The sequence below is a fragment of the Thamnophis elegans genome, chromosome Z (genome assembly GCF_009769535.1).
Source record: "Thamnophis elegans isolate rThaEle1 chromosome Z, rThaEle1.pri, whole genome shotgun sequence".
In the NCBI taxonomy this organism is placed as follows: Eukaryota; Metazoa; Chordata; class Lepidosauria; order Squamata; family Colubridae; genus Thamnophis; species Thamnophis elegans.
In genome coordinates this window covers 130,405,304-130,457,027 of record NC_045558.1, presented here as the reverse complement: position 1 = coordinate 130,457,027, position 51,724 = coordinate 130,405,304, and the positions used below count along the sequence as shown (strand labels likewise).

General features: G+C 39.8%; 2 protein-coding genes and 1 pseudogene across 2 annotated transcripts; all 3 read right to left on the bottom strand.

Annotated features, from left to right (window-relative positions):
• Positions 1-15,845: 15,845 nt before the first annotated feature.
• LOC116521793 (vomeronasal type-2 receptor 26-like) lies at positions 15,846-22,438 on the bottom strand. Its single transcript, XM_032236447.1, has 6 exons — positions 22,284-22,438; positions 21,631-21,922; positions 20,209-21,069; positions 18,543-18,770; positions 16,940-17,066; positions 15,846-16,747 (listed from the first exon to the last, which is right to left on the bottom strand). Exons 1-6 carry the CDS (start codon positions 22,436-22,438, stop codon positions 15,846-15,848), a joined length of 2,565 nt encoding a protein of 854 aa, XP_032092338.1.
• A 6,228-nt stretch (positions 22,439-28,666) lies between these two features.
• On the bottom strand, positions 28,667-36,482 carry LOC116521792 (annotated as a pseudogene).
• A 3,519-nt stretch (positions 36,483-40,001) lies between these two features.
• On the bottom strand, positions 40,002-51,441 carry LOC116522492 (vomeronasal type-2 receptor 26-like). The gene is made up of 4 exons (XM_032237410.1): positions 50,647-51,441; positions 48,992-49,219; positions 46,324-46,450; positions 40,002-40,897 (listed from the first exon to the last, which is right to left on the bottom strand). Exons 1-4 carry the CDS (start codon positions 51,439-51,441, stop codon positions 40,002-40,004), a joined length of 2,046 nt encoding a protein of 681 aa, XP_032093301.1.
• Between the last annotated feature and the right edge of the window lie 283 nt (positions 51,442-51,724).

The following is a 51,724-nucleotide window of genomic DNA, read 5'->3' as shown; positions in this document are numbered from 1 at the left end:
AAAATTCTCCAGTAGAGGGCATAGGAGACAAAGGCTGTGGTTCCAATATAAATTCTTTAGATTCTTTAGGCACATTTGTAGCAAGACGCTTCTTTGATCTGGGTGCCATAATAAATAAACAGATAAGCAGCGCTTTTGCTCCCCTCTGTTTCCAAAGAAAAAGAGTTTATTTTGTTAAGGAGCGGTCTGCAGGAAGGTAAAACCGGCTAAGTACATCCGCTATCAATCACCAACGGAGAGAAATCGCCATTTTGAAGTCCATTTAGACAAAGAAGTCTCTAAGACAAATGGTGCTGGTATTTAAGATAGTAATAAAAGCATAAATCTCACAGGAGTGGGACCCGCCCGTATTAAACCTAGCTTGAAAAAAACTTTGCTTTGTCCTAGGGGGGGGGCTAGCCTGTCTGGGGCTGCCAAAAAAGGCAGCTGAGAAGAACTGGCTGGAGATGAAAGCTCCGCTCCCGCTGGATCTAATCTCTGTCCACAGCCAAAAAAAAGAGAAAGGCTGTGGATTACGAATAGACCCTAACACACAGAGCTACTCCCTGCCCCTTTCTTAGCCAAAAAGGGGTGATATCTATGATCTTATTTAGATATACAGACCAGATCTCTGAGAGGAGCTCGGTTGAGCCCTCCTCGGCAACAGGCCACGCCCCCAGGAAGCCGACACAAAACAATGTTGACAAGCAGTCTATAGAAGGTTTTTTGATTCAAAGAATACACTAGAATTTCTCACTGAGCAACTTATGAAAAAATCATTTAACATTAGACTGCATTCTACCACATATTCCTTAAACCCTTGTTCCCATTTGACATCTGTCTACGCTATAAGGAAACATATCTAGTCATTACAACTAAATGACAGATTGTGTAGGATTATCCAAATAGGGAATAAAAAAAAGTGATTAAGGATGTTGCATTAACTATTTCTACTCACATCCTAAACTCATATTCTTAGTTGATAAGAATGAGATATTGTATTGCAAATCCAGGTAAGAAAATCATACACAAGCATGTGATTCTGCTGGTTTGGATTGTTTCGGGCAAACCTGTAGTTCCAGCTATCAGCTGGGGGCGAACTGATTCTCTCTGACTTTGAAGTCGGCCCCGCTGCCTCCTCTGCGCTATACTCACCTATATTTCCTTTCCTGAAATCCAGCTGATTGGCGCAGCAGAGTGGATTGCTGCACCTTAGCTGTTTTCCTCACCGGCAGTAATAGTGAAGGTGAGTTTTTGGTAAACTGTGCATGCATATGTTGCACACGCTTGTGCTGTGTGCATAAAATGCGCACTCAGCGAACTGGTTGTTAAACCAGTAGGATCCCACCCCGATCATACCTCGAAATTTTCTACATCTCAACCTGTCATTAACACAATATCACACTAGCTGATAATCAATAGATAGTTGGGAAGATTTTCTAAAGCTAATCATATGGCCTACATAGAGAATCAGAAACCATGTTGTTTCTGAATGTAAATATTAGTAAAATCAGTAATTCCTGTGTGGTTTTATTAGTGGAATAATTATCATATATAGTTGAATTTAACTTCGGTGGCATACCTGATTAAACCTCCTTGGCCACACAATCGATTTCTCAGAAGAAGATAATATTTCTCTTTTGGATATCATGGGATTTATCCCGCCAATTCTGACTCGCAGGAAAGACCGGTTTGGGAAAGTAATCCAATTTACAATGTCAAATCCAACCTCTAACTCACCATTCTGATTGAAGGAAATCATATCTCCTGCATCATTGTTAAACGAGATCCTTCTCACAAAGTGGTTGAGCTAAATTGAAAAACATTTTTTTAAAGAAAAACCAGATAAATATACCAAGAAGTACAAAAAATAATGTAATTTTTCCTTTGAGGAAGACAGATAGGAGGATATCAGTGTAACACTAGTTGACAAAGCATATTATAAATTAATTCATGTTAATTGAGTTATTATTTTTTAAATACAGTAAGACGTACAGTTGCAAACTAATAAAAAAACCTGGGACTACCTAAAAACAGATTTAAATTAAGACTTTAAAACATCCATGATTTGAATTGTGTTTGAGGAAGTATTAACATTGGCTAATATTTGGGGTGAGGATGGGGATTTTTTTTTAAACAAAATTATGCATGAACTAAACTGTAAAAAATTAGAATATGTCAAATTTATAGACCAGGACATATATATGGACTATATATACATACACACACACCAGGGATGTGCAATCAGGGGAGGGAGGGGAGGCAGAGCCTCACCACTGTAATCATGAAAAGAAAAAAATGTAAAGGGAAATGTGTGTAAACTCTTGAATTTTGTTGATTAAGGACAGTGGTATCAAACTCAAGTTTCGGGGACCAGATCCAGCTCACACTTAGATCTGGACCAGCCCACGTTCCCTATGCCAGTGAAAGTGGAGCTCAGGAGGGCTGCAGGTGGTCTTTGTGAGCTCCGTTTTCACTGACAGAGGGTTGCAAGAGGCCATCAGAGCCGAAAACGGAGGTCAGGAGCCCATTTTCTCTGGCTGAGCACCTGGGTCACCACATGTGTTGCGACATGAGTGACGTCAAACAGGCCACACCCACCCTGGCCATGCCCATCCCATCCCTTCCCCCCCAAGATCAAACATAACCCTGATGCAGCCCTCAATGAAGTTGAGTTTGACACCCCTGGTTTAGAACATTACCTTCCAGAATTGTTCTTTCATAAAGGAGAGTTTGGCTTTGTGGTTTTCTGTTCTGAATGTGACTGCTGATGACAACATGGCATGCAAAGCATGTGCCACCACATGGATGGCATTGTAGATGCTGTAACTGTGGCCAGTCATGTCCATTTCAAACACAGATGTCGGAAGAGTCTCCAGTTTCTCCTTTCCAGTGCACATGACTTCTTCTTCATCAACGTCACGTATCCTGGAGTTGGAAAATGAACATTCAAATGCATTTTTCCAGAAAAGCTTGACAAAGCTATCCTGTTTGTCAAAGTCAGGGTTTCTCATCTGAACAAATTCCCGGAATCCGAACACTTTGTTTGAACGAATTGCAAAAGAGAGGGCACCATGGATGAAGTCTATCTCCTCATTTCTTATGAAGGGAAGGGAAATGAAATCTATTTGTGCTGTCATAACCCAGACTTTAACTTTTGTCCATAGCTCTGTTCCCTGCAATCCGGAAATAATGGGGAATGTTCTGAAAAGAATCATGTCATCAATTTCCCCATGGACGATTACTACATTAGTGGTGCTTCTCATAATCACCCTGTAGGTTTTAATTCCATCTTCCATAAAGTCAAAAATGCTATTTGAATATGTTGTTGTTGGAATTCCTTCAATGAAATCAAAGCAAATACCCCTTTGGGTAAACATGGCAACTACATCATGTACAAAACTCTCACTATTCTCATTCTTTGGAGAAATTATACCAATCCATGTCCATTTAAAGTGCAGTAGCAATTAGAGAATTCCTTTGTACTGATAGTTGATATTGGGAACATCTGTTGGTATAAAGCAGCTTCCTTTCCCCCTCTTCTCTCTGCAGTATAGCTATATATGATCTAAGCACATAGAAATAATGGGTTGGGAGGATGCATACTCAGTTTCACATATTTTTGAAGTCACCTAAGAATATAGATGATGGAGTAGACTCCTGCGAGTCCCTTGGATAGCAAAGCGACCAAACTGACCAAACCTAGAGGAGATCAACCCTGATTGCTCTTTAGAAGGCCAGATCCTGAAAATGAAACTCAAATACTTTAGCCACCTGATGAGAAGGAAGGACTCCCTGGAGAAGAGCCTAATGCTGGGAAAGATTGAGGGCAAAACAAGAAGGGGACGACAGAGAATAAGGTGGCTGGATGGAGTCACCGAAGCAATAGGCATGAACTTGAATGGATTCCAGAGGATGGTAGAGAATGGGAAGGACTGAAGGAACATTGTCCATGGGGTCGCGATGGGTCAGACACAATTTCGCAACTAACAATGACAAGAATATAAATTAAACTCAAATTCCAATTTCAAAGTTTGAATCCAGCCATACTTTATGCAGGAAATTAAGGCATGTTAATGGACCAGAATGTTCCCATATTCTTTCTAAGCTTTGATGATTTGGAATTCACCTGGAAAACAAATGTTTTACTAGACCTCTTGATTTTTTTTTTTTGCATTGAAGAATCTACTGTACAGCAATGCATTGCTCCTTAGGCAAAACTGAATCAACAAATCTAATCTTCTAGATAGTTTGCCCCAGACAAACTATTAAATTGTCCAATATGCAATTAATGGAAGTGACTTTTTTTGCATCATATGAATAAGGCAGAACATATATTGTGAACAATGTGGAAAGTCAAGAAAACAAACAAATGGATCATCAAAAGAAATTGGGCACAAATGATCAGATTCAAATATCCTATTTTGGACACATTATATAAAGACTTAACTTTTGGAGAAGACTCTAATACTGGGTCACGTGGAAGACAAGAGAAAAAAAAGGAATCAGCAGCAAGTGGAGTTGACTCTGTCTCAGTAGCAATGAGTACACCCCTGGATGATTTGAAGTACTAGGTTAAGGAAACATTGCCATGAACAACATCTATCTATGTAGTCACTAAGAATCAACACTAAATTCATGGTAAATAATCAATCATAATTAATAGATTATTTAGTTATTAACAGATATGGATGTATCCATAGTCCTCTTTGGCATCTGAAGTTAGTACTGAACTGCTCCCCAAAATTATTTTAGGCCTAATGGCATAACCAGAACACTAAAAATATGAGAGTAGTGTGTGTGGCGGCATAAAAAAAATGCAATCCTGGGTTGCATTAACAGAGGGATAGAATCAAGATCATGTGAAGTATTAGTACCACCTTATCAAGCTTCAATAAGACCACACTTACTGAATACTGAATATTTAATTTTGGTTACTGTTCTGACCCTCCTCGTTCCACACCAAAGCACACTCCGAGCCAAAGATACTTTACGCAATTTATTAACAGACAGACAGGTCCTTGGCAGCAAACCGGCACAGACAAGCTTGGGCAGCAATCCAGCACAGATAAGCCCTGGCAGCAATCCAGCCTGCCAAGCTCACAAAAATGTTCTCCAACATTCATTCCTGCGTTGACTTCTGCAAGAGGGGCGTGTGCACAAGTAGTTCTTTTATAGTCTGGAGAGGAGCCTAATGACCAGCATCTGAGTGCAATTACCTCCTGTAACTGCGCAACTGTTCCTGATGCCTATTAGCTCTTCGGTGCCGGGCATCCAGGAACAACTGACTGCTGACCTCAGGCTCACACTCCCTTGTCTCCTCCCCACTGGTCAAAGGTTCAGGCGCTTCCTGGTGGCCAACCAGCCTCTCTGCGCCCTGCTCAGAATTGGAACCCTGTCCAGGGTCCTCCACATCCTCCAAAGCTGACTCAGAGGGCCCCTCGCTGTCGGAGTCTGGTGGCAGCTCCAACGGCTCCTGCTGGGTCACAACAGGTTACCATATTTTTAAAAAAGATGTAGAGGCTATGGAAAGAGTGCCAAAAAATGCAACAAAGGTGATTAGGGGTCTGGAAGCTAAAATATATGAAGAACAGTTGCAGGAATTGAGTTTGTCTAGTTTAGTGAAAAGTTGGACTGGGAGTAACACGATAGCAGCATTCCAAGATTTGAGGGGCAGCCACAAAGAAGAGGGGATCAACCTATTTTCCAAAGCATCAGAAGACAAGACAAGAAACAATGGGTGGAAACTAATCAAGGAGAGAAGCAACCTGGAACTAAGGAGAATTTCCCTTAGAAATTTGTGAGAACAATTAATCAGTGGAACAGCTTGCCTTCAGAAGTTGTGGGTGCTCCATCACTGAAGGTTTTTAAGAAGATACTGGATGGCCACTTTTGTGGTACGGTATAGGGTTTCCTGCTTGAACAGGGGGTTGGATTAGAAGACCTTCCTTCCAACTCTGTTATTCTGTTTAAGTTTCTTTTCAGTGCATAAGAGATATCACTTTTAAGAAGGTCATCCTTTTAGTTCATTCACAGCAGTATACAATAACTATTGCCATTTTTAGATGTGTTGATCAACAAACAGCAAGATGGAAGCCTAGAAAGCACAGTTTATTGCAAGGCCACCAACACCCCATACATTCTGAATTTCAACAGCAACCATCCACCATCACACAAAAAGAGTTGCACCCGAACACTATGCAGCAGGTCTTGTGCTTTGTTTCTTCCTTTCTCTCCCGAATGTGTTGTACAGACATCTTGTAACAAATGATTGTTGATGCCCATTCTGCCTTAATTGTTCATGAAGGTACCTGCTCTGTATCTGTTTGGCTTGTTGGGTGCTACAATGAGTTCTCACCCTGCCGTATAGTGTTCCATTATGCCATATCCTCCCATACATCAAAAGCAGTAGAATACAGCTTCCAATATCTGCAACTGGGCACCACACACCACCCAGAGGCTACCATACTAGGACAAATTATGCCCTGTAAAGATTGCCTGGAGGTGGGAGATACTTCCAATGTAATCTACCAGATCCCATGTGTGGATTGCCCTTGTGACTATGTAGGAGAGACAGGGAGGAAGCTAACCACCAGACTACAGGAACACAAGTGAGTGGTCAGACAAGGAGACCCAAACTCATTGAAAATCTCACAATGCAATAAATAAGGGCATCCATTCAATTTTGCAGCTACTAAGATTGTTGGAAGAGCAGGCACAAAAGCAGCCAGGGAAATGATTGAAGCCTGGGAAGCAGGCCCAATCAACAGGAGTGCTGATTTACCTGCAGCTTATCAAATACTTAGGAGGTGGGGGCTTTGCAGCACAAGGAAACAACAGTAAATGACTTAATAGGCAGCAACAACATGATCTACATCTAAAAAGCTACACACAACAGCCACCATATAAATACCACACCCAGAACAGCTCAAAGCAGCCAGAGAAATTCCCTGAAGATTGGGTCCTGTGTCCAAAAGCTCAGAAGACAAAATCTCTGGTCCTAGTGACCGACCCAGATTGGGTCCTGCATCATAAAATAACTACATCCATTTAAATACCAAATGAATAATTAAAAGTCCAATGGTCCAAGCAAGGAGTATACCTGTGGCATCTTGTAAAGGGATAGGATGGTTGACATATGAGCCCCAACTGCAGAGGTTGGTCCTCCAATGACGGCAATTGGCCTATTCTGCATGTCACAGCTGTAGTTAGGGATTAATCTGTCCTGAGTAGAGAACAGTTCCAATGAGGCACGATAGGTCCAACTTGGACTAAAATAGCCGTTGTAGATATGGAAGCCCAAGGTATGGTTAGGTAAGATCTCAGGATTTTCATTGATTTCCTTGACTGCAAATTGTAAAGCCAGTAATTGCTGATAGATTGATGTGATTACTCTAAAAAGAGTAGTACATATTATTTTACAGCATTTGCAGTTTAAAATGAAATACTTGGCATATTGATCTCAATTAGTGAGATTAATAAATCCCATGAATGGGATAGAATAGAATTCTTTATTTGCCATGTGTGATTGGGCACACAAGGAATTTGTCTCTGATGCATAAGCTCCCAGTTTACATAGAAGCAGCAAGTGATAAACCATGACCACAATCATCATAAAATACATTCATCATAAATCCTAGGATACAACACTTAGTCATAGGATACTAAATAAGCAAACAACATGAATCATACTAGGATACAAAATAAAAAAAAATAATATAAATCGTAAGATGCAAGCAACAAAGTTATAGTCATAAGAAGATAAGGAAATAGATAACAGGAAAGATGAGGAGGATAATAATACAGCCCTCCTAGGTAGATTTACACTGTTGTAGGAATTAGTTGTTTAGCAGTGTGATAGCATGGTGAGGGGGGGGGGAACTGTTCTTGTGTCTAGTTGGCTTGGCATGCAATGCCCTATAGTGTCATCTTGAAGGAAGAAGTTAAAACAGCTTATGTCCAGAATGTGAGGGGTTTGTAGATTTTTCACAGCCCTCTTTCTGGCTCGTGCAATATACAGGTCCTCAGTGGAAGACAGGCTGGTAACAACTGTTTTTTTTTCCCTGCAGTTCTAACTATCCATTGAAGTCTGTGGTCACTTTATTTACATTTGCACCATTTAAGTGATATTTCTATGGAAAACGGGGTAATTCATTCCAGTTTCATTGAAATTGGCAATGAAGAATTTTAAGCAGAATGTTTATATTTCATTAATGAACGATTGCAATATTAACAAAAATTTATTGCAGTCATAGAAAAATAAATACCTCTACTGAAATTGAAACTATTACAGTAAAACATTAAAAGACTTTTACAACCTAAATTTATTTTTAACAAAGTCACAGAGTAGTTATAGAAAGCAAAACAAAAACAAAACAAAACATTATTCCTATCTACCTTCTCAATATATAGAACTCATAAATATTTAAAAATAAATAAAGTGAACAAGGGGCAAGATGAAGGAAAATAAACTCTCTTTTTTTTTGAGCTTTCCACAAAATAAAACTTCCTCTTTTCCATTTTGCAAACACAACTGACATCAAAACTGCAGCTATGTCTATATAGCCTCATGCGAACTGAATTTTGACTTACATTATATACAATTTGATATCTGCATTAATATCAACAAGTGATTATACAATACAATAGAAGAGTTGGAAGGGACCTTGGAGGCCTTCTAGTCCAACCCTTTGCTTAGGCAGGAAACCCTATATAGATAGCTATCCAACATCTTCTTAAAGACTTCCAGTATTGGGGCTTTCACAACTTCTGGAGGCAAGCTGTTCCACTGATGAATTGTTCTAACTGTCAGGAAATTTCTCCTCAGTTCTAAGTTGCTTCTCTCCTTGATTAGCTTCCACCCATTGCTTCTTGTTCTACCCTCAGGTGCCTTGGAAAACAGTTTGACTCCCTCTTCTTTATGGAAACCCCTGAGAAATTGGAACACTGCTATCATGTCTCCCCTAGTCCTTCTTTCTATTAAACTAGACATACCCAGTTCCTGCAACTGTTCTTCATATGTTTTAGCCTCCAGTCCCCTAATCATCTTTATTGGTCTTCTCTGCACTATTCCTAGAGTCTCATCATCTTTTTTACATCGTGATGATCAAAACTGAATGCAGTATTCCAACTATGGCCTTACCAAGGCATTATAAAGTGGTATTAACACTTCACGTGAGCTTGATTCTATCCCTCTGTTTATGCAGCCTAGAACTGTGTTGGCTTTTTTGGCAGCTGCTGCACACGCCTGGCTCCTATTTAAATGGTTGTCCACTAGGACTCCAAGATCCCTTTCACAGTTACTACTGTTGAGGAAGGTACCACCTATGCTGTACCTGTGCATTTTGGTTTTCTTGCCTAAATGTAGAACGTTACTCTTTTCACCGTATCTTATTACTCCACACTTAAGAGAGTGTGTCACTCTCTTGTGTCACTTCTCCTATGGATGTATTGTTTTCTAAAGAAATGTTGGCTTTTATCATAATAAAATATTTAAAAGAAAATGAAATGTTTGTTCTCCACCCATAGATGTTTAAAATTTACTGTCTAATTAATTATTCTGAAGAAAGTGGTAGAAAATGCACATTCAGCAAAGAAATGCACATTCAGCAAAGAACACAAATGCACATTCAGCAAAGACTAGATAATACACAACAATGATTTAATTTTTTTAATGGAATAGGGTTAGCAGCAAACAAAGATAGGTCTGTCAATCCAAATTATTAGGTAATGCAAATGAATCGTACAGAATCTTAAATTCAGCTGAGGTTTTTGTGATTGCATTCATGCAGGGCTTTCCCCCCCAAACCTTACATGAATTACTTACCTTTGTCTTCTTCTATAATTTTGATTTATATTTTTCAATCTAGTCAATAGCCATAAAAATCTCAGGTTGCCCCAAGCCCAGCTAGAGCCTGTTTAGATTCCTGGATCAAACAAAGCTAGTTTGGTGCTGCCAGATATATTTGTTGGTATATATATATATATATATATATATATATATATATATATATATATATATATATATATATATATATATATATATATATAATATATATACATATACATGTATGTATGTATGTATGTATGTATGTATGTATGTATGTATGTATATATGTATATATGTATATATGTATATATGTATATATGTATATATGTATATATGTATATATGTATATATGTATATATATATTTGAAAGAAACTTACAGAATGTCATCAAAGAGATGACCAGAGGGTGCTTCACTGAAATCCATCATGGAAAAGAATATGTAGATCTTAGATAAAATACCTACAACGATCAGGTCTCCTGATTGGTATTGCTTATGAAGAAAAGGCAGAGGCTCACCAATCCTGCATTTAGGACTGGGAATTTTGCATACAATTTGTGGCAAAAACACTACAACCAATATCTCAAGCACCACCATCTGGATGAAACAGTTCATTTTTAAGCCATTTCTACTGTGCCAGCATCGACAATCAGTCAGTTTACATGAAAGCCCAGGTACTAACTGAGCAAACAACTCTTTGAATTAAAAAAATGCCAGGTGGTGAGACTCAAAATCTAGTTTATTCCCAACTTAGAATACTCCAGGGAATATTAATGGCACTGTATTTTTTATCAAATACTTTTGCTTTTTTCATGTTGTGTTTCCATTCTAGTGGCTCTAGAATTCATGTGGGATGTAACTCAGAATAACTCAGATGTTATTATGCTTAAATGAATAATTGCAATAAGTATAGTGGAGGGAGACCTCTAAATCATAAATAAGGAAACTTATTCAAGTTGTTGATCACAAAAGCCATTAGTCTTGTAGAAAGGTTTTACACATTTTACAAAAAAATAACAAGAATTATAATAGATTATTGATGCTGTCAGAATGAGTACAAGTGTTCCCTTTGGGTTATGAGATGCAGTTGAAATAAAACTAGACAAATTGCTGGGTACAATGGAGAAATCACAACTTGGAATCAAAAAACTGAGTGGAATAGTCTGTTTATACAAATACAAATACAATAGCAGAGTTGGAAGGGACCTTGGAGGCCTTCTAGTCTAACCCCCTGCCTAGGCAGGAAACCCTATACCATTTCAGACAAATGGCTATCCAACATCTTCTAAAAGGCTTCCAGTGTTGGGACATTCACAATTTCTGGAGGCAAGCTGTTCCACTGATTAATTTTCTAACTGTCAGGAAATGTCTTCTTAGTTCTAAGTTGCTTCCTTCCTCCTTGATTAGTTTCCATCCATTGCTTCTACACTCAGGTGCCTTGGAGAATAGTTTGACTCCCTCTTCTTTGTAGCAGGCCCTGAGATATTGAAACACTGCTATCATGTCTCCCCTAGGCCTTCTTTTCATTAAACTAGACATACCCAGTTCCTGCAACAATTCTTCATATGTTTTAGCCACCAGTCCCCTCATCATCTTTGTTGCTCTTCTCTGCACTCTTTCTAGAATCTCCACATCTTTTCTTCATTGTGGTGACCAAAACTGAATGCAGTATTCCAAGTGAGGCCTTACCAAAGCATTATAAAGTGGTATTAACACTTCATGTGATCTTGATTCTATCCCTCTGTTTATGCAGCCTAGAACTGTGTTGGCTTTTTTTGGCAGCTGCTGCACACTGCTAGCTCATATTTAAATGGTTGTCCACTAGGGCTCCAAGATCCCTCCCACAGTTGCTACTATTGAGCAAGGTACCACCTATACTGTACCTGTGCATTTCCTTTTTCTTGCCTAAACGTAGAAACTTACTCTTTTCACCATTGAATTTCATTTTATTAGATAGTGCACAATGTTCAAGTTTGTTAAGATCCTTCTGTATCTTAAGCCTATCTTCTGGAGTGTTGGCTATTCCTGCCAGCTTGATGTCATCTGCAAATTTGATGTGTTCCTCATTTATCTGCTCATCCAAATCATTGATGAAGATGTTGAAGAGTACTGGGCCTAAAAGAGAGCCTTGGGATACTCCACTGGACACTTCCCTCCATGTAGATGCAGTTCCATTGAGGACTACATGTTGAGTGCAGTTGGTCAGCCAGTTACGAATCCATCTGGTTATGCTGTCTAACCCACATTCTTCTACTTTAACTAATAGTAGGTTATGGTCTACCTTATCAAATGCCTTACTGAAGTCCAAGTAAATTATATCAAAGGCATTCCTCTGGTCCACTAATTTTGTCACTTTATCGAAGAATGAAATAAGATTAGTCTAGCATGATCTGTATTTGACAAACCCATGTTGGCTTTTGGGTACTACTTTGTTTACTTCTAGGTGTTCGCTAATTCGTTGCTTGATTATCTTTTCTTCCAGAATCTTTCCTGGTATTAAGGTCAGGCTGATAGGTCTGTGGTTTCCTGGATCTATTTTTTTTTCCTTTTTTAAAGATGGGAACCACATTAACTCTTTTCCAGTCCTCTGGCAGTTCTCCAGTGCTCCAGTATCTCTGTAAGATATAGTTCAGTGGTTCTGAGATCTCATCTGCCAGTTCCTTCAGAACCCTAGGATCTAATCTATCCAGTCCTAGTGATTTGAACTCGTCTAGTGTAGACAGGTGCTCACTTACCATTTTCTTCCCTATTTCTATTTGTGTTCCTAATCTGATTTTTGTGGTGCTGTTTTTGATAGGTTGGACTGTTTTATCCCTTTGTGTAAAGACAGATGCAAAAAAAATGAGTTAAATAGTTCTGCTTTCTCCCTGTTGCTTGTCACCTTTTTGCCACTTTCTCCCAGCAATGGATCAATTGTTTCCTTAACCCTTTTCTTGTTTTTAACATGTTGGAAGAAGCTTTTTTTGTTATTTTTTACTTTTGTGGCAAGCCTTTCTTCATTGTGAGCCTTAGCTTTACATTTATGCAAGCATTGTACAAAGAGTTTCAGGAATCTGTCATTTACTGATAGCATAATAATGATCTACAATCTATTTGTAACTGCAAAAAGGAAGGGAAAATGTCTTCAGATTTTGTTGCATGAGTATTGTTTTTGCTCATTCATTATGATTTGGAGATGCGATTCTTTTGAAAGTACATAAAACTGACATGAAGCAACAAAAGACAAATCAGCTTCCCCCAACCTTCATTGCCCAATTTCTGAATGGCACAAAAATATTTTAATATACTCATTTTGCAAAGCCATGTTCCCGGTAAGTAAACTTTCTTATCTTTTGCTTTATTCTCAGCAGCTTGTAACTATTTTTAAAAATCTGCATTAATTGTATTTTTGAGTGTCCTCAATTGTTAGATGTGATACTGCTCATGCCAAATTATTTGCAGGATTCTGTTAACAGGTTTCCATCACTGTGAAATTTCTCTCTGTAGAGATGATTAATAACATTCATTGCATTCACTGTTTTCCCAGCATTTATAACAACCTTTTTATTCCATTTTCACTTGGATGCTATCATTTGTCCAACAGGTTTCAATATCACTCTGAAATATTCTTATCCTTCTCATAAGTAAAGGTAAAGGTTCCCCTTGCACATATGTGCTAGTTGTTCCTGACTCAAGGGACGGTGCTCATCTCTGTTTCAAAGCTGAAGAGCCATGGCCTCATGTTCATGTGGCCGGCATGACTAAATGCCAAAGGTGCAAGGAATGCTGTTACCTTCACACCAAAGTGGTTCCTATTTTTCTACTTGCATTTTTATGTGCTTTCGAACTGCTAGGTTGGCAGTAACTGGGACAAGTAACAGGAGCTCACTCCATTATGCAATATTGATAGACTTTATTTTTACTAAGGAAAATAGGTGGGCATGGAATGTTGCAAATACACTAGATCTGTGATGGCAAACCTATGGCACGCATGGAACAAGTGGCACATGGTGCCATTTGTTAGGGCAAAGTGCTGCCCTGTCAGCTCTGACTTCAGCCTTCATTTTCAGCCATTTTTCGCCCTGCGGAGACTTTCCTGAAGCCTCCAAAGGGTGAAAAACAATGCAACATGCAAACCGGAAGTTCAGAAACAGACTTCCAGTTTGTGCGTTAGGCTGTTTTTCTTCTCCAGAGGCTATAGAGAAGCCTCCTGAAGCGTCCAGAGGATGAAAGCGTCCAGAATTCCATTCCCAAACTTCTCTGAAGTCTCCGGAGGACCTCTGTGGGAGTGGGGGAGCCATTTTCACTCTCCCCAGGGTGCCTCTGGAGCCGGGGGAGGGTGAGAAACAGGTCCATGTGTGGGAGGGTCATACACATATGTGTTGGGGGGGTTGCATGCACATGCACAGGGGGGTTGCGCGCACATAGACTTATGGGTGTGGGCATGCCCGTGCATGACTCCCTGTACTCCCTCTGCTTTTGGCACATGATGGCAAAAAGATTAGCCATTGCTGCACTAGATAGTTGAAGAAGAAGAAAGGGCATTGTAAGAATATCGGAATGACTGTGAATAAGATGCACTGAGACTAGTATATTGAGTACTGGAAAGACCTAACTGATGTACAAAAACGACCAAATGAAGAATACAAAAGCTTAATTTCTTCCCCAGTTCTATTTTTTTTAAAATTACTTTTGGGACATTGAAGTAAGGGTTAAATTCAAACATTTTGATGCTGGAGATAAAATTTAATTTGGAACATCAATTTGTACACATTTTATTTATCCTACTATAGCCATGTTTCAGGGTGAAATCAATAATATACTTAAATTGCCTTTAAAACAATCAAACTATTCAAGAGGTATATGCTTAAGATGAATATGTATAATCAAGGAAAGTGAAAATACCAAGTGTAGGAGTTGGCTGGAAAAAAATCACCTTCTAACATAACTTTATTTAAAGTAATCTGATATTGATAAGTAACAATTTATAAATATTTTCAATTGAATCTTCAGTCTACATTATAATTACATCATTGCTTTAAATTATATGGTCTACCTTTTCTAAAACCTTAGCACATCGAGCAATGAAAAGATTAAGAACATGAATATTTTAAACATAAAAATAACATCATTCATTCCTAAAAGATCCGGTTAATAGGAAAAAATTACAAATATATATAGAGGGACAGGTGGCTCAGGGGCTAAGACACAGAGCTTGTCAATCAAAATGTCAGTAGTTTGGCGGTTTGAATCCCTAGCGTCATGTAATGGAGTGAGCTCCCGTTACTTGTCCCAGCTTCTGCCAACCTAGCAGTTTGAAAGTACATAAAAATGCAAGTAGAAAAGTAGGAGACACCTTTGGTGGGAAGGTAACAGCGTTCTGTGTGCATTCAGCATTAAGTCATGTTGGCCACATGACCACGGAGATGTCTTTGGACAGCACTGGCTCTTCGGCTTTGAAGCAGAGCTGAGCGCTGCCTCCTATAGTCAGGAACTGCTAGCATATAAATATGAGGGGAAGCTTTACCTTTATAAATATTAAATTGGAACATTTTTTCTTACATCTTTGCTTTCCAATGTGCTTACTCACAAAATTTGACTAAGTTCAAGAATGTCAATGTTTTGGACAAATTTTGGACATATTGCAAGCACATTGTTTTGGCTCCCTTTTAAAACAAATTTTAGATTTCTTAACATTCCATAAAAAATAAAGAACTACACTTTTCAGTGATGCCTAAAGAGAAATGTTGCTTTCATTCATGTTTTATTCTTGAAATATGTTAAACAAGCAGAATTTTCCATAGTGCTGCTGAATGAATGAGTAAATGAGTAAATGAATAAATGAATGAATGAATGAGTGAGTGAATGAATGAATGAATAAAACTAAACATTTCAAAAGAAGACAAAAGAGATATTATCTTCTTATAGGTATTTGACTTTAGGTCAGCAGACATTTCGAGAATTGAACAAAAATACCCCAAGTACTTGTTTTCCTTTAATTAAGAAATTCTACTCCATTTAACTTCTAGAGGATGGAAATTATTCTTATGGCAATATGTTTAGTTTTTCCCCCTTTTTAGCTGTTCCTTGTTATTTAAATCTGGCCTCACCAGAATAATGTAACATTTTGGGCAGAAGATGAAAGCCAGTAACCCCCCACTGGAGCACAAAATGGAGAAGATCTCAACAGCCACCACATATTTCCCCTTTGTGCTCAAGTAGGTTGGAACAAAGGACAGCCAGACACTGCAAAAGACCAACATGCTGAAGGTGATGAATTTGGCTTCATTAAATGTGTCCGGTAACTTTCTGACCAGGAAAGCCACCAGGAAGCTGATAATTGCCAAGAGACCCATAAAACCAAGGACACAGTAGAACATGATGGTTGACCCTTCATTACATATCAATATAATTTCTTTTGACAAAGAATACATGTCAACATCCAGGAACGGGGGAGAGCTTGATAGCCATATGGTACAAATAATGGTTTGAGTAAAAGAACAAGAAAGGACAACAGAAAGACCCAGTCTTTTCCCCATCCATTTCCTAATTCTGGATCCTGGCTTGGTAGCCATGAAAGCAAGAATTACAATGATAGTCTTTGCCAAAATGCAAGAAACTGCCACGGAGAAGATGATGCCAAAAGTAACTTGCCGAAGAAGGCATGTCCATTGACGAGGTTGGCCAATGAATAGCAAAGTACAGAGAAAGGAGAGCAGGAGGGAGATGAGAAGAATGTAGGTGAGGGTCTCATTGTTGGCTTTCACAATAGGGGTGTCCTTGTTTTTAATGAAGAGCCAGAGTAGCAAAATAGTAATGATAGAAAAAGTAAGAATAAAACTGGTAAAAATATTCCCCAGCATTTCTTCATAAGATAAAAATGTTACATATTTTGGAAGGCAGAAATTTCGCTCTTTGTTTGGATAATGATCTAGTGAACACGGAAAGCAGTTGTCCATGTCTGTAGGGAAAGAGAAAACAGCTTTTATTCTATAGATAGCTTTCTTGAAAATGATACAGGAATAATCAGATCTCTTTTAACTGTTTCTCCATATAGACGACTGCACAATGAACACCTGGGTACCTCATCAGCTCATCAGTCATGATCCCAGACCACAATTGGGCAACCACTCCTCTATGTAGTGTCTCTTACCCTTCTGATTAGAAATCTTCTCTGTTGGACAAGGAAGGCAATCATAGCAACAAAATGGTTTCCCTTCTTTTTTGGCCTTCCTGTAACCTGGATGACAATGGTCATTGCAAAGAGAAATAGGCTTTGTCTACAGAGAAAAGAAAGAGAGGAAGGTTTTCCATCTTGCAAATATGCATATCTACAAATCCTGATAGCAACTTGTGCTTTCATAGATGAATAATTCAGAAGAAATTCATATATGATACCTTAATAATGAAGAATCTTTATAAGATTCTTATACAAGAGCCGAGGTGGCACAGTGGCTAGAGTGCAGTAGTGTAGGCTACTTCGGCTGACTGCTAGCTGCAGTTCAGCAGTTCGAATCTTACCAGTCTCAAGGTTGACTCAGCTTTTCATCCTTCTGAGGTTGGTAAAATGAGAACCCAGATTGTTGGGGCAATAGGTTGACTCTGTAAACTGCTTAGAGAGGGCTGTAAAATCACTATGAAGCAATATGTAAGTCTAAGTGTCATTGCTATTGCTAACTTTTAGGGGGGGAATTCTTCAATTTTGTTTATGTGTATCCAGAAATCCATATAGATACTGTTGGAAAAAATATCTATCTGGTTCAGTTCCAAGCGAGGAGAAAGACACCAGAAAATAGAGGCTGATTGGAAAGATGGTTTAATGATGAAGCAGAACCACCAAGAACATGAAATGGCTACATGGATTGGAGAGTGAGGGTTATTTAAACTCTCTCTGGGGCCTTGCCCTTGAGCTTTCTGTTCAGGTGCAAGAATATGTTTTCTATTGGTTGTTATAGGGGCTATAGCTAATTTTGTAGGTGCTGATGCAATGAAGGGGTTTGTTGGGCAATTCCTATTGTGGCTGAGGGCTAATCCTACCTTTGTTCAGAATATCCTGTTTTGAATGGATTACCAAATCTGCATTTCTAAAAGTTAGCCCCTAAGTTTCTACTTGGGACAAAGAGCTGAGGCTCAGAGTTTCTGTCTTTAGAAACATGTGTACCCTTAGGGAAATATAATATTCTGCCTTTTTAATATTTCTAAAAATATTACATTCTTCTGGGAGTGGGTGACTTCCCTTAATAGCTAGTCAGTGAGTCAGATTAAAAGAAAAGTTACCTGATGTATATCTGCACCAATGAAATACCATTTAAATGTCATATTCTGAATTTATTAGGATTTTACAGTGATATTTTGTTTATTATTTATTTTCCTCTTAGAAGTTTTTAATTAGAAATACCTTAATTGGATACGATTACTCAAATGAAGAAATATATCCCCAAAATATCTTTAAGTAATGATTTTAGATGGAAACCATTGTATAAATGAATGCAATTGAATAAATATGACATTAACGCATGAGCATATTAAGTAAGAAGAAATGACACAGTTGTCTTGAAATATAGGGTTCCTGCATATTGATACTCTGTGAAATATTTAAATATTTCATGTTTGGTTGGATTCTTTCTCCTATGTCCTGTGATCTACATTTCTTTCTACATTTTCTCTGTATTTTCTGAGGTAGTTGGAGAGGAGTTAATTTAAAAAATCTTTTTTTAAAAAGTTTGAATAGAACTCAATGATTTAACAGGTCCTACCTGATTAAACCACTCTGGCCAGATTATGGTTTCCTCTGAAATAGTAAATCTTTTTTCTGTAAGAGACAGGGCTTGTATATCTCCAACTTTGACTCTAAGGAAGGAAAGGTTTGGGAATATTACCCAATTGATAATATCAAATCCTGTTTCCACTTCTCCAATTTGATTGAAGAAAAATGTTTCCCCAACACTGTTGTTAAATGAGATTATTTTCACAAAATGGTTGAGCTGAAGAGAGGAGATGAGATTCCAATTCATAAGGATATATTTAAGTATACTGCTGTTTTCCATTTAAGTTTGTTTCATGTATAAAAAATAGACATAGACTGAAAAGAGGAATTAGAATAGTTTTCTAAAGAAAAATGAGAAATTAGGATGAATACATTCATTTTCTTAGAAGCCTCAAGTAATTGTTTGCTGGACATGTATTGCTACACAAGCTTATGCCTATTTGTAAATGTGTGTGATCTGTGCCGGTATGGTTAGGTCTCAATGCCGAGTAAACTCTTAGGCAAATAGCCTATCAGAACTCTCTGGAAAGATGCATCAGTGACTGTCGTTCTACCACAGATCCAACATATTTCTAATTGTAAAATTGAAGTTGTTTGGATTCCGGAAAAGCATTTTTTACCTGTGGTGAGACACCCAGAAAAATATGGCATACTTCACTTAATCTTCCAAGGAAAGATTGAAGGCAAATGAGGCTGAAGAAGAAAAACCATGGCATCAAAATCTAAGAGACTGGTTTGGATACAACTCAACAGCACTTTTTTGTGTGGCTGTTGATAAAAATTGGATTGTCAACATGATCGCCAACCTCCAATGATGGCTATGGCACAAGAAGAATAAGTTGTTTGGAACATAGAAAAAGCACTATTACACTTTCCACATAATAGCCATGGAAGAATTAAGTGGAGGCACATCGTATTTAGGAAGGTCACATCTTACCACTCTGTAAAAAGTGATCACTTGACAAAGGTGCTTTTTCAAGAAGCAGTTGGACTTTTTGATTTTCTTTGAATATTCTCTGCTTCTCACCCAAGACGTTTCTTCAGCACCTTTGGGACAATCACGACCTGGATGACCGAGACTCTCCATAGACATTGAACACCAGACAGTTTGCCAATAAAAACACATTTTTGGATGATATTCGGATTCAGTGATTAGTAACCATGATGAAGGCAGTAGAGTTCCTGATGCACCACCAACTGCAATGAATTAAACCAACTTGCCTCTGAAGAGGCCTCTGTCACATTTGTTAATCAGCTTCCATTCCTGATCAGCCGATCTATACATTTGACATTTTAAAACACGTGAGCTGTACTGGTACCTTTGTACTCAGCTATTTTGAAACTCATCAAATTTGGTACTCATTGCATTTCGATGCAAAAAAAAATTGTCCTGATACTCATTGTTTATTTAGTACTCAAACTAGAACTCAAACTAGTTGTTGCCCACTGTGATACACTATATTGTTTATTAAGGGGGAAAAATATTTGGGACTCATTGATTTTGGTACTCATCATGCCTCCTGGAACCAATTAACAAATGATCCCAGGCAGAAAAGAAATATAACCCAAAGCAATATGTTTTGATTTAATATAGAATCCCACACATGAGACACATTGACCTAACTTTAATCAGTTTTAATTGTCTAAGACATTACCTCCCATAGGTGTTGAGCCAGCAAGCTATGGATTGCGTTACGGACATGCTCTGTCTTTTTCAGTTGAAATGAAAGCATGTTGTGCAAAGCATATGCCACGGCATAGACTGCATTGTAGACACTGTAGCTATGGGAAGTCATGCTCATTTCAAAAATAGATGCTGGGAGGTTCTCCAGTTTCTCCTCACCAGTGCAGGAGACCCTTCCTTGCCTGTTTATTGGGGACTTGGGAAAGAAACATCCAAAGGCCTCTTCCCAAAAACCCTGAATGAAGCCATCTTCTCCATCAAAGCTAGCATTTATCAACTGAAGAAATTCAAGAAATCTCGGGACCTCCTTTGAATGAACTGCTAAGGACAGGGCACCATGAAGCAAATCTATGCCTTCCTTCTTTTGAAAGGGGAATGATGTGAATTCCATCTGAGCCGTCATGATGTAAACTCTTCCTTTTGCCATTACTGATACATCCTCATATGTTGACAATGTAGAACACAATCTGAGAAATACCATGGTCTCAATTTCACCATAAACAATGGATACATTAGCAATGCTTTTAACTAAGACGTCATACTGATTTATTCCCTCTGCCACCATCTTATCAATGTCACTAACTGATGTAATTACTGGGAATTTTTCTATGTAATCAAAGCAGATTCCTCTCTCAGAAAACATAGGAAGTGCATCCTCGACAAATCTCTCTCCATTGTTATCATTGTCATATAATATCCCAATCCATGTCCACTGGAAATGCAACAGTAACTGGAGAATCCCTTTATATTGTCTGTGTACATCTGGAAACATCTGGTGATAGAAAATAGCTTGAGATTTCCTATTCATCTCAGAAGCAGAGCCATAGGTGAACTATAGCATGTAAAGAAAAAATGTATTAGAGAATTAATAACCAGATAAATCTATTTTTACATCTTTTTCCATGTGTGAATAAAATACCATTTCTTTCTTACACCAAGGAGTTTATGAAATCAAATTTTCTAAACCTGTAGACTGAATGTGCTGAAAAGAAGATGTCTTGCTTTGTAATAAGGAGAACATACCACAGAAATGTGAAATATGCGTTGGAAAAAGATAAACCAAAAATCTCCAGCAGACTGAACTCAATTAAGAATAAAAGTTATGATGCTTTTGGGATGAGTTCAGTCAGCATAGCATGTGTGAAAATCAGTAATGCAATGGTTCTGTTTGCATGTTGGAACATCAAACAAAACTATTCCCCTACTGTTTTACTCTTTTTTTTTCATTTCTCATGAAAGGGAAAAATGTATTCTTCAAAGGTTCTCATTAACAGTTCATTGTAAGGAGAAAGGGAATTGCTATATATGTTTCTAAACCAAAGGGAGAAAACTAAACTTAAAGGAAAACCTAGATAGATAGATATAGATTTAAAACCTGGGAGGAAACTCTTACTTGTGGAATCTTGTAAATAGAGAGAATAGCTGACATGTGTATACAGACTTCAGAATTAGGTCCTCCAATGACTGACACTAGATTGTGCTCTATTTCACACTTGTAGTTAGGGATTAATTTGCCTTGTGTTGAGAATATTTCCATTGAGGCATGATATGTCCAGCTTGCAATAAAATTGCTGTTAAAGATATGGAAGCCCAGAGTGAGATTGGGCAAAATCTGGGGATTTTCATTGATTTCCACTATAGCAAATGCCAAAGACAAAATGTGTTGGTAGAGCTGAGTCACCACCCTGAATTGAAATAAAATGTTGATTACAGCTCATTGGTATCAGGACATTTGTTCAACTCATAGCTTTAAATACACTGTACTCAAAGCTACCATCAGATGAGGTTTAATTGATCAGATGAGACTGCATAAAAATTGCAGCTAAGGAAGGTTTTAGTCTTGCAAGACTCAAATAACTAAGCAGTTTGTTAGTATGAATAACTGAAGTTTTGTTGAGTCCCAGTGCATTATTAATTGAACCTGACAACCAAGACATCTTTAAATAATTTCAGTCATCATGGAAAAGGGGATAATACAATACAGATCCAGCACCAGACATCAAACTCAGTTCTGAATAATAAGTTTTAAATTAATGAGTATCTTACTGAATATCATAGAAAAAGTCAGTAGAAGGCTTCTCATAAAATTGTATTGTGTTTGAAAATATATAGATTTGAGACAAAATAGCAGCTACAATAACATCTCCTGATTGATAGTATTTATGAAGAATTGGAACAGGATCACCAACAATGCAACTCATGTTAGGAATCTCGGAACCTGCCCTAAACAACAGCATTAAGAGCCATAGAGAGAGTTTCATTAATTTGCATGATAGAATTTCTACTTTGCAGTCTTTCATTTGTTGTATTTTTTTCTTGTAATAGATTTTTGGCTGAATAGCACAGCCTAACTTGAATGACCACTTGCTTGGTTTACAGCACCAACCAAGAGCACTAAGAACAAAACCAACACACCTATATAGTCTGCTTTTTTACATTACAGAGCAAATAATGACAAGTTATTTTTGTCTTAGGTTTTAGCTTTGCTGGTGGATAATGAAGCTCCCTTGAGACAGGAAGATGAAAGGAAAATAACTGGAGTGAATTTGATAATTGCCTGAAAAATAACCACCTGTTCAGGATTACAAGTTCTAAGACAGATCAAAGGAATATATTTGATATCTTTCATCAAAATCCAGCTCCATCCATTTCCCCTGGATTAGGAAAAAGACCAAAGAAATGTATTTGCTATTCATGTATTTATTTATCTATTTGTTTATTTATTCATTCGTTCGTTCATAGATTTGTTCAATCATAAATGCATAAATGTATAAATATATATAAATGAATATTGCAAGGTATTCCTTAGTGTTCCATATGAAAGTGTTGGAAGAAAAATCAGGTCCAGATCCAAGCCAGGAGAAAGATGCTGGAAATAAAATGGAGACAGTGTCAGCCTCTGCTTCGCTACTTGCTTTCAGCTGTCATTGAAATGGGGGCGGCATGGTATTTGGGAGGGGAAGTCTTAAGTACAAGAGTGATTGTAAAAAGGGAGTTTTGTTCTCACAATCTACTGCACATGCTGGAGATAGTGAATTTGCCCGCCAAGGCCAACTGTCTGGCATACCAACCTGATGATGCTTTTTGAAGATGGAACCCACATGACACCTGAGCGTTGTGCACATTGGACTATGGGATGGGGTAACCAAGGGGAGGAAGTTGGGTCACATATTAATATCTATGATTACGCGCGTTTTGGCCTCAGATCTTGCTTTGCTTAGCTGCGATCTACTCATAACCAGTAAAAGTACTCTTAATTCTGAAAAATGGAGTTAAGTGATTTCTTTCTTGGTTATTGAGGGAGGCTGGCTTCACAGACAGGCTGCAGGAAAAGAAACTACTTATATGAGTATATTTCCGGGGTGGCTGACAAAAAGGGGTTAAGATTTGGTGGGTTTTTATACATTCTTTGTGGCTTTGTAATTTATCTGTATGTGCCTGTATAAGAATACATCTGTTGTGGCTTGCTGGCAGCCTGCAGAACTGGAAGCAGAGTCACACAGTGAGGAGGTTGGGGAGGAACAGGGGCCAGTCCTGGGTATTGAGAAAAACTCAGACGAGGGCATTGTGTCAGAGGCAGAGAGGGAGCTAGACAACAGCAAGGCAGAGGAACATCTGGACCCTGTTCCCAGTGTGTGAATGCGCAGAGCTGCCAGAACACAAGAACAATTTTAAAAAGTCGGTCAACTTAAGAGTAAAGCCACATCTTGGAGGTGATTGACCCCTCCCATAGGAAACAAAAGAGAAGCGAATGGGAAGTGGACTTTTGAAAAAAGAAGAAAAAGAGAAAAAGAAACCACTCTTTGTGTTGATCTCAGCCCCCCATCTTTATCTATACTTAAATAGTATAAATCATTCTATCTATATTTTATTCTCGTCTCTTACTTCTTTGCTATTTACCCCAACCTTCTATAGACTCTCCCGTTCCTCTTCCTAAACCTCATGATCCCTTCCGATAAGATTTAAGCTACGTGGTTCATGCCACATATTCAAATATGACTTTACAGAAGAGTAATCAAACTTTCCCTTCTAGTAAAATTTAAACAGCGTAAGTGATCTTTCTTAACCTCCTTTTCAAACAGTAATTCAAAATAGTCTAGCCAAGCTTCCCCTTCTTAGTAAAATTAAGCAGCGTAGATCAAATATTACTTTACACAGAAATCAATTTCTATCTTAAGATAATTCCAACCGACTTTCTCTTCTGATAGGATTTAAATAACGTAGTTCATTCCACATGCATTTTACCCTCATCCCTTACTTGTCTAATATTTACCACTATCAAATTTATACTAGCATTTGTTTAAAATCTAACTCAAAGCAATTTCAACCAACTTTCCTTTCTAATAAAATTTAAATAGCATGGACCGTTCCACATATTCAAACAATACTTTCAGCAAGAGTCAGTTAACCTTCTATTTTAAAGTAATCCCTTCTAACAAAGTTTAAACAACATAAATCATTCCGCATTCTTTTTACACTTATCTTAAGATAATCCCAACCGGCTTTCTGTTCTAATAAGCCCAACGTAAATCATTCCACATATATTTTACCCTCATCCCTTGCTTGTCTGATATTTACCACTATCAAATTTATGCTAATGTTAATTTAAAATCTAGCTCAAAGTAGTTTCACCCAGCTTTCCCTTCTAATAAGAATTAGTCCGCTTTTTCTACCGGAGAGAGGTCTCAAACCCCCATTCAGTCCTCAACTTTGGCGAGTATTTTAAAATGTCTAAATTCTCGATCTCCGTTTTTCTGCTTCTCCGAGGGAGGAAGGGCTACCCCCTCCATCTTGCAGCCACATGGCCTGCCGTTTGCCTTCTCCTTCCGCTTGTCTCTCCTCTCTTCCAAGCGAGTCAGGAAGTCCCGCCTTCAGAATCCTGCAATAGAAATCTTGAGCCTCCGAAACAGAGTTAAGACAAAATCTTTGATTCTCAAATGTAACCGTGATGCCGGCAGGGGCCTCCCATCTGTATCGAATCTGTTGACTCCTAAGCTCCTTAGTTAAAAAGGTGTAATCCCTTCTTGCCTTTAACATCTGGAAAGGTATTTCTTTGAAGACAATCAAGTTCTGGCCATCAACTCGGAGACTGTTATTATAAAACTTTTGCACAATCGCATTTCTAGATTCTTTTGTAGAAAAATATATAATTATGTCCCTCGGGAGCTGTCGCTGTTCCGCTATCAATGAGTTCTGGCGATAGATTTTCCGAATCTGCCAATCAAAGTTAAGTCCCGGGCTTCCCACCGCATCGCTGAAGGCTTCAGCAAAGGTCTGTTTCAAATTCTCTTGCTCCTTTTCACGGAATCCTCTGACTCTTATTGCAAATGCCTTCCTATTAAAATTTATCATCATGAGCTCTTCTTCATTGTCTCTAATTTTTTGTTGTAAAATTTGAATATTGGTAGTCAAATTAAAATTAGCCTTCTCCAAACTTTCCAATTTGTTCTCTATTTCAGCAGAGTAATCTGACAGGGCAGACACGGCTGCAAACGTATTCGCCTTCATTTGATTAACTTTAGACTTTAAATCATCATAAAGTTCCCATACAAATTCCTTAATTTCTTGTTTAAAGGCATTAAACATTTTAAAGAAATATTCCTGTGTTAGAAATTCTCCAGTAGAGGGCATAGGAGACAAAGGTTGTGGTTCCAGTAAAAATTCTTTAAATTCTTTAGACACATTTGTAGCAAGACGCTTCTTTGACCTGGGTGCCATAATAAATAAACAAGTAAGCAGTGCTTTGCTCCCCTCTATTTCCAAAAAAAAAGAGTTTATTTTGTTAAGGAGCGGTCTGCAGGAAAGTAAAACCGGCTAAGTACGTCCACTATTAATCATCCACGGAGAGAAATCGCCATTTTGAAATCATTTAGACAAAGAAGTCTCTGAAACAAATGGTGCTGGTATTTAAGATAGTAATAAAAGCATAAATCTCACAGGGGTGGGACCCGCCCGTATCAATTCTAGCTTGAAAAAACTTTGTTTTGTCCTGGGGGGGGCTAGCCTGTCTGGGGCTGCCAAAAAAAAAAAGGCAGCTGAGAAGAACTGGCTGGAGATAAAAGCTCTGCTCCGGCTGAATCTAATCTCTGTCCACAGCCAAAAAAAAGAAAAAGGCTGTGGCTTACGAATAGACCCTCGCCTACAAAGCTACTCCCTGCCCCTTTTTTTGCCAAAAAGGGGTGCTATCTATGATCTTGTTTAGATATACAGACCAGATCTCTGAGGAACTCGGTGGAGCCCTCCTCGGCAACAGGCCACGCCCCCAGGAAGTTCTTCTTTTTTCTTTTCTCTTTTTTTTCTCTCTTCTTTTTTTTTCTGTTTTTCTTTCTTTTGACATATTACTTTTATTTTTTAATCCATATGTATACAAGATATTTTAGACAGAAGGTAGTGCCAGGTGTGGGCCCTGGGAAGTTGGGAGGATTGGGGATGGGGATTTGTGGGGGGGGTGGGGGGGTGTTAAAATAGTCTTAATAAGAATAAGAATGTACTTATATACGGTGGTTTTTTCTTTCTTTTATTTTATTTTTTATTTTTCTTGGTTCATTTTAACACTCGAATAAAGGCATACACCAAGGAGGGAGGTAGAGGGAAAGAAGAGGGAGGAGTAAGGAAGGAGTATGGAAGGGTTAGGTGGGGTTGTGAATGATGAGTTGTGTTTCCTTTTTACTTGTTCGTTTTATTTCCTTTTTCTTTTTTTCTTTTCTTATAGTAAATACCCTGTATATAAGTGATTGCAAATGGAATCTGAAAAATGAATAAAATATATTTACAAGGAAGTGGACTTTTGCTGGAAACAATAAGTTCATTTGGTCGTGTCAAGAGAGAAAAGTTCTATTTGGAATTAGCATTTGGAACTAGTTATTTGGCAGCTTGTCAAATGACATAAGGTTCATATTTGATAAACAGCCCTCTGAAAGACTGTTTGATAAGCCTTGTGGACTGTGAACGAAAGGAAGTTTTGCTGGGACCAAGATTCCACTTCTTGCTTGTTAAAGAAATCTGGGTCAGGACAGCATCCTTCAATATTTTAATGGCTGTTCCCAGATTCCTATGGCATCATGTAGGTGTCATGGCTGTCTCTACAGGCAAAAGGGAAAGTGCAAATCCTAGCTTTTTGTCTCAGCTAATCTTGTCAGCTTTGGCTTGCTTTTGTGTTGCTTATTTGAAGTCCCTTTGCTTATGAATAGGCTGGCCCAGTCTTTGTGAATAGATACAAAATCTCCATTCCTCTTTAAGCTGTTGAGGCTGTTTTCCTATGGCAGGAAGACTGAGGCTGCTTTTTACCTTTGTTAAGATTTGTTTTCCCATTTCTCCTTTAGGGGAAATATTCTATCCTGCTTCTTTTAAATATTAAAAATAAAGAACATTTTAATCTGGAGGGGGGGGGCTTCCTACAAAAATTTGGTGGGTTTCATTTTCTAGATTTATTGGAATGAAATTCTCTTTGGGTCTTGTGGACTATTATCTGTATCTGAGCTGGCAAGCTGGCAATCATGCCTGGGCTTCAGGAGAAGGACCTTTCCTTTGTTGTGTTGTGCATGCACACACACATGCCCAGTGCACATAGGTATCATTCCAAGTTTGGGAACTGTTGAAAAGAATTTTCCTTCCCCACTTTGCAAGCTGGAGGCTGCCCTTTGCAGCAGAGATTTTCAATCCTGCAAATGCAAATACTTCATTGTTCAGTTTTTGAAGAGCTACGGTGGCCCAATGGTTAGAATGTGGTACTTCAGGCTACTTCTGCTGATTGTCAGCTGTCTGCAATTTAGCAGTTCGAACCTCACCAGGCTCAAGATTGACTCAGACTTCCATCCGTTTGAGGTCAGTAAAATGAGGACCCAGATTGTTGAGGGTGATATGCTGACTCTGTAAACTGCTGAGACAGGGCTATAAAGCACTGTAAAGTGGTATATAAATCTAAGAGATATTGCTATTGCTACCTTGTTATATGTCTTTGGCTTTAGATCAGCAGATATTTCAAGGATTGAACAAAAATCTGACAGACCTAGACAGACTGGTTTTTATGTAATTAAAACTTTAATTCCATTTCAGTTACAGAGGAACAAAACTTTATATAATGAGCACCCAGAAACCAAGTCTTATAAAATATAAAGAGGTTATTTGAAAATGAAAAATCTTAGTGCAAACTACTGTGTTTCCCCAAAAATAAGATCTCAGATACAAATCCCAATTGGGCTTTTGAACACTTGCGCTAAAATAAGCCGTCTCCAAAAAATAAGCCCTCCCAAAAATATTGTAACATAGTAGAAACCATGAAGTGACCCTGCTCGCTGCCTCCTGCACATCAAAAATAATAAGACCTCCCCAAAAATAAGGCCAAGTGCTTAGTTTGGGGGTCAAAAGAAAATAAGACCTTATCTTATTCAGAGAAAAATAGTATTTACTTACAGTTAACTTTTAACTTTTCAATTTTTTCCTCTTTTTAGCTGTTCCTTGTTATTTAAATCAGGCCTCACCAGAATAATGTAACATTTTGGGAAGAAGATGAAAGCTAGTAATCCCCCACTGGAGCACAAAATGGAGAAGATCTCAACAGCCACCACATATTTCCCCTTTGTGCTCAAGTAGGTTGGAACAAAGGACAGCCAGACACTGCAAAAGACCAACATGCTGAAGGTGATGAATTTGGCTTCGTTAAATGTGTCCGGTAACTTCCTGACCAGGAAAGCCACCAGGAAGCTGATAATTGCCAAGAGACCCATGAAACCAAGGACACAATAGAACGTGACGGTTGACCCTTCATTACATATCAATATCATTTCTTTTGGCAAGGAATACATGTCAACATCCAGGAATGGGGGAGAGTTTGATAGCCATATGGTACAAATAATGGTTTGAGTAAAAGAACAAGAAAGGACAACAGAAAGACCCAGTCTTTTCCCCATCCATTTCCTAATTCTGGATCCTGGCTTGGTAGCCATGAAAGCAAGAATTACAATGATAGTCTTTGCCAAAATGCAAGAAACTGCCATGGAGAAGATGATGCCAAAAGTAACTTGCCGAAGAAGGCATGTCCATTGATGAGGTTGACCAATAAATAGCAAAGCACAGAGAAATGAAAGCAGGAGGGAGATGAGAAGAATGTAGGTGAGGGTCTCATTGTTGGCTTTCACAATAGGGGTGTGCTTGTTTTTAATGAAGAGCTAGAGTAGCAAAATAGTAATGATAGAAAAAGTAAGAATAAAACTGGTAAAAATATTCCCCAGCATTTCTTCATAAGATAAAAATGTTACATATTTTGGAAGGCAGAAATTTCGCTCTTCGTTTGAATAATGATCTAGTGAACATGGAAAGCAGTTGTCCATGTCTGTAGGGAAAGAGAAAACAGCTTTTATTCTATAGATGGCTTTCTTGAAAATGATACTGGAATAATCAGATCTGTTTTAACTGTTTCTCCATATAGACGACTGCACAATGAACAACCTGGGTACCTCATCAGCTCATCAGTCATGATCCCAGACCAGAATTGGGCAACCACTCCTCTATGTAGTGTCTCTTACCCTTCTGATTAGAAATCTTCTCTGTTGGACAAGGAAGGCAATCATAGCAGCAAAATGGTTTCCCTTCTTTTTTGACCTTCCTGTAACCTGGATGACAATGGTCATTGCAAAGAGAAATAGGCTTTGTCTACAGAGAAAAGAAAGAGAGGGAGGTTTTCCATCTTGCAAATATGCATAGCTACAAATCCCGATAGCAACTTGTGCTTTCATAGATGAATAATTCAGAAGAAATTCATATATGACACCTTAATAATGAAGAATCTTTATAAGATTCTTATACAAGGGTCTAGGTGGCACAGTGGCTAGAGTGCCACCTCGACTCTTGTATAAGAAGTAGTGTAGGCTATTTCGGCTGATTGCTAGCTGCAGTTCAGCAGTTCGAATCTCACCAGTCTCAAGGTTGACTCAGCCTTTCAACCTTCCGTGGTCGGAAAAATGGTGACCCAGATTGTTGGGGCAATAGTTTGACTCTGTAAACTGCTTAGAGAGGGCTGTAAAAGCACTATGAAGCGATATGTAAGTCTAAGTGCTATTGCTATTGCCATCTTTTAGAGAAAAAAAGTTTTTCAATTTTGTTTATGTGTATTCAGAAATTCATATAGAGAGTGATAGCAAGGCAGTGAGCCAGATTAAATGAAAAATGACATGACATATATCTGCACAAATCAAATGCCATTTAAATGTCATATTTTGAATTCATTAGCATTTCTCAGTGACATTTTACTTATTATTGATTTTCCTCTTACAAGTTTTCAATTAGAAATACTTTAATTGGAGATAATAACTTAAATGAATGAATATAGCTCCCAAATATATTTAAGTCATAATTTTAAATGGAAACCATGGTATAATTTAATTCAATCAAATAAATATCACATTCCTGCATGGGCATATTAAGCAAGAAGAGATGGCATGCTTGTCCTAAAATACATGATTCCTGCATACTGATACTTTATGTAAAAGGCAATAGGTGAACTTTTTATGTTTTATTTATTGGATTCTTTCTCCTATGTCTTGTGATCTGACATTCCTGTCTAAATTTTCTCTGTATTTTCAGACAACTTTCTGAGTTAGTTGAAGAACAGTTACTCCAACAAATTATTTTTTAAAGCTTTTAAAGTTTTGAATGGAACTCAAAGAATTGCAGGACCTACCTGATTAAACCACTCTGGCCAGATTATGGTTTCCTCTGAAATAGTCAATGTTTTTTCTGCGACAGACAAGGCTGGTATGTCTCCAACTTTGACTCTAAGGAAGGAAAGGTTTGGGAATGTTACCCAGTTGACAATATCAAATCCAGTTTCCACTTCTCCATTTTGATTGAAGAAAACTGTTTCCCCAACACTGTTGTTGAATGAAATGATTTTCAGAAAATGATTGAGCTGAAGAGAGAAGAGGAAATACAGAATATATTTAATGGCATTGCCCTTTCCCATTTAAGCTTGTTTCATGTATAACAAATAGGCAGAAAACAGGAATTAGAATAGTGTTCCAGGAAAAAAAAGAAATTAGGATGAATAAATTCATTTTCTGAGAAGACCTTGAGTTTTTGTCTGCTTGATATATGTTGCTCTGCAAGCACATGCATATCATTAACTATCTGCATACCTGTGCTTTGCAACAAAACTATGTGATCGGGCAATGCAGGAGAAATCCAGTTCATTCTGGTTCAATCTGTTGGCTCGGTGATTGAAATACACACAGACACGGACACAGACACAGACACAGACACAGACACACACACACACACAGACACAAACACACACACACACACACACACACACACACACACGAAACACCAAGTGGAGTTTGCAACATTTTTTTTTTCTTTTCTCCCTAGGAGAGAATCATCTGTCCTACCTAGGATTGAACTCTTAACTTTCTGAGTGGGAGGTGAGCATCTTCATCACTAGGCCACCACGCCACTTGTCATCTTTCTACAGCTGGTTCAACATATTTCTAAATGTAAAACTGACGTTGTTTGGAACCTACAAAATATCACTAGTACACTCTCCACAGAACAACCATGGAAGAGTTAAATAGAATTTAACCCTTTTTAAGAAGACACATTCTAACATTGTAGAGGGGGGGAGAGTTGATTTGACAGTTTGAGAACCAACACTAGTTTAGATGGGTGGTATTTATTAGGGAAGATTGGGTTTCAGCAATTAGTGACATGGTCTAGATAACAGATTTCCTGATGTTTCACCATTAACTGCTATGAAGTTGACCAGTTTGTCTCTGAAGATACGGGCCACATTTGTCAATCAGCTTCCCATTCCTACTCAGCCTATATATACTTCTGACATTTTAAACCACATGAGCTTCTAAAAAAATGGCCCTTGTCACAAAGGAAATATAACACAAAACAGTATTTCTATGTTTAGTATAGAATCTCCTATGATACAGATAGATCTATTCGAAATCCATTTCTCCAAGACATTACCTCCCATAAGTGTTGAGCCAGCAAGCTATGGATTGCTTTATGGACACTCTCTGTTTTTTTCAATTGAAATGAAAGCATGTTGTGCAAAGCATATGCCACGGCATAGACTGCATTGTAGACACTGTAGCTATGGGAAGTCATGCTCATTTCAAAAATGGATGCTGGGAGAGTCTCCAGTTTCTCCTCACCAGTGCAGGAGACCCTTCCTTCCCTGTCTATTGAGGACTCCGGAAAGAAACATCCAAAGGCTTCTTCCCAAAAACCCTGAATGAAGCCATCTTCTCCATCAAACCTAGCATTTATCAACCGGAGAAATTCAGGGAATCTCGGGACCTCCTTTAAATGAACTGCTAAGGACAGGGCACCATGAAGCAAATCTATGCCTTCCTTCCTTTGAAAGGGGAATGATGTGAATTCCATCTGAGCCGTCATGATGTAAACTCTTCCTTTTGCCATTATTGACACATCCTCGTATGTCGACAATGTGGAAAACATTCTGAAAAATACCATGGTCTCAATTTCACCATAAACAATGGATACATTAGCAATGCTTTTAATAATAGCATGATACTGATTTATTCCCTCTGCCACCATCTTATCAATGTCACTAACTGATGTAATTACTGGGAATTTTTCTATATAATCAAAGCAGATTCCTCTCTCAGAAAACATAGGAAGTGCATCCTCGACAAATCTCTCTCCATTGTTATCATTGTCATATAATATCCCAATCCATGTCCACTGGAAATGCAACAGTAACTGGAGAATCCCTTTATATTGCCTTTGTACATCTGGAAACATCTGGTGGTAGAAAATAGCTTGAGATTTCCTATTCATCTCAGAAGCAGAGCCAAAGGTGAACTATAGCACGTAAACAAAAACTGTGTTAGAGAATTAATAGCTAGATAAATCTAGTTTACAGTATATATTTCTTGCTTATATGAAGGAGATTTGAAATCAACTTCTCTAATCCTGTAGACTGAATGTGCTGAGAACCAGATGCCTTGCTATGTCAGAAAGGAACATATGTTTTACAAAGGTAAAAAATTCTTTGGAAAAAATAAAGATAACTATAAAGATATTGAATAAAGATATTCTATAAAGAATAAAGATATTGACTTTTTTCCTGGGAACACACTGATACACATTAAAAATTCTGATGATCACACTCAAAAGAAAATAAAGAGAGATAAACCAAGAATGTGCAGCTGACTGAATAGAATTAAAAATGAACATGATGACATTATTTGGGATGAGTTAAATTGGTATAGCATTGCATGTGCTGAAAATGAATCATGTAATGAATACTTGCATGTTGGGGAAAAAACTTTCCCATACTTTTTTGCATATTTATTCATTTCTCACTAAAGGAAAATCTACATACATTCTTCAGATGTTTTCATTAACTGTTCATAGAAAAAAGAAAGGGTTTGTGTATGTGTGTATGTATGTATGTATGTATGTATGTATGTATGTATGTATGTATACACACATACAAACGTGTCTGTCTGTCTGTCTCTCTATCTATCTATCTATCTATCTATCTATCTATCTATCTATCATCTATCTAATCAAATTCGAATCCCAGTAAGGGTATGGCTAGCTGATGAGAACTAAATAGCTTGAAATAGATCTATACCAATCTACCTTCATTTATTTATTAGCAGAAATGCAACACAAACATAGATGTGTATGTGTGTGTGTATATATATATACATATAGACACACATATATATCAGATCTTGATATATATATATATATATATATATATATATATATATAGATAGATAGATAGATAGATAGATAGATAGATAGATAGATATAGATATATTGCTATCAATATCGATACCAATACCGATACAGTGGCTAAGATGCTGAGCTTGTTGATCAGAAAGGTCGGCAGTTTGTCAGTTTGAATCCCTAGCGCCACATAATGGAGTGAGCTCCCACTACTCCTCCCAGCTTCTGCCAACCTAGCAGTTCAAAAGCATGTAAAAATGCAAGTAGAAAAATAGGAACCACCTTTGGTGGGAAGATAATAGAGTTTGGTGCACCTTTGGCATTTAGTCATGCCAGCCACATGATCACGGAGATGTCTTCTGAGAGCACTGGCTTTTCAGCTTTGAAACTGAGATGAGCACCGTCTCCTAGAATTGGGAACGACTAGCAGATACGTGCAAGAGAAATCTTTACTTATAGATATAGATTTTTTTAACCTATTTGTTTCTAAAGGATAGAATTTGAACTTAAAGGATAGATAGATAGATAGATAGATAGATAGATAGATAGATAGATAGATAGATAGATAGATAGATAGACAGACAGACAGACAGACAGACAGACAGACAGACAGACAGACAGACAGACAGATATAGATGTAAACAATGGGAAGAAAGTCTCACTTGTGGAATCTTGTAAATAGACAGGATGGCTGTCATGTGGATACAGACTTCAGAATTAGGTCCTCCAATGACTGACACTAGATTGTTCTCTGTTTCACACTTGTAGTTAGGGATTAATTTGCCTTGTGTTGAGAATACTTCCATTGAGGCATGATACGTCCCACTTGCAATAAAGTTGCTGTTATAGATATGGGAGCCCAGAGTAAGGTTGGGCAAAATCTGGGGATTTTCATTGATCTCCTTTATAGCAAATGCCAAAGACAAAATGTGTTGGTAGAGCTGAGTCACCACACTGAAATGAAAATTACACATCAATTTGAACTCATTGGTTTCAGCACAAGAGCTGCTGGACTTTTGTTCAACTCGTAGCTTTAAATATATAAAATAAATATATTGTACTCAAAGCTTCCATCAGATGATTACTAATGAAGACTATTAAATAAAATATATCTATTTCAGTCTTCATCACATAGTGATGGTACTACTTTAAAAGATAATGTTTTATATTGTGTTGCCCAGAAAATAAGACACAGTCTTTTCTTTTGACCCCTGAAATAAGTGCTTGGTCTTTTTTTCAGGGTGGTCTTATTTTTGAGATGCAGGAGATGGTGAGCATGGTCACCTCATGGCTGCTGCTGTGCTACAATATTTTAAAGGAGGGCTTTTTTGGGGGGTGGCTTATTTTGGGGATAAGAGGATATTAGAAAATATCCAAGAATATCCAAGAATTCAAGTGTACAACTAATTCTATACACTATTCAATAGCAATCATATTATTGTCTTTATGCCTCATAGTATGATTATACCTTCATTCTACAGCACCATTCTGCATGTGTAGAGAAAAATCAGTTATAAATTCAGGGGTCACCTCCATGAAATTGTTCTCTCCCACACACCATAATTTAGTTCATTGATTAAAATTTAATATCATAATTCTCAAGATTGTATCTAAACATTTTTTCCTGTCCACAGAAGTCTTGCAAGACTGAAATACAGTAACTAAGCATTATGTTTTTGTGACTAATTGGATTTCAGGGAAATTATTGACAATCAGTTCAATTGTTGATTTCATTTTAGAAACAGTGAAAATCACAACTTTAAGTCTGTGTATGAATGACAAAATAACTTTAAGAAAATGGGAAAATTGTTATTGTCACAAATATACAGGTATTTCATTACTCAGAACAAATTTATTTAGCTGTGCAGCTGAATTACTTTTTCTTTTTTAGGAATAGGGAAATCTTAAAATAAAACAGAATACTTCATTAGTAAAAAAAAATGATGTCAGAAATATTTTAATAAAAAAAAACCTAGGAAATGAATTTATGACTATCCTTTGTGGAAATTTAATTTAAAAATAAATATTGGATTAACCTCATTCTCAGGCAGAAAGCTTGGAATATAATAAAAAGTGTTTTATTAGATTCCAAAAACTTTATTAGATTGCTCCAAAATAATTCACACTTAATCAGAAAAATAGGTACAAATAAGACATTAAACCTGTTCCATAGAATTAACTGAGAATTTCTGCTGCCAAAATCATCAAGTCAGAATCATGAACTCATCCTTATGAATGAAACTAAGTAGAATTGTTTATTCCCTGTGCATTATTAATAGAACAGAACAGAATGGACCTTGACATCCAAGACAATACAGACCCAGCACCAAACATCAAACTCATTTCTGAATAATTAGTTTTAGATACGTGAGCTTCTTACTCAGTATCATAGAAAAGATCAGTAGAAGGCTTTTCATGAAAATGTATTGTGTTTGAAAATATATAGATTTGAGACAAAATACCAGCAACAATGACATCTCCTGATTGATAGTATTTATGAAGAATTGGAACAGGATCACCAACAATGCAATTCATGTTAGGAATCTCTGAAACTGCCCTAAACAACAGCATTAAGAGCAATATAGACAGCTTCATTAATTTGCATGATAGAATTCCTTCTTTGCAGCCTTTCATTTGCTGTATTTTTTCTTGTAATAGATTCTTGGCTGAATAGCACAGCCCAACTTGAATGACCACTTGGCTGGTTTACAGTACCAACCAAGAACATTAAAGAACAACACCAACAGAAATATAAATTCTGCTTCTTTACATTGTAGAATAATAACAAGGTGCTTCTCTAACACGTTTTAATTTTGCTGCTGGTTAACGAAATACCCTTGAGACTTGGAGATGGAATGAACGTAATTAGGGCTAATTTGATATTTGCCAGAAAAACAAATATCTGTGTAAGGCCTGGCCTCTGCTCCTTATTCAAGAAAGTAAAGACTCTCGAAACCTGGCATTTGAAAAGGAAACTTTTATTGAACAGGAGTTATAGCAAGGGGGAAATCAAAGCCAGCTCTGAGACCCCTCAGGCCATACAGTTAGAATAAAAGAAATTAGAAACCCCTCCCCAAAGTCCTGTGTGGATTCAGCCAATCCACATGTGTGAAAATGTTATTGTACTGGCTGCCCTGAGAAAGTGATGAGGGAACTTTCTCAGGGTCATCCTCTGCTGATCTTCCAGTGATGTAACCCACATGTACCTCCCTCCCCTTACATTCCCCAAAAGGTGAGAAAATGCCAGGTACCAGGCTAAAGGTTATAAATCAATGGGATACAGGATACATAGGGGAGAAAGCAATAAAGTATTAAAGTATAATAAAGTATGAACATAACCAGGGTCTCCCCTCATCCCCAGAAGAATGGTAGTTTTCCGATCTGACAATCTTCTCAGGATTACAAGCTCTATTAGATATAGAATAGAATTGTTTAATGGCCAAGTGTGATTGGACACAGAAGTAATTTGTCTCTAATACATAAGGTCTCAGTGTGCATGCGAACAAGTGTGATAGATCATAAATCATAGTCACAATCATAATCCTTAACCCGAACCCTTAATAAACAATTAATCATAATTATTTATTAATCATAAAATACAAATAACAAGTGGTAAATCATAAGGTACCAATAGGAGAAGGTAGTAGGAAAGATGAGGAGATGAGAAGATGAGAGGAGGAGTAGCAATACAGCTCTACTACTGTACATGGGTAGGTGTAATTAGGTGTTCAGCAGAGTAATGGATATCACAGAGTGATATATTCATATGGTCAATATATTGCAGGAATATATTCATCTTTCATCAAAAGCCATCTCCATCCATGCTCCCTTGATAAGGAAAAGACCCAAAAGTCTTTAGAAATAAATAAAAATGCAAAGTATTCCATAGTGTTCTATATCAAATTTTTGAGGTTTATATTTCTTTTCAATTGGATTGGAGTAAAATTTTTAAATTCAGACAGACACAGGAGAGGGTTCTTCAAAGAAGCTTTATTCTAACTAGAACAACTAACAAGAGCAGGAGAAGAACAGAACAATGCCCGCCAGCTATTTATACTGATAAATATTTATTTATATTTATATTTATACAGCTGTCAGGCTGGGAACCAATCGGGTGGCAGTATTTCTCCTGCCAGCCGGCAGCTGCGCCAGAGCCAATCGGATCTTCTTTTGGCTCTGACTGTGGCTGTCGGCTGCGTCCAGCCGGACGCAACAAAAATCATAATGTTTAATCATGTCAGATGTGACCAAAATTACACATTCAGCTGTCATTGTTGGCCATAGCCACTAGCAAATCAAGCACATAGTCTATAAGGCCAGGATTTCAGCTTTAATCTTTCAAAATCCACCAGGACATTTCTCATTATTTCCTTTTTTAAATCTGTATATTAATATGCTATATTAGTAATCTGATGCTCAGTTTATCCCATAGCTCAGGGGTGTCAAATTCGATTTCATTGAGGGCTGCTTCAGGGTTGTGTTTGACCTCAGGGGAAATGGGGGGACATGGCCAGCTCGACATCATGCATGTCAGGGATGCCTGCGGAGGCCTGAGTGCTCTGCCGGTGAAAACAGGCTCCCAAGGTCCATTTTTGGCTGTGACAGCCTCCTGCAACCCTCTCCCAGTGAAAATGGAGCTCAGGAGGGCAGAATGCAGCCCTCCCAAGCTCTGTTTTCTCTGTCAGAGGCACTGTGGACTGGTCCTTTGCTGTTTCCGGGGCAACACCGCAGGCCAGATCTAAGCATTCCATGAGCTGGATCCAGCACCCGGGCTGTGAGTTTGACACCTCTGCTATAGCTTTTTGTGTTACTTTGTTCAGTTAAAAGGAAGGAAATACTTCATGAAAAATATATCTATCTCAGGACTGGATTATCTGAACTTTCCTACAGATAAAGATTTGGACACACTCTCTCAGTCTAGAACACCAACAAAGGTTTGGTAGCAATCGCACAAGACATCACCACCGAAAAGATTATGTACTATGCAAAGAAAGAAGATGTGCTTATCTACAAATGAAGCAGTGGGATGTTGAAGTACTAAGAAAAGACATATCTGGGCCATCTATCAATTTGAAGAATCTGAAGTTTTGAAATGAATCAATGACTGGCAATATAAAATTATAATAAATTCAGTAGGAAGGAGATGTATTTTGACAGAAAGCTGGCATCATGTATTGAATATACAGTAGATAATGATAATGGTTGTTGTAGCTATAGCCTAAATAATAGATCATTAAAATTTGGATATAATAGTCACTGTTACCTTATCAGCCATGTAAATTTGCTTAATGAATAAATAATAGGATGTGAAGTTGTTCTTTTTTCCAAAATCAAGATTTAAAGACAGAGAAAGCTCAAGACACACAAGAAGATATATTGAATATTTCAACAACATCCCCAGTAATAATTTAAAGGAGGGTAATTCACCTGGTCTCCAATGTGTAAAGTGATTTGATTGAGTAAAATACAGATCTATGCTTTTCAAGGAATTAAAAACTAATTTCTCATATTGGAGGTTGAAGCTAGAAGGCAGAAAATACAATAGTGTTCTGTTTCCTACATGTCCACATTAACTGCATTTTTAAAGGTTTTCTCAATATTCAAAGAGCTAAATTAATGAAAAAAGACTCTCAGACAATGATTACATAAGTAGCTTTATTGCAACCAAACATAAAATCATATAACAAAAATTATTTTCCTATTGCAATGCATAAATATCACAGACCTGTGTCACAAATTCTTCCAGTATTTCAGGCCAATAAAGGTTTTGGTGAAGCACAACCTCTATAGTGACATGAGAATTCAGTCAGACCTGGAAAATACCTTACTATCTTCATTACTTAAATTATGGAAAATAAATTTAAACACTTTTAAAGCAGTCACATTATTCCGCTTAATAACAGCTGATGCATATTTTCTAAAAGCACTTGGTTTGTATTGATGAGATTTTTGGGGCCATGATGACAAGGTGGATGGACTTTGAGTTGTTTGACTTCATCCCATTCCAACAGAATCTGCATTAGTTACTGGGAATAATTTTTCAGAATTTAAAAATTATCTCTTCATGAGCAAATGCTTGTTGTTTAGTTCAGGTCTGAATAGGATGATAAAGCACTTGGGGGCAAAGATACAACCCAACAAGCCAGCACTGGAAGATAAGATGGAGAAGATCTCCACAGCCACCATATATTTTCCTTTGGTACTCAAGTAGCTTGGAACAAAAGATAACCAAACACTGCAGAAGATAAACATGCTGAAGGTGATGAATTTTGCTTCATTGAAGCTGTCAGGTAATTTCCTGGCTAGAAAAGCTGTAGAGAAGCTGATAATAGCCAAAAAGCCCATAAAACCCAAGACACAATAAAACATGGTCACCGATCCTTCATTGCATTCTAATATGATTTCTTGAGAGATTGAACGCTTGTCATAATCTGGGTATGGTGGGAATGTCATCAGCCATGAGGCACAAATGATGACTTGAATAAGAGAGCAGGAAAGTACAATGGACCTCACCATTCTTTTCCCCACACATCTCCTCATTTTGGACCCAGGCTTGGTGGCCATGAATGCTAGGACAACCACAATGGTTTTGGCCAATAAACAGGAAACTGCCACCGAGAAGATAATGCCAAAAGCTGGTTGTCGAAGAATGCACACAACTTCATTTGGTCTCCCAATAAATAACAAAACACAAAGGAAAGAGAGTAGAAGGAAGATGAGGATAGTGTAGGTGAGGTTCCTGTTATTGGCTTTGACAATGGGAGTGTCCCTGTGTTTAATGAATATCTGGAGCAGTAAAATTGTGGTAGCAGAACAAGACAGAGCACCGATAGTCAAACTCATCCCCAGTGGTTCTTCATATGATAAGAATGTTATCACTTTGGGGAGACATAAATCCTTGTTGTGATTTGGGTATTGATCTTCAGGACATGGAGAACAGTCATCTATATCTAAAAGCAATCACCAAAGATCTGTGTTATACTCTTCAATACAACCCCCTTATTACAGAATATGGCCAGGAGGAATTCAGCCTGAGATGAAAATGAGATCAAAGAAACAAATCAGTTAAATTGAAAGAATTTTATTTTCCTGCAGATTATTCCTTGCTGATGTCAGACTCTGGAGGCTCCAAGACATAACTCCCAGATGGTCCTAACCTCCTCTTTGCCTGTGATGCAGAGCCCTTGTCTCTTACTTAAAGGAAGTAAGAACTCCTTAGAATACCCGTGCCAGCAGTGGACTGTGGAGACTTGTCTCCCCAGAGCTGCTAGGCTCGGAAGACGCGGACGACAGGGGAAAAAGCGCTGGGCTGGGACGGAGAATGCCGGCGTGGCTTGCTAGCCGGGATTCTCGGAACTTTGGAACTTGGAGGGTTTGGGGCTCAGAAGACCTAAGAGACTCCAGAGTGGCCCTCGACGGTGTCGGACGTCCCATTTCCCCCCCCTTACATGGACGGTGGCTTGGCTGTGGGCGCTGTTGGATGCCCCCCCCTGCTCACACGGGCGGTGGTTTTTGGACTTTTGCCGGCGTTGTCGGGCGCCCCCCCCACACACACGCAGACCACAGCCTCCCAGTGTGTCCCAAGCTGGGGGTGACGGTGGCAGCCGCTTTAGATAACTTGCGGCTCGAATTGGTGTGGGTGAGTAGCACCAAGTGATCGGTGCAAACTCTGAAGACAACAAGGGCGTGTTCCATACTGGTGGATGGCGCCAGCGGACGGCGAGCATTTGTTTTGAACTGTTAGAGATTAAGATTAAAGACCTGGGCCTGTGTTAACCAGCACCTCATCAAGGAGGGAGTGGCTGATCCTTTACACCTATACGGCTGAGACTGGTGCCTGATTTCTGGCCACCTTAGTTCTCTAGCTCCCCCCCTCCTTTCTCTGGTGCACCCCCTTCTCTGCTCGCTGCTGCAGATGACATATGGATGATGGCGGCACCCCTTATGATTTCTTGGGTCGTGCAACATCTCCTGACAGTGCCCACCCGGCTGACCGACTTACTGAACTTTTGGGGACTGTTCCAGACTACCATTACCACCTACTGTCAGATGGAAAAATCTATAAGAGGAGACTCAATGCTTTTAACATACTTCCCCTCTCCTTACGACCCCCCCTCAAGGTGTGGCCCTCCCCTAGGAGAGGGCGGAAGACACCTTTGGACTTACATAAGCCTAGTACAAACTTTGTGAGCCTGCACAATTTTTAACTTGGTATGTTGAGTGCATGGGATTGTCTGTGATAGTGTGAATGACCTCACTTTTATTATTATTATTGCTGTAATTTGTGTTTTTAATTATCGCGTGAGGACTGTTTGAGTGAGTGTCTGGGTATGACGGATTCGGAGGACCTGCCGGGGTATGCGGGGGTCACCAGGGTGGTTGGGGGGACTACGGCCATGGGAGAGGGTCGGAGCATTGCAGTCATAACAGGGAGAGGCAGACATGGCGGGGACTTTAGGGCTGGCAATTACCGGGGAAGGAGGGCTCGCTACATCACAGAGATCCCTCCTTCCGGCCCTATGAGTCCCACTCCAAGGTCAGATGGCGCAAGTAATCGGGACCCTGGTCTCAGGCTGCTGTCGCTAAATGCCAGGTCTGTTGTTCACAAGGCTCCCCTCGTCCGGGACTTAATTTTAGACGAGAGAGCAGACCTGGCATGTATTACTGAGACATGTCTGGGCACGGAGGGAGGAGTCCCCCTCGTAGAGATGTGCCCAGATGGATTTCAGGTGCTTCATCAGCCGAGAGCCCAGGGAAGGGGTGGCGGTGTGGCTATTGTTGTCCGGGAGTCTTTAGCACCTCGTAGGATCCCTGCTCCGGAGCTTGTCGGGTGTGAGTCCCTACTGGTGAAGTTGGACCTCAAGGGTCAAGTGGGTCTGCTGCTAACGTACCTGCCTCCCAACTGCATTGCAGCAGCCCTCCCCTCGCTCCTCGAGTCGGTAGCCGAGCTAGCAATTGAGTTCCCTAGGCTCATGGTTCTGGGGGACTTCAATTTGCCTTCGCTCGGTGAACACTCTGATGGAGCGCAGGAGTTCATGGCCTCCATGACAGCCATGGGCTTGACCCAGGTAATTCGAGGCCCAACCCACTCAGTGGGTCACATACTCGACCTCGTATTCCTCTCGGAGCAGTGGACTTGTGACCTTGGTCTGAGGGGTAACGAGATCATACCCCTGTCGTGGTCAGACCACTGCCTACTGAGGCTAGACTTCCGGAGGCCAAACCCCCACCGTAGGGAGGAGGAACCGACCAGGTGGTTCCGCCCCAGGCGACTTATGGACCCCTTGAGGTTCCAGACGGAGCTTGGGGTTATTCCTGATACTCTCGCCCACAGTTCGGCGGAGACTCTGGTTGCTGCCTGGCACTCGGAAGCATCAGAGTCTCTTGACTGGATTGCGCCACTACGGCCCCTCCGGGTCGGCGGATCCCGGAGGCCTCCTTGGTTCACCGAGGAGCTCCGGGAGATGAAGCGCCGGAGGAGACGCCTAGAGCACTTGTGGAGGTCTGAGAGGTCCGAATCGAACCGAGCACTTTTGACAGCATGCACCAAGGAATATATCAGGGCATTAAGGACAACTAAAAGAACACATATTGCCACCTTGGTTGCGTCCGCCGAGTCCCGCCCAGCCGCCCTGTTTAGGATAACCCGCTCCCTCCTAAATAGGAGGGAGGCAGGGGACCCCTTACAGGGTAAGGCTGAGGAGTATGTCCAGTTCTTGGCGGACAAAGTTGCTCGGTTTCGGTCGGACCTGGACTCCACCCCTGCAGATCCAGCCGAGACACAGGGGGATAACTTGGCAGACCATCTCTGGGTTGAGTTTCAGGATGTTGCCTCTGGGGATGTGGACAAGGCTATGCGAGCTGTGAGTGCCTCCACCTGTATACTGGACCCGTGTCCCTCCTGGCTGGTTGCCAACAGCAGTGAGGTGACACGAGGCTGGATCCATGTGGTCGTCACCGCCTCCCTTCGGGAGGGGCACTTCCCCGCCGCACTTAAAGCTGCAGTGGTGAGACCCCTCCTGAAGAAACCATCCTTGGATCCAGCCGTTCTTAATAACTACCGTCCAGTCTCCAACCTTCCCTTTGTTGGGAAGGTTGTTGAGAAGGTGGCCTTCCAGCTTCAGCGTACCTTGGAGGAAGCTAGTTACCTTGACTCCTTCCAGTCCGGCTTCAGGCCCGGTTACAGCACAGAAACTGCTTTGGTCGCATTGACCGATGATCTCTGGAGAGCCAGAGATGGAGGCCATGCGTCCATCCTGGTTCTCCTTGACCTCTCAGCGGCTTTCGATACCATCGACCATGGTATCCTTCTGCGACGACTGCGGGAGGTGGGAGTGGGAGGCACTGTTTTGCAGTGGATCTCCTCCTACCTCTCGGACAGGTCGCAGTCGGTGTTGGTGGGGGGGCAGAGATCGTCCCCGTGGCCCCTTACTTATGGGGTGCCGCAGGGTTCGGTCTTATCCCCCCTACTATTTAACATATACATGAAACCGCTGGGCGAGATCATTCGGAGGCACGGGATAAAATACCATCAATACGCGGACAGATACAGTTGTATCTGTCCACCCCGTGCCAACTCAATGAAGTGGTGGACGTGATGAACCGGGGTCTTGAGGCCGTTAAGAACTGGATCAGAGCTAACAAACTGGTACTCAACCCAGACAAGACCAAGTGGCTGTTGTGTTTCCCTCCCAACAATTTGGCCAACGTTCCATCACTCAGGCTGGGGGGTCAAAATTTACACCCCTCAGATAGGGTCTGCAACTTGGGAGTCCTCCTGGACCCACAGCTGACTTTTGACCATCATTTGTCAGCTGTGACCAGGGGGGCATTTGCCCAGGTTCGCCTGGTACGCCAGTTGCGGCCCTACCTGAATCGGGAGGCCCTCACAACAGTCACTCGAGCCCTTGTGATCTCTAGGCTGGAATACTGCAATGTGCTCTACATGGGGCTGCCCTTGAAGAGCATCCGGCGACTTCAGCTAGTCCAGAATGCGGCCGCGCGAGTGATCATGGGCGCACCACGGTTCGCCCATATAACACCGATCCTCCATGAGCTGCGCTGGCTACCTGTTGATCTCCGGGTGCGCTTCAAGGTGCTACTTACCATTCATAAAGCCCTCCATGGTAGTGGATCTGACTATTTGAGAGACCGCCTTCTGCCGATTACCTCCCTCCGTCCCAACAGATCGCACAGAGTAGGCCTCCTCCGAATTCCATCCGCCAGTCAGTGCCGACTGGCGACTACGCGGAGGAGACCCTTCTCAGTAGCAGCTCCGACGCTTTGGAACGATCTCCCCGAGGAGATTCGTACCCTCACCACCGTCCAGACCTTCCGCACAGCCCTCAAGATCTGGCTATCCCGTCAGGCCTGGGGATAAGACCCTAATTTCGCCCCACCCGAATGCTGAATGAATGTTGTGTTTTATTGTTTTATTTTATTATATTTCACATTTTCTTTTTGTGTTTTGTCTTGTACTCCCTTCCTACAAATTGTAAGCCGCCCTGAGTCCCCTCAGGGAAAAGGGCGGCCTATAAATGTCAAATAAAATGGAAAAAAAAATGAAAACCTTCCCCAGACACCAAGACTGGCCCATGTTCCTCCCCAACCTCCTCACTGTCTGACTCTGCTGCCAGCTCCACAGGCCACCAGCAGACCACAATACTTGCCTAATTATCTCATCATCCCAAATTGTGTGTACCTACAATATATTTAGTTCAACTAGCTACAATTAGGGAACAGGGGCTACTTTTTAGAAAGCTCTGGTGCAGAGATGTAAACTTATTCATTTACTACTAAATGGTATTTGGTTTCACCCAGTTTGAAATAGTGGTTAAAGAGCCGTGGTGGTGCAGTGATTAGAACACAGCAATGCAGTAAGGCTACTTCTGCTGATTGCCAGCTGCATGCAATTTGGCAGTTAGAATCTCACCAGGTTCAAGATTGACTCAACCCTCCATCCTTTTGAGGTAGGTAAAATAAGGACCCAGATTGTTGGGGGCAATAGGCTGACTCTGTAAAATTGCTTAGAGGGGGCTGTAAAGCACTATGAAGTAAGTGCTATTGCTGTTGCTAAAAGCTTTCAACTAGGACCAGGGAAATTGTGAGGCCCCTTTTATCTGACAATGGTCTAGGTAGCAGCTCTTCATCCTGTCTCTTAAGAACATCACTCAACACTTATGATATCATTTTACTTAGTCCTCCTCTCAAATGTTTATATCTGAACTTAGTGTATCTTCTTTATTCACTCATATTGCTTTCATCTCATGAATATTTTCACAACTGAAGAGATTACATATGCAGGCACACAACTCTTCACCATTCATTCCCATTACTTTTTTTAAAAAAGAAAACCTCTGTGCATGATATTTCTTACCATCTTCAGTTGAAATCTTCCCTTCTGGACATAGAAGGCAATAATAACAACAGAATGGTTTCCCTTCCTTCTTGGCCTTCCTATATCCTCTCTGGCAATTATTATTACACAAAGAGATGGGGAGTGTCTAATACAAGAGGAACAAGAAGAGAGATGGAGAGAGAGAATAGATTTTCTTCATGCTGAAAAATAAACAGTTTTGATAGAAGAGAATATGTGTAGCTAAGGATTGAACTGAAGGATCCTTGGTGCTCTGTGAATCTGGTAGTTTTCTTACTGATGTTTCTTTACCAGACTAATTGAATTGAATTGAATTGAATTTATTGCATTTATATGCCGCCCTTTTCCCCGAAGGGGACTCAGGGCGGCTCACAATCCAAGTCAGGGAAGGGGGTACAGATAAGGGATAAAAAAGATGAACAGAACAATACACAATTTAAAAGCACACAACAACCATACCATTCGAGGGGGGGCAAAAGCTCTTTAGCCCCAGGCCTGTTGGAACAGCCAGGTTTTAAGGGCTTTGCGGAAGGCCTGGAGGGTGGTGAGGGTTCGAATCTCCACAGGGAGCTCGTTCCAGAGGGTCGGAGCAGCCACAGAGAAGGCTCTCCTCTGGGTATTCGCCAGTTGGCATTGGCCGGCGGATGGAATTCGGAGGAGGCCTAATCCGTGGGATCTGATCGGTCTATTGGAGGTAATTGGCAGCAGACGGTCTCTCAAGTACCCAGGTCCAATACCATGAAGGGCTTTATAAGTGACGACTAGCGCCTTGAAGTGTATCTGAAGACCAATAGGCAGCCAGTGCAGCTAGGAGGATAGGTGTTACGTGGGTGAACCGAGGTGCACCCACGATCGCTCGCACGGCTGCATTCTGGACAAGCTGAAGTCTCCGAATGCTCTTCAAGGGCTGCCCCATGTAGAGCACGTTGCAGTAGTCCAGTCTAGAGGTCACAAGGGCACAAGTGACTGTTGTGAGGGCCTCCTGGTTCAGGTAGGGACGCAACTGGTACACCAGGCGAACCTGGGCAAATGCCCCCCTGGTCACAGCCAACAAGTGGTGTTCGAAAGTCAGCTGTGGGTCCAGGAGGACTCCCAAATTGCGAACCCTGTCTGAGGGGCGTACTGTTTGACCCCCCAGCCTGAGAGATGGAAAACTTGGCCAATTAGTAGGAGGGAAACACACCAGCCACTCGGTCTTATCCGGATTGAGTACAAGCTTGTTAACCCCCATCCAGACCCTAACAGCCTCGAGGCACTGGCACATCACGTCAACCGCTTCACTGAGTTGGCACGGGACGGACAGATACAACTGTGTATCGTCCGCATACTGATGGCATTTTATCCCGTGCCGTCGAATGATCTCACCCAGTGGCTTCATGTAGATATTAAACAGGAGGGGGGACAGGACCGAACCCTGCAGCACCCCATAATTCAGGGGCCTAGGGGTCGATCTCTGCCCTCTGACCAACACCGACTGCGACCTGTCCGAGAGGTAAGAGGAGAACCACCGTAAGTCAGTGCCTCCCACCCCCACCTCCCGCAGTCGTTGCAGAAGGATACCATGGTCGATGGTATCGAAGGCCGCTGAGAGGTCAAGGAGCACTAGGACGGAGGCATGACCTCCATCCCTGGCTCTCCAGAGATCATCGGTCAGCGCGACCAAAGCGGTTTCCGTGCTGTAGCCAGGCCTAAATCCCGACTGGAAGGGATCTAGATAATCGGTTTCCTCCAAGGACCGCCGGAGCTGAAAGGCCACCACTTTCTCAACAACCTTCCCCACGAAGGGGAGGTTGGAGACTGGACGATAGATAACATTATCAGTTTTAGTAGGGAGTGGGGTTTGATATCATTTTATATATTAGTGGCTTGCCCTGTTTTATGGAGAGTGGTGTTTGTGGTTCCTAGATTGGGCTCTTTACTATTAGCTTGTTTGTCTGAGTTGGAGTTTGCATCTTAGTTAATCTTGGTGTCAGTCTCTTCTCCTCTGGATGTGGATCACTGGTAAGTGAGAGTTTGGGTCTTTGATTCCTTTTTGGCCTTTATGATTGTCTCTTTTGAATGGTATATAGATGTTGTTCCCCCCTATGTGCCTTTTGATGGTCAATTTGTCCAAGTGCCAGACTTCCAGGAATTCACAAGTGTTTTTGCACTCAGCTTGATCTAAGATGCTCACAGTTTCCCAATTGAAATCATGTTTAAGTCTGTCCAGCTACTATGAAATTAAAGAGTTTTCATCATATTTTCTGACTGCTAGTCTGTATTCATGGATTTTAAATCCAAAAGCACTAGAGAATTCCTGGAAGATTTTAGTCTGGACTTCTAACTATAAATTACCGTATTTAGGGTATCAGTGATTTTGGTTTTTATTCTACAAAAATTATAGATTACTGAGGAAGGTCTACTCAGAGACAACCACCATATTAACTTGGAACTTTATTCCTGTCTATCTGGCAATACAAATCCAAGAAGCACTGTTTAATCTCTAGAATTCTTTTCAAACAAAAGAATTAAGTAGTAAGTTGACAGACTACAATAAAACACCAGTCTATTTGTTCCTTGATAAAGATATAAATACATAAAAAGTAGTTGAGTGCAACTCAGAAATGAAAAACTTTTTCCAGAAGTTTGCTTCCCCCCCCCAATCTGAATCAAGACAAAGATCACTGACCTGATTAAAGCTTTCTGGCCATGTGATGGAATCCAGATGAATACTAAAGGCCTTTTCTGGAGAAGCAAAGGGATCTATGCTTCCTACTTTCACTTTAGAAAATGACTGGTTGGGAAAAGTGACCCAGTTTATAATATCAAATCCTCCAATAACTTCTCCATTTTTGTCAAAGGAAATCTTTTCACCTACACTATTGTTGAAGAAGACACTTCTCAGAAAAGGATGGAGCTAAATTCGAGAGAGGCACAAAGAGAACATGTGTAAGGGGTGGGTGAAATCATTTTATTTGTTCTTATCTTGCCTTTACTACTTTGTATATACTCAATCCTCCACCTATCCTCCCCACAACAACAGAACAATTAAAACTAGAATAGAATACAGAGTTGGAAGGGACCTTGGAGGTCTTCTAGTCCAACCCCTTGCTTAGGCCAGAAACCCTACACCACTTCAAACAAATGGTTATCCAATCTCTTCTTAAAAACTTTCAGTGTTAGAGCATTTACAACTTCTGGAGGCAAACTGTTCCACTGGTTTATTGTCAGGAAATTTCTCCTTAGTTCTAAGTTGCTTCTCTCCTTGATTAGTTTCCACCCAATGCATCTTATTCTACCCTCAGGTGCTTTTGAGAATACCTTGACTCCATCTTCTTTGTGGCAACCCCTGAGATATTGGACCACTGCTATCATGTCTCCCCTAGTCCTTTTTTTAATTAAACGAATGAAAAACAGACCCAAGGTTACCCAGACAGCTTTCACACCTAAGGAAGTATTAGAATGCTCCTAGTTTCTAGGCAAATGCTTTAATCACTACACCATATGCCCTCAGCAGATATTTTTCAGTTTTCCATCATAAACAGTGCTCTCCCGTACAAGTAGAAATCAGAAGTTTTCTAGCTTAGCAATTGGGACATAACTGACTTGTTGCCAGAAGCTATAACCAACACTTTCATAGAGTTTCAGAGGGAATACCATGTTTTGCATGAATTTGATTTTTAAGCACATCATAGCATTTGAATACGTTTTCCAAGTTCTTCATTGTTACTGAGTAAATCACACAATCACTGAACTAGTTGTTAACTGGTTGTTAAACAGGGAGGATCCTACCACTTAGTTTACTTTGTTCTTTGCATTTGTTCTATAAATACTAGAGGTCCCTGCTCTCTCTCATTCTCTCTTTTTTATATACAGTAGCCCTCCATATACCCATGGAATTCTTTTGCAGATGAAATAATTCAAAATTGATCATGTAAATATGATAGCAACCAGTTCTTTAGGGGGGAAACATTTTAAAGTTAGAATTGACTGTCAACTCCTAAAGTTGCCATAGTGAGAGAAGTGGGCGAGCATGTTCCATGCACACTTTTGGCTAAAGTCAGATCTCAGATTACTGTAGCAGGCACCTCATTGGGGAATGTGATTTATGACACAGACTGAGGGGAGGGAAAGAACAGGGGTAAAGTTCAACTATAACTCAAACAAAGCTTAGATCTGACTGTGAAAAGATCTTGCCAAAAATAAATTCTCCTAATAAATGACTAATTTTCTTTTAAAGTTTGGTCCAAGGCTCATGAATCAATTAGGGCATTTTTGGGAAACCTGACATTGACAACCATAGTTAACATAAGTTTTCCTGAAGTTCTCTGCTCTAGATATTACCTGCCATGATGGTAGGTCCTGAAATGACTGTTTCCCCAAGTCCATCCAATTTCTTTGCTGGGATTTAGAGGAACGCATTGACTGCAAAGCATGTGCCACAGCATAGGCAGCATTGTACACATTGTAGCTGTAGCCACTCATGCTAAGTTCAAAAGCAGATGTAGGAAGTCTCTCCAGTTTCTCTTCTCCTGTACAAATTCTCTCAGTGCCTTTTCCCTTCTTAGAGTTGAGAAATGAGCAATCAAAAACTTGTTCCCAAAAATCTCTAAGAAAGCCATCACCCCTTTCTGTGGTTGGATTTCTGCTCTGAAGGAACTCCTGAAATCCAAATACTTTCTTTGACTTAACAGTAAGAGATAAAGCACCGTGGATGAAACTTATATCCCAGTGTATGTTAAAGGATACTGTTGCAAAATCCATTTGTGCTGGCATTAACCAGATTTTGGTGCGCACGGGTATGTCTTCCACTTCTGCAAAACGGAGAAATGATTTTAAAAAGGTCATAGTCTGAATCTTGCCGTACACAATGATCACATTGGCCACGCTTTTCATGATGACTTTGTACACTTCAAGTCCTTTATCCATCACTTCCATAAAATCACTGTAAAATGCCAGGCTAGGGAATGTTTCTATAAAATCAAAGCAGATTCCTTGCTGAGAAAACATGGGGAGTGCATCCCGGACCAACTTCTCTCCTGCATCATCTTTCCCAGAAAGAACACCAATCCATGTCCACCTAAAATGCTGCAGCAACTGAAGGATTCCTTTGTGCTGTAAGGCCTCATTTGGAAACATTTGTTGTAAAAAAACACTTTTATTTGTTACTGGAGCAGATCCATATGTGAGCTAGTGGAATTTAAAAACAATAAACAACAATAACAACTGTGCTTCTTTGTTCCTCTCCTTTGGTTTCAATGACACACTTTCCAGATTCTAATAGTTTTTCCCTAATTTTTTCCCCTAAACAGAGGGATAGAATCAAGAACACATGAAGTGTTAATACCACTTTATAATGCCTTGGTAAGGCCACACTTGGAATACTGCATTCAGTTTTGGTCGCCACAATGTAAAAAGGATG

Bases quoted from the DNA above. Each gene is read 5' to 3' on its own strand.
- LOC116521793 (XM_032236447.1), bottom strand. From the start codon at position 22,438: ATGAGTTGCATTGTTGGTGATCCTGTTCCAATTCTTCATAAATACTAT. The intron at 17,067-18,542 runs GTAGGACCTGTT...TTTTCTCTGTAG, and splicing joins GGCCAGAGTGGTTTAATCAG to ACAAAGCCTATTTCTCTTTG. The intron at 16,748-16,939 runs GTAAGAGACACT...CTTTCCCTACAG, and splicing joins GAAGATTTCTAATCAGAAGG to ACATGGACAACTGCTTTCCG.
- LOC116522492 (XM_032237410.1), bottom strand. From the start codon at position 51,441: ATGTTTCCAAATGAGGCCTTACAGCACAAAGGAATCCTTCAGTTGCTG. The intron at 49,220-50,646 runs GTAATATCTAGA...TCTCGAATTTAG, and splicing joins AGGACCTACCATCATGGCAG to CTCCATCCTTTTCTGAGAAG. The intron at 46,451-48,991 runs GTCAGTGATCTT...CTCTTGTATTAG, and splicing joins GGCCAGAAAGCTTTAATCAG to ACACTCCCCATCTCTTTGTG.